Raw genomic sequence first — 72089 nt, forward strand, 5'->3', positions numbered from 1 at the left:
TCATATCATCTCATACATTCATAATTCAAACTCAATCAATTTGTCCCTAATACAAGCCTACGAGGCCCTAAACATACTTTGGGAGTGGTTCGAGACTAAACCAATAACTTAAGAAACTCTTGCGAACTTGGAAAACTTTTCTCAAAACAGGGGACACACTCCCGTGTGGCCAGGTCGTGTGTCTCACACAGCCACCAGACACGCCCGTGTCATAGGCCATGTAGACATTTGAAATAGGAGCACATGGTCGTGTCCCAGCCCGTGTCCTACCCCATTTCCAAACAATCACACGGCTAATACACATGCCCATGTGCCCTAAAAAAGGCTATACACGCCCGTGTGCTAGGCCGTGCCAAACCTGTAGGGTATACTGACTTATGCCACATGGCCAAGTCACACGCCTGTGTGTGAGGCCGTGTGAAGCATATTGACTTGATTTCTAAAACCAAACCAGGGGGCACACGGTTGTGTCCTTAACCGTGTGTCGCACACGGCTAAGACACAAGCTCGTGTCTCTGCATGTGTGGACAAAAATAGGCTATTTACTAAGCCATTTTGCCACCCTATTTGGGACACGCCATCACTTACACTTATGGCACAAAAACAAAGCAAAATAGGCAATCCAAAGTAACCAAATCAAGCCTAAATATTACCACTTCAATACTAACCAAATCAAGGCACATAAGTAACACAATATGTCATCTAAATTCATACCAATCCTTGTAATCTCTAATCATCAAAATGATCACTACAAAATAAATGCATTATTTAGCCTAACTTCACAAACATTCCAATAACCAAAATTCATCAATCTAACACTTATAATAACATATTATCATCAATCATTACATAGCCATCAACCGACTCAATTCACAAAACATATTCATACACATATATACATGGTTCAATTATACCATATAAACCAAAGTAAGCCATCACTCATGGCTATATATATATACATACCAAAATATAAACATTTACAACCCAATTCAATTGGCCAAAATCATTAGCAAAACATAATTAACATGACTCAAAGTCGCTATACATGCCATATAACCCAAAACATAGTTTCAAAAATACCGAAGTCGGTGGATGTGATGAAGTCTCCGACGATCCCTGAGTCCGAGCTAGCTTTGAAATCACTATAAAACATGGAAAAAAAACAAAGTAAGCTATATAGCTTAGTAAGCTCATATATTAACAATAAGAAACTATCACCATTCATTAATCATTGAAATAATAGAAAACAATATACAACAATTCTATTAAATCTCAAAGCTATCAAATGATCATTCATATAACTTACCAAAGACTTATCAATATCATAGTTTCAAAACACAATTCATTACCGTACGTACTTGTACCATATTGTACCAACCTCATACTCAACCACATCTTTCATTTACCCGTTGAACCATTCAGACTAGAAGTTGGATACCCAAGGGTCTCACACGATAAGTACCTATACCATAGCCCGAAGCCAAATCAAGGTAACTTATTTGAAATTTTGATATCATGGCCCAAAGCCAAATCAGTCGATATGCGTGGCCCAAAGCCACACCAGTATATCTCGCACCCGAAGTGCTAATAATATGGCCCGAAGCCAACTCAAAGTATCCCTAATGACATGTCACTAGCATCCTAAACTATTCGTAAGGTTCAACCGGGATTCCAACTGTCGAATCATCTTCAAATCATTTCTGAACTTGCCAGTAATCATATGATCACAATTCATGCTATATCAAAGCATATCAAATACATTTAAAATGAAATTATAACATAAGAACTTACCTCGGATGTTAAAACAGCAAATCGAGTCAATTAGTTGATAACTTTATCTTTTCCCCGATCCAAATTCGTATTTCTCCTTTCTTGATCTAAATATATTTAAAATTAACTTATTTAATCATCTATTCATTCAATTTAGTTCAAAACACACTTCAAAATACATTTACACTTTTGCCTCACATATTTCACATTTTTCACAATTTAGTCCTTATTTCATAAAATCACAAATTAATGAAATTCACAATAAACCCATGCTAGAAAAATTACCATTATGCCCCGAGCAGTCCATAATTTTTATTTATTTCACATTTTAACCACCAACTTTACACATTTATCAATTTAATCCTTATTTTGCATTTTCACTAAAAATCACTTTACAAAATATGTAAATCTAACAACAAGATTTCATATTTCATCATCAAACATCAAAGAACCATATTATCAAAAATGACAACTTTCAAAATCTTTAATAGTTTTGCGAAGTAGTCCCTGGGCTAGCTAGTACTAGTTGGACTGATCACAGAAACACAGAAATCATTAAAAACCGAGCAAAAACAGACTTACAATTAGATCATGAAATGGTCAAATGTTAAAACCCAAAAATTTTGCTTCTTTTCTTCTTTAAAATCGGTAGCAAGCATAAAGATGAAGCAAATTTTTTTGACTTTGTTTTATTACAATAACCTTTATTTAAGAATTTACATTTTTAGCCTTAATATATAAACATATAAATCACTTAATGGTTGTCCATAATTTTCCACTCACCTTTTAAATGGTTTAATTACCATTTAATGCCACCATATTTAAAAACCAAAGCTATTTGACATCTTAAACTAATAGAACATGCATTTTACACTTTACGCGATTTAGTCCTTTTTATCAAATTAAGCATTCAAACAATAAAATTTCTTCACGAAACTTCCACACATACATGCTATCATGTTGTAACAACTTTAAATAATATTAAAATAATTTTTTTACCTCAAATTTGTGGTCCTGAAATCACTATTTCGATTTGACTAAAAACTGGCTGTTAAAACCCAAGCAGAATAGATCCTAAATCTGTTAATGGATTTATTCACTTGTGATGTTTATAGTGTGGCATACCTAAATCCCGAGTGGATGGTGGGCTATGTATGTGTGACTCATACATTTTGATGTAAGTAAAAGCCTGAGTTCAAATAGATAAGGAACCGAAAGCTAGTGTATTGGTGTACGACTTCTGCAGTATGTAGCATCATTCACAACAGTGGAATTCATAACCCGAGACATGAGTAAATGATATATTCTCATAGGAATTACATGATTGATGAAAAGTAAACGTGGCCACGAGTCATTCATCTTTGTAATGGATGATTTGATCACTATTTGATAGTGATAGACTTTTTATGAAGGGAGATGTAATGGTTACCTTAAGATAAAATACGATAATATTTGGAGAACGGATATTATCCCAAAGAGATTAAGGATATACTATGAGGGTAGCATACTTATGACAAGGCCATTGGATGAGCATTGAGTAGATGCTTTCGTAATGGTATGTCGTTAGGGAGAACTCAGTCACAATACTATAGTGGAATGACTTTGTAACTAAATAAGTTTATAATTAATAGAAAAAAAGCTAGAACTTAATTATAAATCATTTGAGCCCTAATTATATATGTCCAATTGATCCCTCCACTAGCTCGTTGAAAAAAAATGAATTACGTGTTTGAATATAAATGAATGGAATGAATAGGAAATAGAAATGGGAAACACTATAGAATAATTATGGTTTTTTAAAAATGCAATCATTTGGAAATGAATGTAGGTTTCCAAAATGGAAATGGAAATGAAATTGATTCATTTGCAATTCTCTATGGATTATGCAAAATGATCGGAAGAATGAGTTTATGTTTTTGAGCTGTTTCAAGCTTGAAAATGAAAATAAATTATTCAGTCACAGTGAAAATATTGAGTTGTGAAATATTGAACATATTTTCTTGAAATTTTACCGATGGTAAAATCATTAAAATTTTACTAGGGGTAAAATAGTCAAAATTTTATTGGGGGTAAAATAGGGATAAAAAATTGTTTAATATAGAATATTAATGTTTATTTTAGAAAATAGAAAATTATATATTGGGCTGGATTAATTATAAAATGTTGGATTAAAAGTCCAAAAAGATCATATAATTGGGCCATATACAATGAGAGACTCGAATCCCCATCATAATACATATGAGGGGAAGCACACCCTATTAGCCCCTGTCTCTCTCCTAGTTGGACTAGGTAGTTGTTTTTATATTTGAAATAAACCTCTACAATTCAACAAGGGTTTTACCTTATCTCCCTATAAATAGATGACACCGGTAGAGCTATTTACACAACTTTGAAAGATTGTTACTTTGCCAAAAAATAGAGAGAATTTATTCTCAACTATTAAATATATTTTTCTAGAATAACAATTCTATCAGTTTCTATTAAAGAAGAGAGAATTTTCATTTTCACCCCAAAAGGAAAAGAAAACTTTTTCTAGTTTTGTGTTTTGATTTAATTGGTTCGAGCCCACACTCGAAGAAGTTTATGGTACGAGAATATCAGAGAAGATCATTTGGTTGAAAGCTGGAAAACATCAAGGATCTACTTATCCAAAAACACATGCACAATTTTGGTCAAAGGTTTATTGCTATAAATATCATAAAATGGGTCGATTTTCAAAATTATAATTTTTTTCATTGTGCAAGAAAATCGTTTTCAAACCAGATTTTTTTCCAACAATTGGTATCAAGAGCGCTAGGTTGTGCTATGTTTATATTGTAAACCAAGACTGAATCTCTCTATTCATCTTATTTGATTGATATTTGATAAGATGTGACATTCTTATAATTATTCACATGTTTAAGGGAATGAATGTGATATTATATATATTTGTTATATAAATATTATTTTTTTACAAAGTTGTGGTTTTTAGAAAATAGATCGTAGCCTATCATCTCCACGTAAGACTATTTTTTTATATAGAATTCTTGTGAGTCGAAAACGAGCATAGGATATAAATGTAATTTAAAAAAAGGAGTCCATGACGAGGAGAAGATAGAGCGATAGCTGTTGAAAAAGCAAGGAATGTCTTCTGGTGAAAAGCTATGTAATCTTATTTTTCATTTATTTTCTAAAAATAGAACCATGGAAACCTCGACTGGAAATTTTATTTTATTACCCATCTCCTTATATATCTTTTTAGTAATTTTTAATAATATAATTATGATATATATATATACATGAAATAATCCACAATTTATCAATTAAATTTAAGAGTGTGGTAATGAGAATATGCATGTATAAGATTGGATATGGTAAGGAAAGGCCTGATTTTTAAGTGGTCAAATAAGACTCACCTCCCTTTCTTGGGACCTTACCTGGTGCATGATTCACATTCACTTTTTCATTTTTTTCCCTTAAAAGAAAAGTTGTAGAGAACAAAATTCTTGATTTTTATGAATATGAATGTGAATTTTATAAAATTGTCATAGCATGTCATGCATATATGAGATAAGCATGTCATATAGTTTATGGAAGAATGCCAAATGTACTTGTCATGCATATATTGATCATTAATGATTGAAGCCAAAAATTAAAAAACTTGCATGTTTTTAAAATATTGAGCGGTAAAAAGCCCCTAAACAAGACATACAGCCTTCATCAATAGTCTTTTGTGATGGCATGACATGCCCCAAGGTAGACGTTTTCATGTGGATTTCACTGAAGAGATTCCCTAAAAGTAAGCAGAATTTTCTTATGAACATATGATAGTTGGACCAGCCCTGTGGTAGGTATTATCATGCAATACATTAAAAAAAATTGTTTTCAAAGAGGAAAACTAGTCATAGCATGCTGCTCAGTGAGATTGCCCCAAGATGACTCATTTGTGGTACATGATGCGATAGGTGTTGAGTTGATAGTTATACACTCAAGATCATTTAGTTAAATAACTCCCCAAGGAGCTATGCTTAAGTTAGAATGATGGTCAAACTTTACATGATGATTAGTACGTGTGAATGCCTAAGGAATTAGGTTCATATACTAATTGGATGGAAATCCATATTCTTACTAGTTGATCATAATCACCCAAGGTGACTTGATTCAGTGAGTGTAGGAATTATCATTGCAATGTCTTACAAATGTTTTTAAGGCTTAAGATGCATGCATCATCTTAATGTATATCGTAATGTTGTAAAATGTTTTCAAGCATTTACTTAATATAAAGATATTAATATATGAGTGCTTTATTTTCAGCTTGAAAATGACACCAACTCTCTTATTGAACATACTCACTGAAAACAAATTGAACGAAATAACTATGAAGAATGGAAATGGAACTTGATAATTGTCCTGAGCTGTGAGAAACTTAAAATAATTCTTGATGGTAAGTGTCTACTGGCCACTCCAACAGAGGTTAGAAAATGATGGGAGGAACCTAATGAGATAGCTCGTTGCTATATGCTGGTAAGCATGACCAAGACTTTATATAAGCAACTGGGGAGCTGCAAGACTACCAAAGCGATTCTAGATAAGCTAGAAGACATGTTCGAAGGCCAAGCTGTATTGACTCGACAGACTGCTATAACTAACATGATGAATGCCGAACAAAAGCTCGACACTCCGGTCAAAGATCATATGATTATTCTTATGGGATACTTTGTTAAGGCTGTGGATAATGTGACTAATTTGGAGTAGAACACTCAGAAATCATATAATGAAGGTCCACGATACGAGCACATGACAACAAGCCTAACAGAATGCAAAAATTATGTATTGAAGGGGATGTGTCATTTGTTGATAACCTTAGTGGTCAAATAAACAAAGTTTTCTTGTCAACATTGTTTCCAAAGCAAATGAAAAATATGTTGGACACATAAAGGGCGGTCACATTTGGTGCGAATAAGTGATGAAAAATATTATAGAAAATACAAAAAAGCAAACTTTATGTCTATAGTGTGTAACTAGCATCCAAATCAAATATTTCGAGTTACGAAGTTCCATAAACCCAACGAAGGTATTACCAAGGGCTCATACCGTGTATACTTGAGATAGAGGACATGTAACAACCCACCCGATGGAGACTCAGTATTCTGTTACTGTTTGGCTTATAGATGGTAAAGTTAATGGTAGAATTGAGTAAGTTAAGTATTTTTTTTGGCTAAGTAAAGTATTCTGTAGGATTCTCCATTTGGTGAACTTCTAGTTTTGGAAAACACTAGAGTTTGGTGGACACTTTTGTTAAGTATCTGCCCACCCCAGATGTTTGGGTGAACTCGTTATGTTTGTAGTTGTTATAATTTTGTTTTATTTAGTTCTTGATGACTTAGTTAATTATGTTGGGATTTAACTGAGACTTGGTTAGAATCGAACTAGAATATTGTAGATGATTTGACCTAAAACTTGTTAAGTGCATTTAATCATGGGAATCAAGGGTGTTAGTGGAATTATCTGATTTTTCCACTAAACCCTCTCTTCGTGCATGTGTATAGAGAGCTTTTCATTAAGGACCTTTGCATCTTTTTCTTCCCTGAATTTTTTCTGTAAGCTTCTGAAAAAACCTTAGTATAGAGAGCATCTTCGAAGAGAGTTTGCAGAGTTTATATAGCACCCATATTAGTACCAATTTACTTGTAAGTTTTGGTAAACCTTTAGGTTATTATCGATGTAATTCACGTGTTTATTTAATGGCATCCATAGACATTAGATTTGTTCGTGAGGAAGGAAACTTCTTGATTTTGGGTCATGTGTTACTGATTCTTGCATGCATGTTAGGTGTTGATAATTTAATGATCTGATAGGAATAATTATCTTTATTTTAGCTCAAAAAACTAATGAGGGTCCCAACGATAAGGGAAAAGGATCTGTTGTATAGATCATTGTACTAGAGTTTTATGGTGAGTTCGATTTTACTTCCTTGTGTTGTAAAGTTCACTAATATATAATGTAACAGCCCGATTTTGGGGCTAGTCAGAAATGTGGTTCTGAGATCACAAATTCAAAGTCAAAAAATTTATTTTATTATTATTTTGGAGTCATAGCATGTTATTAGTAGTGTATGAAAAATTTGGTAAGTTAATTTTGACGTTTGTGAGCCCAATTGTGAAAAAGGACTAAATCGCCTAAAGTGAAAAAGTCTAAAATTGATAGCTAAGGGTGTTAAATTGTTAAGAATCTAAATTTGTGGGTCTTTAAAGGGCAGAATGAAACTTAGATCTTAGCTTGGCCGGCCATGGGAGATAAAAATGTTGAAAAGTCAACATTTGGTAATTGGATGAAACAATATGTAATAAAATAATGCCTAAGCCTAGCTATCATCTTTTCTTTCATTCTTTCTTCATTACCACCGATTTTTCATCCATTCTTGGGGGTTTTGAGCTTCAAAAATTTCAGCAACTTATTCTTCTTGTAAGTAAGTGATTCACATACTTTTTGTTGATAATTTTTGAATTTTTGGACCTCTTGAAGCATGAGCTTTCAAATCAGGGGTCTATTTTGCAAATTAGTTGAAAGTCTAGGGTTTTTCCATGAGAGTAAATAGGTTGTTTTCTAAAATTTTATGGAAGAATATTAGTCTTGGTTGTGAAATAAACAACTTTTTTTTAGGGATTTCTCATGAAAACCCTAATTAAACCATTTTGTAAAAGTTGATAAAATAGATAGTAATGTTGTGAAATATTGGAAATTTAGGGTTGTACCAATACATCACCTGCATCTTAAGTGTTCTTCCATTTCACTAGAAATTTTACCCGTTGAACATATCGGAATATAACTCGGATACATGGATAATTTGCACATAAGTGCCACATTTGTAGCCAAGCTACCATGTAACCCACCCATAAGTGAACTCGGGCTCAACTCAACGAGCTCCGGGGTTCGCATCCATAAGTGAACTCGGACTCAACTCAACGAGTTCTGATGCCTAGTTACATCTCACGAACTCGGACTCAACTCAACGAGTTTGGACATTTCACATCCATAAGTGAACTCAGACTCAACTCAATGAGTTCGGATGCTCAACCATCCTAGTGACATGTCACTTGTATCTTAATCTATTCCTAAGGTTCAAATAGGATTTTCCTCGAACACATCTCCTGCCATCTTCTGTAAAATACTGAAACCAATACTCGGTAGCACTTTATATTTAACAAATAATACACTTAATTTGCATTTTATTCGAAAATAACCACAAAGCATATATTTCATGATAAAAATCAGAATGTCATATATTTAACATCAATAACTTAAAAATAACAATTACGCTACCTTATTTACACATGAACTTACCTCGGTACAAAATTTGTAACAATCGAGCCTTTTCCTCGTAAACTTTGTTTTTCCCTCGATCACGACTTGAATCTCGTTTCTCTTGATCTATAATACCAAATTAATATTATTTAATACATACATTCATTACAACAGTCCTTAATACGAACTTTGGTAAAATTACCATTTTGCCCCTAAACTTTTGCATAATTACACTTTTTCCCCTAGGCTCGGGAATTAAACTTCATCCCTTATTATTATGTTTTATGACATTATGATCATTTTTCCCTTCTATGGCAATATCAAATTCTCACTCTAACATGTATTTATGACTACTAAATATTTTTACCGATTAAGCCTTTTTACTCGTTTTTACTCAAAACCGAGTAGCAAAAGTTGTCTAACAAAATTTAAAACCTCATATTTTGTCATAAAACACCAAAATACACAAATTTCACCATGGGTATTTTTCCAAATACGAACCATAGGTTGAATTATTGTTAACATAAGCCAAATCGAGCTACCGGGATTTCAAAAACATAAAAATCATTAAAAACGGGGCTTGAAATCACTTACTATGAAGTTTGAAATTTGAATAAACCCCAGCTAAGGAGGAGAGCAAAAATCGGCAGCAACTTATTCTTCTTGTAAGTAAGTGATTCACATACTTTTTGTTGATAATTTTTGCATTTTTGGACCTCTTGAAGCATGAGCTTTCAAATCAAGGGTCTATTTTGCAAATTAGTTGGAAGTCTAGGGTTTTTCCATGAGAGTAAATAAGTTGTTTTCTAAAATTTTATGGAAGAATATGAGTCTTGGTTGTGAAATAAACAACTTTTGTTTAGGGATTTCTCATGAAAACCCTAATTAAACCATTTTGTAAAAGTTGATAAAATAGATAGTAATGTTGTGAAATATTGGAAATTTAGGCTTGGATGATAAGGAAATTCAATAAAAATCGATTTTCAAACCTAGGGGTAAAATGGTCATTTTGTAAAAGCCTAGGGGCAAAATGGTCATTTTGCCCAAATATAGATTTATTGAATGCCTAGATCGATAAAATGATTAAATGTGTGAATTTTGTTATTATAGATCAAGAAATTCAAAATCCGAACTTAGATCGGAGGAAGGCTCAGCAAATTGATTAGACCAACTAGTCACCATATTTTGTAACCTGAGGTAAGTTGTATGCAAATAACACAACTATGTTGTCATTATATGTGTTGAATTGATTTAGCATGAGTTGCTTGATTGTGGAAATGAGAATGTATGAAGACAATTGAAATAGTAACATTCCCAGTTAAACCATAAGAAATAAATCAGATATTCATGCCATGACATATAGGTTATTATGAGCTAGTGTAAGACCATGTCTTGGACATGGCATCGTCATTGAGACGAGAGCTAGTGTAAGACATGTTTGGGACATGCATCAGCCTCAAGATGTAAGCCAGTGTAAGACATGTTTGGGACATGCATCGGCTACGAGATGAGCCAGTGTAAGACCATGTCTAGGACATGGCATCGGCATCCTACCCAATGTTTTAGGCTTAATGAATATCTGGTAGTGTTCCGAATGGTTTAACGGTGGGAGTTATAGTTTAAGATCATGAGAAAAGTATAACCGTGTTGTGATTAATATAGGTACCTATTCGATATATATATAAGATGAGAGTTTGATATGTGCTATATGATGGGTATTGGATAGTGACGAGTAAGTTATGCTTATGCCTACTTTTGTATTAAGAGCATGTTGTTAAATGGCAAAGTTGTTGTTATATATTTGTATACTTCTTATTAAGTTTTATGCTTACCCCCTCTATTCTCCATTTCCTTATAGTGTCGCCTAAATAGCTCAGGAATTCAACGGACATCGGAGGCTACGATCACACTATCATCCAGAGCACTCGGTATAGTTATAATCCTTGTTTTGTGTATGTTATGTGTCATTTAGAAATAGCCAAATGTGTTGGCTTAGGATGAATACCTTTAATTTTGTATAAGGTCATGGATAATTGTCAATATTCATTTTGATATTTATAAATTGAAGATGATATTTTCAAGGATGAGTAAATTGCACAAATGAAATGTTGTCCATTGTGGCTATTTTGGCTATGTGATGTATCCTTGTATTGGTATAGAGTGATTTTATGCAGGTTATGTATGCAAAGGTGGCAAAGAGGCTTGGTAAGTAGCCTCATTTTTCCCATACGGGTAGGCACACGGGTGTGTGTCTAGGCCGTGTGTCACACACAGTGCGCCAGATGGGCGTGTGATTCGGCTGTGTGTCCCCTCCATGTAAAAATTTGCAAGTCAGTATGCATGGTAGTAAACGCACTAGCAGACACACGGCCGTGTGTCTCAGCCGTATGAAGGACACGACCTAACACACGGGCGTGTGCCTTGGCCGTGTGACCCTTAATAATTGCTGACGTCAGAAATAGAATGTCCAGGTTTTAACACACGGGCTAGGACACGAGTGTGTCATTGCCGTGGGAAGGACATGGTCTAGTGACACAGGCGTGTGCCAGGCCGTGTGAAAACCCCTGTAGGTGTGAATTTAGAATTTATTACACATGGGTGGAGGACACGGGCATGTCCCTGTATTGCTTAGGCCGTGTGAGCCACACGGGCCAACAGCATGACCATGTCGAATCTGTCACACGGGGGTGTTGCCCCTCCCACACGAGCGTGTGCCCCTGTGTCTAGTAATATTTTTCTAAGTTTTTGGGAAGATCTGAATCATTCCTGAATGGTTTTAAATGAACGTTTGGAGTCCCGTAGGCTTTTGTTATTAAATGCTTGATAAAGATCGAAAAGTTTTAAATTTGACCAAATTTTGGCTACTCGTAAATGTGATAATGTATGTGTTCAAGTTGGGTAACACCTCGTATTCCATCCCAACGTAGGATACAAGTGTAGTGTGTTACATTTAAGTGGTATCAGAGCTATGGTTTTGTCGGTTCTAGGACTAACCTAGCATGAGTACAAGTCTAGCTATACATGCCATAACAGTATATTGATAGTGTGACAACTCTTGGCGATTATAAATTGTATTTTCATATAGTAAATGGATCTGGATAGAGCCACGATGGATGACATGGAGAGTAATGCGCCGACTCCTACTGAAGGGACTGCGCCAGTTGAAAGTGAGCCCGTAACCATGGGACAAGGCGAAGAGGTTAGAGAAGCCTACCTCCGAATGATTGTTTCTTGGTACACGGAGTTCATTCGTGCGAATCCGAACACTTTAACTCCCCCACCTCCTCTGATTCCTCAGTATGCCCCTATAGCTCCGCAAGGAGCAAACGTGTTTAGGAGGGAGAAGCCTCCAATAGATAAAATTTGGAAACAAAAGGGCAAGGAATTTCGAGCCAAAATATATGACGACCCAGAGAGAGCAGAGTTTTGGTTGATGGATGCCGTCAGAGTATTTGATGAACTGTCGTGCACGCCTGAAGAGTGAGTGAAGTGTGTGGTGTCACTCTTATGAGACTTGGCCTACCAATAGTGGGATACTCTCATGTACGTTGTACCGAGAGAGAGAGTAACTTGGGAATTCTTCCAGGAAGAGTTTCGAAAAAAGTATATTATTCAGAGGTTCATAGATCAAAAGAGGAAGGAATTTCTGGGGTTAAAGCAAGGTCGTATGACGGTAGTAGAATATGAAAGTGAGTTTGTGAAACTCAGCAAGTATACGCGGAAGTGCGTATCTACTGAAGCTACTATGTGTAAAAGGTTTGAGGATGGTCTAAATGAGGATATCCGAGTATTTGTGGGCATTTTAAAGTTAAGGGAATTCACTCGTTGAGAGAGCATGCAAAGCAGAAGAGTTGGTTAAAGAAAGGAGAAAGGCAGCTAGTGAGTCGCGATTCAAGGAAAAGATAGATGGAGCAATCGCATTAGTCCTCATCTAATAAATCTAAGGAATTCACTACCCAATCAAATGCTTCGGTGGGGTTCTTGAATAGAAACAAGAACCAGCAGAACACGACTTTTAGAGCCCAGACCACTTCCGTCGCGAGTGTCGGCAGTGTTCTGCCAAATAAACCAGAATGTCCACAATGTGGTAGGTGCCATTTTGACGAGTGCCGAGGCAAAGAAAGTGAGTGCTTCAAATGTGGGTCATTGGACCATTTCATCTGAGACTGTCTCGAGCTTAATGACAAAGAGAAAAAGTAAGATATGAGAGCAAGTAGTGCTTTTTTGAGGAGTAGACCATAAAAGAACCCTAGAAGCGAAGCCACCAATAGAGGTACGGCAAGAGATGTTGCAGTAAGGTCCAAGGACAAAGCGCCTGTGAAGACTTACGCCATTCGTGCCCATGAAGAGGCAGAGTCTCCCGACGCGGTCACTGGTACCTTCTCTATCCATGATATATCTGTTGTTGCTTTAATTGACCCAGGGTCTACCCACTCTTATATTTGTATGGAATTGATATCCCATATAAACATGCTAGTGGAGTCCACTAAATTTATGATAAAAGTATCCAACCCTTTAGGCAGACATGTTTTAGCAGACCGAGTGTGTAAAAATTGTCTTTTAACAATTAGAGGTCATTGTTTTCCGGCTAAATTGATGTTATTGCCATTTAATGAATTTGATGTAATCCTTGGGATGGATTGGTTAACTTCTCATAGTGTTGTAGTGGACCGTGGGAGAAAGTTATTGAATTAAAATGTGAAGACAGGAATATTCTTTGGGTTGGGCCTGATATCAGATAACTTGCCCGTGATTATATCATCGTTGACTGCTAAGAAGTATTTGAGGAAATGATATGAGGCTTATCTCGCTTTTGTGCTGAATACTCAAGTGCCTAAGTCAAAGATTGAATTGGTACCAATGGTTTGTGAATTCATAGATGTGTTTTTGGAAGAGTTGCCTGGATTACCTCTGGCTAGAGAAGTTGAGTTTGTTATCGAGTTGGTCCCTGGTGCGGCACCTATCTCGATCGCTCCATATAGGATGGCTCCGACAGAATGGAAAGAGTTAAAGGTACAGTTGCAAGAGTTAATGGATAAGGGCTTTGCGAGGTGCCCCGGTACTTTTGGGAAAGAGAAAGATGGGTCGATGAGGTTATGTATCGACTATAGACAGCTTAACAAGGTAACTATGAAGAACAAGTATCCTTTGCCAAGGAACGATGATTTGTTTGATTAGTTGAAGAGAGCCATCGTGTTTTCAATGATTGATTTGAGATTTGGCTACTATCAGCTAAGAGTTAAAGAGTAAGATGTATCGAAGACTGCGTTTCGGATGAGGTACGGGCATTATGAGTTCCTCGTCATGCCTTTTGGTTTGACTAATGCCCCGGTGGTGATTATGGATTTGATGAACCGCATTGTTCGGCCGTATTTGGATAAGTTCGTAGTGGTCTTTATAGATGATATACTGATTTACTTGCGTGATGAGGGTGAACACACGGAGTATCTAAGAATGGTTTTACAAACTTTGAGAGATAAACAGTTATATGCCAAGTTCAGCAAAAGTGAATTTTGGCTTAAGGAGGTTGGATTCTTAGGACACATTGTGTCAGGAGATGGGATTAGAGTTGACCCAAGCAAGATCTTGGCTATTGTTGAGTGGAAACTGTCGAGGAATGTGGCAGAGGTTCTGTAACGCCCCATACCCGAGACCGTTGCCGGAGTCGAACACGAGGTGTTAACGGACTTAATTCATTACTTAAACAGCTCATACAATTCATTTTAAAATTTCCAGACAAGCTGGCTAACTGCATCACAGTCGCTTTAAAAATTATACCTCGAGTTTCGAAACTCGAAATCCAATTCCGTAAATTTTTCCTGAAACTAAACTCATATATCTATCTACTAATTTTTTCTAGAATTTTTGGTTGGGCAAATTAGTACAGTTTATTAGTTAAAGTCTCCCCTATTTCAGGGTTCGACTACTCTGACCTCTGTGTATTATGAATCAGATATCTCCAAGTACAGAGCTTCAATGACTATGCCGTTTGTCTCTAATAAAACTAGACTTAATAAGGAATCTGTAAATATAAAGAATGACTTCTAATTATCTTTGTAAAATTTATGGTGAATTTCCAAAGTCAAAACAGGGGATCCAGAAATCGCTCTGGCCCTATTTCACAAAAATTTAAACATCTCATAAAATATAACTCATATACCTATTTTGTTCCATCCATATGAAAATAGACTCATAATTCTTCAATTCCATATATTATTCATCATCTAATTGTATCTCTAATATTTTTAGTGATTTTTCAAACTCACGTCACTGCTGCTGACTGAATCTATTTTATGGTAAATTTTATCTATTTCATGGTTTCCATGGATTAGCTAGCAATTTAGCATACATAACACCAAATATGATCATGATTAGCCATTCCAATGGCTAATCATTACCAAGCATTTCCATACCACTCAATAACCATATCATAAGACCATATATACAAAATGATTATAATGCTATACATGCCATACTCAAAATATACAAGCCATTATGCCAAGATGGTATACGGATAGTGTGAGCGAGCCTCCGACCGTTCCCGATTTCCGAGCTGGCTTGTCAAAACTACAAGGAATGAAAAGGAGGGAGTAAGCATAAATGCTTAATAAGTTCACATGCAAATAGCAAGTAACATAACCATATAAGCAAACATAAAACATCATTTGCATAATCATCATTAAGACATTCATATCACATTTTCATTTATCATCTTACCATATTGTTGTTATATCGATTTTTCAACCCGAGGGTTAAGTACATACCTGTTCAAAGTACCCATTTCACAACACTTACCAATACGTCCCTTTCATCTTGAGTATTTCTCCATTTCAGTAGAACTTTACCCGTTGAACACATCGGAATATAATTCGGATACATGGAAAGTTTGCACATAAGTGCCACATATATAGCCAAGTTACCATGTAACCCGCCCATAAGTGAACTCGGACTCAACTCAACGAGCTCGGGTGTTCGCATCCATAAGTGAACTCGGACTCAACTCAACGAGCTCTGATGCCTAGTTACATCTCTCGAACTCGGACTCAACTCGACGAGTTCGGACATTTGCATCCATAAGTGAACTCAGACTCAACTCAACGAGTTTGGATGCTCAACCATCCTAGTGACATGTCACTTGTATCCTAATCTATTCCTAAGGTTCAAACGGGCTTTTTCCCTCGATCTCACATTTGTCGTCTTCCATGGAATATCGGAACCGATACTCGGTAGCAATTCATATTTATCAAGTAGTAAACATAATTTGCATATTACTCAACATTAACCACAAAGCATAATATTTCACGATAAAAAAAATCAGCATATCATATAATTAACATCAATAACTTAAAAATAACAATTATGCTACATTATTTACACATGAACTTACCTCGTATGCGAAAATGGCTACTTTTACCATTTCGTCCACAACTTGGTATTTTCCCCATTTTAGCCCGAATTTTAGTTTTCCTTGCTCTATCATTTAAAATATAGTCTAATTAGGACTCACATTATTCAAATTGACCCAAAATCATATTTTGGAAAATTACAATTTTGCCCCTAAACTTTTGCATATTTACACTTTTGCCCCAAAGCTCGTAAATTAAAATTCAGCCTATTTTCTTATGTTTTATGACATGCTGATCATTCTTCCCTTCTATGGCAACAACAAATTCTCACTCTAACATGTACTTATGACTATTAGGTATTTTTACCGATTAAGCCCTTTTGCTCGTTTTCACTTAAAACGAGTAGCACAAGTTGTCTAACATAATTTAAAACCTCATATGCTATCATAAAACACCAAAATACACAAATTTCACCTATGGGTATTTTTCCAAATATAAACCCTAGGTTAAATTATTGCTAGCATAAGCTAAATCAAGCTACCGGGGCTCCAAAAACGTAAAAACCATTAAAAACGAGGCTAGAACGGACTTACAATCGAGCTTGGAAGCTTGAAAAACCCTAGCCATGGTTTCTCCTTGCTATATTCGTCCATGGGGTTGAAGATGAGCAAAATTGGCTTTTAATTTTGTATTTTAATTCATTTTACCCCTAAATGACCAAAATGCCCTTACTACTAAACTTTTCAAAAATTCCATCCATGTCCAATTTTTGTCCATAGACTTAGAAATTGGTAAAATTTCTATTTAAGACCTCCTAATTAATATTTCAAAACAATTTCATACTAGAAACTTCTAGAATACAAGTTTTACAAATTATTCGATTTAGTCCCTAATTTCAATTTAAGCACTTTATGCATAAAATTTCTTCACAAAATTTTCACACAATCATGCAATCATATCATAGACCTTAAAATAATCATAAAATAATTATTTCTATTCGGATTTTGTGGTCACGAAACCACTATTCCGACTAGGCCCAAAATCAGGATATTACAGGTTCAAAGCTTTTTGGGTTTGGTTGGATACTATAGACGATTTGTAAATAGATTCTCTATGATAGCTACTCTGATAACAAGGCTACTGCAAAAAGATGTCAAGTTCGAATGGATCGAAAAGTGCCAATAGAGTTTTGAGAAATTAAAGGCCTTGTTAATCGAAGCCCCAGTGTTAGTGCAACCGGAGTCAGACAAGGAGTTTGTGATATATAGTGACGCCTCCTTGAATGGTTTAGGGTGCGTGCTTATGAAATAAGGTAAGGTTATCGCTTACACTTTGAGACAGCTGAAGCCTCATGAGAAAAACTACCCACCGCACAATCTAGAGTTGGTTGCTATCGTGTTCGCATTGAAAATTTGGAGACACCATTTGTGTGGCGAGAAATGCCGAGTATTTACCGATCAAAAAAGTCTCAAGTATTTGATGACTCAAAAGGAATTGATTCTACGGCAAGGAAGGTGGCTAGAGCTAATAAAGGATTATGACCTGATAATTGACTATCACCTGGGAAAGGTGAATGTAGTTGTCGATGCTTTGAGTAGAAAGTCATTGTTTACCTTGAGCGCCATGAATACTCAGTTGACTGTGTCTAACAATGGTTCGGTACTAGCAGAGTTGAGAGGTAGGCCGACATTCCTACAAGAGATCCGCGAAGCTCAGAAAAGTGATAAGGAGTTACAAGTTAAGATGGCTCAGTGTGAGACAGAAAATGAATCCGGATTACGTATTGATATCGATAGATATATAATGTTCAAAGATAGAGTTTGTGTACCCAAGGACAATGAACTTATTTAGAAGATTCTACAAGAGGCACATAATAGTTGTTGGTCCATCCACCCAGATAGTGTAAAAATGTACAACAACTTGAAGAAAATGTACTGGTGGTCGGGGATGAAAAGAGACATTTTCGAGTTCATTTCTAAGTATCTTGTATGTCAGCAAGTGAAGGCTGAACACCAAGTACCTTCGGGACTATTTCAACCTATCACGGTTCCCGAGTGGAAGTGGGATCAGATTTCTATGGATTTCATGATGGGATTGACGGTAACCCCAAAGAAAAAGGATGCCGTTTGGGTTATTGTGGAAAGGCTAACAAAGTTGGCACATTTTATACCAGTGCGTACCGACTACTCCCTTGAGAGATTGGTTGACTTGTATGTTTCTAAAATTGTGAGATTGCACGGGGTACCCTTGTCGTTTATTTCGGATAGGTACCCGAGATTTACCTCGAGGTTTTGGAAAAAGTTACAAGAGGCATTGGGAATAAAGTTGAGTTTTAGCACGGCATTTCACCTGCAAATGACGGTCAGTCAGAAAGAGTGATTCAGATTTTAGAAGATATGTTGCGGTGTTATGTTCTCGAATTTCAAGGTAGTTGAGAAAGGTACTTACCATTGGTTGAATTCGCCTACAATAATAGTTATCAGTCAAGTTTGAAGATGGCACCTTATGCGGCTTTATATGGGCGAAAGTGTCGAACGCCTTTACATTGGACCGAACTCAGAGAGAGTCAGATTCACGGGGTCGATTTAGTAAAGGACACTGAAGAGAAAGTTAAAGTGATTCGCAACTGTTTGAAGGTCGCCTCGGATAGGCAGAAATCCTATACGGAGCTAAAATGGAAAGAGATCAAATTTCAAGTCGGTGATCGAGTGTTTTTGAAGGTATCCCCATAAAGGAAAGTTCTCAGATTTGGTAGAAGAGGCAAGTTGAGTCCTCGTTTCATAGGACCTTATGAGGTTACTGAGAGAGTATGGCCAGTTGCCTATCGACTGGCTTTGCCACCAGAATTGGAAAAGATTCATGATGTGTTTCATGTGTCCATGCTATGCCGATGTAGACCAGACCCTTCGCATGTGATTACGCCAACAGAGGTTGACATTCATCCGGACATGACTTATGGCGAAGAGCCGGTCAAGATTTTGGCTCGAGAAGTCAAACAGTTGTGGAATAAGAGTATAGCACTCGTGAAAGTTTTATGGCATAGACATGGAGTCAAGGAAGCCACCTGGGAACCCGAGGAGACTGTGAGAGATCAATACTCGAACTTATTCATTGGTAAGATTTTCGAGGACGAAAATCCCTAAGGGGGAGAATTGTAATAGCCCAATTTTAGGGCTAGTCAGAATTGTGGTTCTAAGACCATTAATCTGAAGTCAAAAAAATTATTTTATTTTTATTTTGGAGTCATAACATGTTATTAGTAGTGTATGAAAAATTTGGTGGGTTAATTTTGACGTTTGTGAGCCCAATTGTGAAAAATGACTAAATCGCATAAAGTGCAAAAGTCTTAAATTGATAGCTAAGGGTGTTAAATTGTTAAGAATATAAATTTGGGGGTCTTTAAATGGCAAAAAGACCCTTAGAACTTAGCTTGGACGGCCATAGGAGATAAAAATGTTGAAAAGTCAACATTAGGTAATTGGATGACATAATGTGTAATAAAATAATGCCTAAGCCTAGCTATCATCTTTTCTTTCATTCCTTCTTCATTAGCACCGATTTTTCAGCCATTCTTCGGGGGTTTTGAGCTTCAAAAATTTCAGCAACTTATTCTTCTTGCAAGTAAGTGATTCACATACTTTTTGTTGATGATTTTTGCATTTTTGGACCCATTGAAGCATGAGCTTTCAATTGAGGGGACTATTTTGCAAAATGGCTGAAAGTCTAGGGTTTTTCCATGAGAGTAAATAGGTTTTTTTCTGAAATTTTATGGAATAATATGAGTCTTGGTTGTGAAATAAACAACTTTTGTTAAGGGATTTCTCATGAAAACCATAATTAAACCATTTTGTAAAAGTTGGTGAAATAGATAGTAATGTTGTGAAATATTGGAAATTTAGGGTTGTCATAAGAGAGATAAATGGTAGGTTAGGCTTGGATGATAAGGAAATTCGATAAAAATCGATTTTCGAACTTAGGGGTAAAATGGTCATTTTGTAAAAGCCTAGGGGCAAAATGGTCATTTTGCCCAAATATAGATTTATTGAATGCCTAGATCAATAAAATGATTAAAGGTGTGAATTTTTTTTATTATAGATCAAGAAATTCAAAATTCAAACTTAGATTGGAAGAAGGCTCAGCAAATTGATTAGACTAACTAGTCGCCATATTTTGTAACCCGAGGTAAGTTGTATGCAAATAACACAACTGTATTGTCATTATATGTCTTGAATTGATTTAGCATGAATTGCTTGATTGTGGAATTGAGAATGTATGAAGACAATTGGGATGGTAACATTCTCGGTTAAACTATAGGAAATAAATTGGATATTCATGCCATGACATATGGGTTATTGCGAGCTAGTGTAAGACCATGTCTGGGATATGGCATCGGTATTGAGATGAGAGCTAGTGTAAGACATGTCTGGGACATGCATCGGCCTCGAGATGTAAGCCAGTGTAAGACATGTCTGGTTCATCCATCGGCTACGAGATGAGCCAGTGTAAGACCATGTCTGGGACATGGCATCAGCATTCTACCCCATGTTTGAGGCTTAATAAATATCTGGTAGTGTTCCGAATGGTTCAATGGTGAGAGTTATAGTTTAAGATCATGAGAAAAGTATAATTGTGTTGTGAGTAATACAGGTACCTATTCGATATATATATATATAAGATGAGAGTTCGATATATGCTATATGATGGGTATTGGATAGTGACGAGTAAGTTATGCTTATGCCTACTTTTGTATTAAGAGCGCGTTGTTAAATGGTAAAGTTTTTATATATTTGTATGCTTCTTACTAAGCTTTATGCTTACCCCCTCTCTTCTCCATTTCCTTATAGTGTAGCCTAAATAGCTCAAGAATTCAACGGACGTTAGAGGCAACGATCACACTATCATCCGGAGCACTCGGTATAGTTATAATCCTTGTTTTGTATGTGGCATGTATAGGACTAGACTTTAATGTTATGTTTCATTGATAAATAGCCAAATGTGTTGGCTTAGGATGTATACCTTTAATTTTTTATAAGGCAATGGATAATGGTCAATATTCATTTTGATATTTATGAATTGAAGATGATATTTTCATGGATGAGTAAATTGCACAAATGAAATGTTGTCCATTGTGGCTATTTTGGTTATGTAATGTATCCTTGTATTGTCATAGAGTGATTTTATGCAGGTTATGTATGGAAGGGTGTGTGTCTAGGCTGTTTATGACACACGGTGCACCACATGGGCGTGTGACCCGACTGTGTGTCCCCTCCACGTAAAAATTTACAAGTCAGTATGCATAGTAGTAAACACAATGGCAGAGACACGGCCGTGTGTCTCAGCCGTGTGAAGGACACGGCCTAACACACGAGCGTGTGCCTTGGCCGTGTGACCTTTAAGAATTGCTGACGTTAGAAACAGAATGTCCAGGTTTTTGCACATGGGCTAGGACACGGGCGTGTCATGGCCGTGTGAAGGACACGGGCCAGGGACATGGGCATGTGCCAGGCCGTGTGAAAACCCTGTAGGTGTGAATTTAGAATTTATTCCACACGGGTAGAGGACACGGGTGTGTCCCTATATTGCTTAGGCCGTGTGAGCCACACAGGCCAACAGCACGAACATGTTGAATCGGTCACACGGGTGTGTTGCCCCTCCCACACGGGCGTGTGCCCCCGTGTCTAGTAATATTTTTCCAAGTTTGTGGGAAGATCCGAACCATTCCCGAATGGTTTTAAATGAACGTTTGGAGCCTCGTAGGTCGTTGTTGTTAAGTGCTTGATAAAGATCGAAAAGTTTTAAATTTGACCAAATTTTGGTGACTCATAAATGTGAGAATGTATGTGTTCAAATTGGGGAACGCCTCGTATTCCGTCCCGGTGTGGGCTACGGGTGTGGTGTGTTACATATAAATTATGAAAGGTAAGTAATCTCTCTTAGTAGCGTATGAAAAGTATATGTGTGGGTAATGATAAACAATGTCATCAGTTTGAGTTCAGTCTATCTGTGTTATGAAGTAAAAACCATCATTTATGCTCAAGTCAGTACCATTGGTTTATTATATGTGAGATGTGATAAGTGGTGATGGAAGGGGAGATATGTTTGTGATGCCTCCAGTAGGGCAACTATATTACAAACTAGACTGATACATCACGAAAAAACGTGCTATTCTGAATGAAAATGATATAATGAGTTAAGAGGGAGTATATAGTGAAGAAAGACTATAAGATATGTTTATGATTCTGAATTCTGAGTACTAGACTGGCATGAGGATGAGTTGTCTATCTCATGTTAAGTTGGCATACAATAACTACCCATGTGTTATGTATACTAGTGTATTAAGTTTGTCTATGATTTGTGTATGCCATTGGGCATACCATTTTCATCCTGTGTAACTCCTTTTGAAAGGTTTGATATTGAATTGTGCATTAAAAGTAAGACTTATATGTACTTATTTATGTTTTGGAAATCATTAAGCTCGTATGAACTTACTTTGTTATCTCTTTTTTCTCAAGCCTGTTGACTGAAGGAAGGATTTCTGTGAAGGGACTACGCCAAAGCACTGTTGATATTGTGAGCCATCTGATTAGTTCTGTATCATGCATGATCTTCTGGGGGTGGTATATAAATTTATATATTGAAATCATCTTAAATAATGATCTATTATTTTATCAAAATAATGTTTTATAAGAATCTTTATACTTTAATGCTTGAATTTATATTATTATATTTGGTTCTATGATTACCGCTTTGAATTTATACGTTAAATGGTTTTATTATTGTTTTAACTACCAATGATGTGCATTGCAATGTTACAATTCACTATGTTTTTTTTCGAATATCACAAATTATAAAAAAAAATGACTCTAAGTATTGTTGACCTAATAATCTGGTGGTTTTAGCAAAACCAAGGTAATAACGATAAGTTTTTTAAAAAAAAAACTTGGCAAAAATAGAGGTTTTCAATTGAACGGTTTTACTTGGTCATTTCAGTGGCCAATGTAGCCTTCAAAGTCCGGTCATAACACCTAGGCCAGGTTAGCGAGAACGTAGATTTGAACTTATCCTGCACATGAGAAATAAATCGTATGATGAGTATATCACTCAATAGTATTCCTATAAATCTAAAACAGTATAAGAAGATGGTATAATTCGTAGTTAATAGAATCATCATCTAAAAATTTGGTTCCTTATAACTCAAGCATGAAACATCATTCGATATACATTTCTAACTGATAAAAATCAAACCGTGTTACCCTACAATCGATATTCTGAGCTCACATGCTCATATTCAACTTACTTCAATCTGTCATCCCGGATTTCCTGACAACAGTGACCTACCACCCGCATTGCCTGACAACAATGATTTATGTTATAGAACTATCATCCTAAATTGTCCAGTAATGATGACCTGACACCTCGGGTTTTCCAACGATGATGGCTTACCACTCCAGATTGCCTAGCAGCGATGATTTATCAATATAGTATTCTCATCTCAAATTGCCCGGCAACGATAACCTGCCACCTCGAATTGCCCGGCGACGATTGCTTATCAATTGAAATTTATCATTTGTCCTTTCCTTCGTTTCATACGAACCAATTTATGATTCATAAAAACAAAATTCATCAGTTAACAAATGCTTCAATAAGCTTCAACTAATTTCTCATATAGATTATTGATTTTGAATTATATCTGTAGTTTATACTTTATTCACTTTAGTCATTGTATCAACATTTAACCTCAATATATATCAATATAATTCAATTCATCCTAAATAATTCATTAAGACAATCTATTATGTAAAGTAACACAAATATATGAGATTTAATTAAGCATTAGACTATAAAAATATTTATCGAAAACTTCGAGCTATCCGTCAACAGCTTTAGCTTTTGCTTTCCTTTGCACGATTCCAGGTCAACATTAACTACAGATTAACATAAACATATAATTTTTCATCAATAGTCAACCAAATTCAGAATCAATCGACATTTTATATGAAGTTTGCATTTTATTCAATTTAGTCCCTAAAATCGGGGCTAGATTTCACCCTAGTCCATTTGGACTTCTTATTTCCTAATTCTATAGCCAATTTTACATTTTTTCATTCTAATCCTTAATGTACAAAACTATCAATTAACTTCACAAATTAGTTTTTTTTTTCACCTCTAAGCTTAAAATCTATCAATTTAATACCTAAAACTTTAAGAAAACAATAATTGTAGCTTTCTAAAACTTTAACAATTTTAAAAATTGATACATGAGCTAACTAAATTAAATTTTCATGATCTCAAAAACATAAAACTTACAACAAAAAATGATTAACTTAAACTAACCAATTGAAACTTTGAACTTTTAGAACCGTAGGCGGTTTGTCCCTTCTTCTTCTCCTTAAGGTTCAGCTATTGAAGATGGAAAGAGAGAAATGTTTTTCTCTTTCCTTCCAACATCAAATTTTTATCATATAATTTATTATAATATTAATTATTTAAAATTAAACTTAATAATAAAACTTATAATGCTTCCTCTTACCGTCCACTATTAATATTAGAATGGTCTAATTGCCATTTTATTCCCTAGTCCTTGATTCTAGTTAGAAATTCTGTAGCAATTGAAATTTTACCACTTTTACAATTTAGTCTTTGTACCTCAATTAAACACTAATTCAATAAAAAATTTCCTATCCAAAATTCAATTAACTAGAATATTAACTCCGTAAATATTATTATCAAATATTTATGGGCTCAGTTTACGAAAACGAGATCTCAAAATCGTATTTTTCAACACCACCGATTTTCGGGTCGTTACAATATATATAGGATGAATCATTGGTACCTATGTTAGATACTTTTTCCAATGTGGTATCTACATTATTTTTTAGTCGAATGTAGTACTTGTATTTGATAAAAGTTATACATTTTGATACATGAAGTTAATGGTGTTAACTTTTTAATGTTTAATTCAAGTTTTATAATTAATTTGATGAAATTCATAATTAACTAATATTAACAACTAACTTTCATCAAGGTAACCCTAAAAACTAACAAAATTGTATGTAACAAATTAAATACAAAATTAAATAAATCACAATTATCACTAAATTTATTCTATTAACAAAATAATTAGAATTCAAACCTAATAATATTAGCAATTAATTTTCACCAAATCAACTCTAAGCTCGAAAAAAACACTAAAAAGTCAACATGTTCTTTTTGGGGTACCAATATATATATAACTTTGCCAAATTAATTTATTGCATTGGACAAAAAAAATAATAAACGTATCATGTTAGAAAAAAAGCTTAAAAAGCATCATTTGACCCCTAAACTATACCATTTTTCTCACTTTGGTACCACTTCTTTTTTGGCTTAGGTTGGTTCCTAAAATTACATTCTGTTAATTGGTTTAGTCCATTATTGTTAAAAAAACCTGGTTAAAATGTGGCCTAATTAGAATGTGTCTCATAACATTTTAATCCAATTAAAAAGTGCCACTTGACATCCATATGTAATAATAATAAAAATAGATTAAACATTCTAAAAAATAAATAAATATCATAAAAGATAAAAAAAATAATTTAATTAATAAAAATATAATAAAATTATAGAAGGCTACCCTTTGACTTTGGCCGGAGTTAACTGATCGTTAATCGATGTTGATCAGCTATTGAACTAATAGTATTTTAAAGTTTTATTTTAGATAATTTTTTTTATTTTTTAAAATTATATATATTATTTTGTGCAAAAAATATTTTTAAAATTTTAATTTTTTTTCTAATATATGAATTTTATAATCTTCTTATTTTTCTTAATTTAATTATGTTTTAAATATTTTATTATACTTTTTTTTAAACAAATATTTTTACATTATTCTAGTTTTCTAGTTCTTATATATGTATATTGAAAAAAAAATCTAAATTTTATTATATTTTTATTTTATAAATTATTTTTGAATCTTTATTCTTTTTAGAATTTTAATCTATTTTTATAGTTAATACATATAGATACCACGTGGCACTTTTTAATTGGATTGAAGTGTCACATGATACATTCTAATTGTGCCACATTTCAACTAGTGTTTTTTTTTAAACGATAATGGATTGAAATAGTTAACAAAATGTAACTTTAAGTACCAATTGGGCTAAAAGAAAATTTAGATAACAAAGTGATAAAAATGATATATTATAAGAGACAAATGATGTTTTAAGCCTTAAAAAAAAGTGTTACACTTGAGTAACTAATAATATGATAAGGTCTCCTAAGTATTTGAAAAAAGTCCCAAGATTGCTTTGCCTAGAGTCCTAGAGAAAGCAGTAATTGCTATGGCTTGGGATGGAGGAAAGCGGTGGTGACGATTAAGGGAGGAGGGATGAGATTTCTCTTCTTATAGAAGAACCTATTCAGTTGTCAGTCAAAGGTTCGTTGGTGGTACGAAGCGCAAAACCTAATATGTTATGTACTATTTGGACAGAGAAGCTTTACAACCCAGAAAGTTTTAGAGCACAGATGAAAAGTATATGGAAGACAAGGAAGAAATTTGAAATATAGATGGTGGGCCAGAACTTATTTTTGATAGTGTTTGATTTGGAAGAAGATCTGGAGATAATATTAGAGGGGAGACCATGGCTGTTTTGCAAAAGTGTTATTTTATTTGAAAGATTAACCCAATCGGTGGAGAGAAGTCAAATTCAGCTTACATCATCACCGTTTTCGATAAAAATAGATTTGTACTTATTAGAGTTTGATAAGAAAGATATCTTGCATGCAATTGGTGTCACCTTTTGGGGGGTTATTAGATCTGAAATTAATAGAGATTCATGTCAGCTTAGGATTAATTTGAATGTGTAGAAACTGCTTCGACGAGGTATTTTTGTCTCTATTGATAATGTTAATAAATCGTGAGTTCCTTTTAAGTATGAGAAGTTACCGATGTTTTGTTTTGGATGTGGAAGAATAAGGCATGGGCTTCAAGGTTGTCGTCAACTAATTCCTGCAGAAAAAAGTAAAATCAGTGAGGATCCACTATATACGTTGGCGTTAAAAGCTGAATCAAAATTAATTGGGAAAGAAAGTATGAAATTTAATGTTTTTTCAAAAAAGGTTGGGGGCTCAAAGCTCTTATCTAGGAAGTTAAAATTTGTTGAAAAATATTACTAAAAAACTAGTAGGGGGAATAACGAGATTAGGAGGCTATAGAAGAATATGGAGGTGATGGGAGGAGAGGGGGTGATTGAGGAGCAGGCAGGGGGACCTATAATAAAGGAAGATGAGAATATGAATGATAGTATGAAACAACAGATCAATAATATAAACCTTGGTAAAAAAAAGAGATGGAAGAGAATTGATCTGGTGGTCACGATGAGTCAAGACAAATCTGACAGTAGAACGAGGAAGAGGAAGTCCCCGGAAGCAGAAACTGATTTTTGTGGCACGAAGGTTGCATATAAAGACGGGAAAAAGCGTTTGAAACAGGATGGATTAAAGGATCGTGATGATGGTTTTATAGATATGATGAATGAGAATTTAGAGTTAATTGATGTTCCAACAATTTTGAGATCGGCGACTGCCAAGAGGCATGCCGATTGGACACAATGAAAGTTATAAGTTGGAACGTTTGTGGATTGGGGAGTCCACGGGCAATAAGAAGGCTGTGATATTTCCTGAAACAGTATAATCTCCATATGGTCTTCTTAATGGAGACAAAACTTGATAAGCAGCGTATGGAGAAAGTCAGGAGGAGTTGTGGGTTTTTGAATGGAATTGATGTCGAAGCGGAGGGCTCACGTGATGGGGTGTGTCTAGTATGGAAAGGAGATACTGAAGTAAGCCTAAGAAGTTACTCTAGGAATCACATTGATGTAACGGTCAAAGAAGAGTAAGATAGTGAAGAATGGAGATTCACGGGGTTCTATGGTTCACCCTATGGTACTAAAAAAATGTTTCGTGGAATCTGTTAAAGAAACTGGGAAAAGATCAAAATCTTCTATGGGTAGTAAGTGGTGATTTTAATGAGATCATGTATTCTTATGAAAAAAGTGGGGGTTCACTAAGAGAGGAGAGAAGAATGGAGGCCTTCCGAAAGGTTTTAGAAGAATGCCAACTAGAAGATTTGGGTTATTCTGGGGTGTGGTTTACTTGGGAAAGGGGAAATTTGCCAGAAATAAATATTAGGGAGAGACTTGATAAGGGAGTTGTAAACGTTAAATGGAGGCATCTTTTTCCAATAGGTAACATTCAACACCTACCCCATTCTATGTCTGATCACTGCCCCCTTCTTCTAAACACAAAAAGTGGCAACGCTTATGTGGGAAATTCAACATTTAAGTTTGAGGCGTGGTGGATCATGGAGGAGACGCTTGAGAAAGAAGTTAAAGTATCATGGGAATCAACAATAGGATCAATAGATGAGAAAATTTAAAGATTACAAGCAATCTAAAGGTATGGGCGAGATTAATTAAGAAAGGGCGAGTGGGAGTAAAGCACAAGCTCATGAAGGAGCTTGATATGCTAATGGCGAAGGAGGTGACTGATGAAACAATGGCAAAAATTGTTGATACTAAGTTTCATTTGAATATGGAAATTGATAAAGATGAAGCATACTGGGAACAAAGGGCAATGGCAAATTGGCTGAAAGTAGGGGACAAGAATTCAACCTTTTTTCGTAGATTTGCCTCTTTTCAAAAATGCATCAATACCATATCCAAGCTGGAATTAAATGGTGGAGGAGAGGCTACTGAAGCAAGAGAGATCAATGAAGTTGCTACTTTATATTTCTAGAAGTTGTTTACATCTAGTAGAGTTGAGGATCTTTCTTATCTCCTATTCAGTATTGAAAATAATATTTCACCGGATATAAATTTTGTTTTATTGTCAACTTTTACATCAAAAGAAGTGTATATGGCCTTGAAAGAAATGGGACCTACTAAAGCACTTGGACCTGATGGATTTCCAACACTTTTCTTTCAGAAATATTGGCACATTGTAGGTGAGGAAGTGACAAATTTCTATTTAGGAATTTTAAATAATGATCATAGTTTTGGCTCTTTTAACGAAACAGATATTGTGTTGATCCCAAAAACCCCAAATCCCACAAGGCTAGCAAATTTTAGACCGATTAGTTTATGTTCAGTCCTCTATAAAGTTGTGGCGAAGACAATTGTTAATCGGCTCCAAATAGTTATTGGAAGATGCATTGATGTAGACCAAAGTGCTTTTATCCCGGGAAGGTTAATTTCTGATAATGTACTTTTAGCATATGAAATTCTGCATACTTTTCGACAAAAGCAAACAGGGAAAAAAGGATACATGGCTGTAAAGTTGGATTTAAGCAAAGCCTATGATTGGGTTGAATAGGGTTTTCTTAAAGAAGTTATGCTATGAATAGGTTTTGCAAAGGAATGGTTGGAGCTGATTATGAAATGCATTACCACAACTTCTTATGCAGTTAATACAAATGGAGGGAGGGGAAGACTTTTTCAACTGACTAGGGGTTTGCGGCAGGGTGATCCTTTAAGTCCTTTTCTTTTCCTACTTTGTAGTGAGGGACTTTCATCTTTGATGAGACTGGAAATGAAGGAGGGGTTACTAAGAAGAGCAACGGCTAGTAGAAGAGGCCCAGAAATCTCACATTTACTCTTTGCACATGATTGTATTTTATTCGGTGAAGCATCAGATAGGGGAGCAATGGTGTTAAAAGGAATTCTGAAGTAGTATGAAAAGTGTTCATGCCAATGTGTTAATTTTGATAAATCCACAATTTTCTACAGTTCGAACACTACAGAAGAACAGAAGACAGTAGTCTCGACAATATTGAGGATTCGAAGCTTAACAATTTGGAAAAATATTTAGGTATTCCCAATGTGGTCGGCAGACGGAAGAAGGAGTCTTTTTAGCATCTCAAAGAGAAGGTTTATACTCGAATTGAAGGGTAGAGTACTAGATTATTATCACAAGGAGGTAAGGAAGTCTTTATAAAGTCAGTGCTTTAGGCTATTCCAACCTATGCTATGTCTTGTTTCCTTTTACCAAATTCTTTTTGTGGGGAACTAAAAAGGTCATTTGCGAAATTTTGGTGGAAAAAAGGATATGAAAAACGAGGGATTCATTGGTGTAAAGAAGAGGGTGGTTTGGGTTTTAGGAGCATGGCTCAATTTAATGTCGCACTTCTAGCTAAGAAAGGGTGGCGAATTTTAAACAATCAAAATTCTTTGGTTGCGAAAGTCTTAAAAGCCAAATATTTTCCGAGTGTGAATTTTTTAAATTCGCGTTGGGGAATAACAGTTCGTATACATGTAAGAGTATTTGGGCTACAAGAGGTATTTTAGAAGCGGGATTATGTTGGAAGGTGGGCAGGGGTACGGATATTTCCGCTCTTAATGATTGTTGGATTCTAGATGAAAAAAAACTAGATTATCGTCTTTAATTAATAATTTGAACGATTTTAAACTTGTTGAGTTAATTGAACCAAGCAACAGAATATGGAAGAAAGATTTAATAGTGTCTACCTTTCCGGAGGAAGTAGCCGAGAAGATTCTCCGTATTCCGTTGGCAGAAGAACCCCACGATGATTTTTGGGTCTGGAGTGGTGAGGCGTCGGGCGAGTACATAGTACGTAGTGCCTATAAACTATTACAAAGCATCGAAGGCGATCCTACAGCTTACGCTTTACAAGCCGACTATAAGGAATTCTACAAAAAACTATGGCTACTTAATCTATCTTCTAAAATAAAAATTACAGTCTGGAAAATATCATGGAATTATCTACCTACACGAGTTAACAACGAACACAATAATATGCCCTCAGTGTGGAAATGGATCAGAGAATATTGACCATCTTTTTTATGCATACCCTGTTTCAGATTCAGTTTGGAGAGAACTATCAGGCCAGTTTTCTATACAAGAAACCCATTTGGGGTTTTTACAGTGGCTAACTTGGGTTTTTTCACAGAGTTCACAATCTCAGTGTAGACTTTTTTGCTGTGTATTATAGGCCATTTGGGGAGACAGGAACGCTAGTGTAACACCCCGTACCCGAGTCCGTCGCCGGAGTCGGACACGAGGGGTTTGCAGACTTAAATCACTTCCTTGCACAATCCATTTTAAAATTTTCCAGGCAAGCTGGCTAAGTGCGTCACTGTCACCTTAAAAATCATATCTTGAGTTTCACAACTCGAAAATCAGCTTCGTGATTTTTCCCTGAAACTAGACTCATATATTCATCTACAAATTTTTTTCTAGAATTTTTGGTTAGGCCAATTAGTACAGTTTATTAGTCAAAGTCTCCCATGTTACAGGGATCGACTACACTGACCTTTGCACATTATGACTTGGATATCTCCCTGTACAGGGCTTCAATACTGATGTCGTTTGTTTCTATAGAAACTAGACTCAAAAAGGAATCTATTAATATATGGCATGACTTCTAATTATCTCTGGTTAATTTATAATGAATTTCCAAATTCGGAATAGGGAATCCAGAAACCGTTCTGGCCCTGTCTCACGAAAACTTTAGCATCTCATAATATACTGTTCATATGAACGTTTCGTTACTTTCCTATGAAAATAGATTCATCAAGGTTCGTTTTCATAATTTATTCACTATTTAATTCCATTCCTACTATTTTAGTGATTTTCCAAATCTACATCATTGCTGCTGTCAGCATCTGCCTTTAAGGTAGACTTTACCTATTTCATAGTTTCCATGATTCAACTAGCCCTTTTAGCATAAATAGCACAAATTATGATAGTGATTAACCATTCCCATGGTCAATCCTTGTTAAGCATATCCATACCAAATGAGTATAACATTATGCTCAAACATATATAAGCCATTTTCGCATGGCTATCCAAAATTATACAAATCCAAAGGGTCCATGACCCACAACAAAAAGGGTAGTCCTATACATGCCATTTCGAAGTTCAACCAAAATTGTACCAAAAGGGGCTTTGATAGTGTGGGCGACTTCGACTTCAAAATCCCGAGTCCGATAGCTGAAGAACCAAAATCTATAAAACAGAGAATCAAAGAAACGGAGTAAGCATTAAATGCTTAGTAAGTTTTGAGCAAAGAATTTAGACAACCAAAGTATAGCATTCATGTAGCTAAACGGATAATTTCATATGCACAAATTTTCAATATCATACTTACTTCACATTACCAACCCTTTTATTCATACACAAAGATCAACTTAGCCAAAGGCCGGTAGCTCATTTATCAACTGAGCGAATACTTATTTGTAAGGGCTCAACTAATTCAAAGCACATACGAAACATACCTCAATGTTGGGATGTTACAAGCGTATTAACTGAAATTTTTACAGCAAGATCATTCATTCCCAAATCACGTACCTTCAGAATTTAACCGGATATAGCTACCCGTTCAAATGCCTTCGGGACATAGCCCGGTTATAGTAACTCGCACAAATGCCTTCGGGACTTAACCCGGATTTAGTAACTCGCACAAATGCCTTCGGGACTTAACCCGGATTTAGTAACTCGCACCAATGCCTTTGGGCTTAGCCCGGAATTAGTATCTCGTACAAATGCCTTCGGATCTTAGTCCGGATATGGTCACTTAGCACAAAGCCTTCGGGACTTAGCCCGGACATCATTCGAATAACCATGCACATTTAACAATAAATCATGACACATTCATATTTCATTTTCATTAGCAAAACTCAAACACAAGACACTTATCACTCTTGCCATTTCGGCTCAATAGCCACACACAAAGAGCACGATTTTGATTTGCTTAAAACATGATCTAATCAAATAATAATTTAAGCTCTATTACTCAAGAACTTACCTCGGATGTTGTCGAACGGTTTCGACGGCTATTCGACCACTTTTTCCTTCCCTTTATCGGATTTAGTTCCCCTTTGCTCTTGAGCTTAATTCAAACAAATTTAACTCATTAAAGTCTCATTTTGCTAGCTTATGGCCGAATATGACAAGGAGTTTGATAGGTCATATGGCCACCTTTTAGTTCAAATACACAATGGTCATACGCATTTTTAATCACATCAAGCAATTTAATACAATTCATTCGAACATCAAAAGAGAAGCTCAAGGTACTTAGCCCATATATACATTAGACACTAGAGTCACATATGTACGAAATCACGAATCGAATTCAACATACTAGCTAATATTTCCCCTTAGCCGAATTTTCTAAGTCAAGCTAAAGCCATCAATAGGCTACCTATGGCCGAACATACACATAACTTATGTACTTATTCATGTGGCCGAACATACATGTCTATGTTGGGGCCGATTGCATCACAACACCATACCATTTCAATTTTTGGTCATGGTTAAACAAAGAACTTAATGTCTCACTCAAAAATGCTAAAAAGAAGATTCAAGAATCATCAATCCACCATCACATGCACCATTACAAAGCTTCACTTTTAGCATGCAAATGATATCAACACCAATCCACCTTGGCCGAATATCATCTCCATGACATAGTAAAGATTTGAACCATGGGCTATTTAGAACTCAAGCTAACTACTAAAACATGCATGCATCTCATGGAACATCATCAAACATACCTTAGTCTATCAAACCACCATAGCCGATTTCCTCAAAGCTCTTTTTCCTTCTTTGTCTTTCTCCTATTCGGCCAAGAACAACATGAGAGCTTTTCTCTTCTTTTTTTTTTTGGTCATGCATGAGAATGATGAACACATTTTTTTCTCTTTGTTTTCTTCTTTCAATTTCTTATTAGTTTATTGCCCATGCTTCTTATTTTATTCTTCCATTAACACAACATGTTTCATGACATGTTTTGCCCATGCTTCTTATTTTATTCTTCCATTAACACAACATGTTTCATGACATGTTTTGCCCATGCTTCTTATTTTATTTTTCCATTAACACAACATGTTTCATGACATGTTTTGCCCATCATCCCTTGTCATGGCCGGCCACTAGTACTTAAATGGGGGGAAATTGACATGCAAGTCCACCTCTTTGATTACATGCACTATTAGGCCACTTGCATTTGCCTAGCACATTTCTAAATTTTCTCACATAAGTCCTATAAACTAAATTCACATGCAATTAACTAAATCGAAGCTTAAAACTTTCACACATTTATATTCACATATTTTAGGCAATAATTATCACATTCAAATAATTTGGTGACTCGGTCTAGCGGTCCCGAGACCGCTTTCCGACTAGGGTCACTTTAGGGCTGTCACAGCTAGAGTGCATAAGAAAGCGAGCAAATCTAGAAAGGAAATAGTAAGTTTTGTTAACAGCTATATATTAGAGTTAGACGAGAGTGATAAAAAAACCCAAAAAACTCTTTCGTTACTAGTAAATGGAGACGTCCACCTGACCAGGTTGTGAAGATTAATTTTGATGCAGCATATGATGCGAGAACTTGTCAATCGGCAGTAGGAGTTGTGGCAAGAAATAATGAAGGAGGTGTTCTTTTATCGTGCTCAGCGATTCATCAACGAGTTGCATCTGCCTTCGCTGCTGAGGCACTCGCGTGCCGGACACGACCTAGATCGGTATTGACATGCAATGGCAAAAAATTATTATTGAAGGAGATTCCTTGTCAATAATAAAAAAGTGCAAGGAAAAAAGCCCAGATAAGTCCTTGGTAGGTGCTTATATTCATGATATTCATTAGCTTTTGTTAAAGTATAAGGAGTGTAGGTTTGAATACATCCCACGAATAGCAAACTGTTTAGCGCATTCTTTAGCAAAAGAAACATTGAAGAATCAGGAGGAAGTTTACCTAGTAGGAAGCGTTCTAGAATCGGCAGAGAAGCAAGCGAAATGGGATAGGGCGAGAGAATCAGATTGAAAATGAAAGGAAGAAAGTGAAAGAGGGGAGTTTGAAGCGGGATACCCATGGATTTGATGGAAAAATGCTCCCCTTGGGAATATGGAAGAGTCTTGATGAAGAAATGTCCGATGAAGGGACAAGACGGCAATCGTTTAATTCTGATTGGGTAAGAAAAAGACGTAATTAATGTGCTTCTAGAGATATTTGACCTTTTTTCTATTTTTTGATTTTTTTTACAGGCTAATCTCTTACTTTTGGGCCTTTTTTTTTGGGTTTTTGCATTTAGGTTAAGTTCTATTTTCACGTTACTATTGTTTTTTGGGCCAAGTTTTACAGCTGGGCTCCTTTATGTTTTACTTTCTCTTTTAGTTTATACTTTGTATTTATTAAGTTATTTCCATAAAGCCCAATTTGATTCAACAAAAAAAATAATAATATGATAAGGTTGGAGGATTTGAAATTAAGAAATAATATATATGCCGATTTGAAGGGCAGGGAGTATTGCTAAAAGAATATAAATTATACATGCTTCAAACACCACATCTTGTGGCTGTAGTTTAGTGGTAAGAATTCTACGTTGTGGCCGTAGAGACCTGGGCTCGAATCCCAGCAGTCGCATCAATTTTTTAATTTTTGTTGCTTTTAATCAAGCCAGCATTCTTGCTGACCATTGGTCTGCTAATTCTATCACAGTATATGGTTAAGTTTTGGAACCTCTCATAAATCTCACATTCATGCAAATGCAACTTCCTCACTCTCTTGGAGCTCCCACAACTGTCTCAGAATAACATGCCCTTCTGCTTATGCTCCCCTTGTTTTCCTCCTTGCCATGGAAGTATTTTATCTTCTTTAGAAACTATGGGTTCAAACGTAAGTGTCAAATACGAAAAAGTATCTAATTCGAGTATAATCAATTTTTTGGTGGAGCATAAGGATGTTCAAATATATTCTTTCCTGCTATCTTCTACTTCTAATGATTATCATATCTGCAGTTCTTATGAGTTAAGCCTTTTTTTTTTTTTAAATTTCTATGGAGTATTGTGGTTCATCCTTTCAAGTGTTTATTTTTTTTTATGCTTATAAGACTGTCATGGTTCTTACAATATTCGGATTACCACACTAAAAATACAGGTGCGCCAATGTTTTTACCTTTGCCGACCATTATTGTCTGAAGAGTGAACCTTTCGTTAATGGTTTTTTCCAAGGGATGTTGGTACTGCTGGAGGAATCAAGACATTCCTGTCTTGTCTAAAGTATAACTTGGGGATCTTTCAATCTTCAAAATAGCACTACCCTCTAAGTTAGGAAAAGACTGTCCCAACCTGACCCGTATGTGATGATTCGGAATTATCTTCTTTGACCATTCACAGCTGCGGGTCTTTCAAATTTTGGTTATTTTTATAGGCCGGGTGTCTCAAATGATTCAACCCCAGTATTCATTTAGAAATTAAGAATTATTAAAAATAAATAAAATATCGGTTTCAAAAATCAATCAATTCTTTTCCTTGCTCTGAACTGGTATACCAGCTAATCTCTCCTTCAGATTATGAAGTTTGGAGCATCTCTCAATTTTTTTTCCTTGGTTCAAAGTAACCTCATTCTTTACATTTGTAAAGGTAGGCCTTAATCATATCAAATAAAAAGAATTTTAAGTAAGCAAACATATTAAACGTATAAAGAAGCTTCTAACTGTTTCTGATTGTTGACAGTTGTGTTCCACATTTGATAAATCACTAATCTGATGCTGAAAGTAACTGTTTGCTTCAATCAATCACAGTTTTAGGCGCCAGTTACTCAATTTTCTACCTCACACGTCAACTTTCTCTCTTCTTCTCAATAATTCTAAACCCATTTTTCATCACTTTTAAATAAAATGAATTTAAGTTTGACTTTTTTTTTAAGTGAAAATTTGAATTCGAGGAAAATAGAATAAAGAGTTTTATCTTCCTTTTTTAAAATTTAATTTAATTTTAAATTTATTCGACATTCAATGTAAATATCAAATATAAAAGACATTTGTGAATGAGATAGTGAGATAACCTCCCACCAGCAGCAGTAGTTGCATGATTCTCATTATAATTGGATGATGACATAAAAATGGATTCCAGGGTGCCATTATCCTTGTGATAAGGCAGTGATTTGAGAACTAAAGATCTTTGTTTTCTATCAGTTTGTTTGCTTTACCTTTTATATTATTATTATTATATATATTTGCTTTATGAGTGAATTATTTTTGTCTGCTTTTGATGCTCCCATTTGATTCTTTTCTAATGCATCTAAAACAGGTTAAATCAAATCATTACAAACAGTGATTCTTTCAACATGACAGCTTCACACCCTGTAATGAATAAAAAAAATGGTACTTTAATCTTACACCTAATTAACTAATGATGGGGTAACAATAAATTGAAACATAGAATTTTTGACTCAAACAGTTTGATATCTCAGTCTCTCATCAATTTTGTTCATCAAAATGGTTATAAATAGGAACTGTCTTTTAACACATGCTAGTAAATGCATGTTCCTTAAACCTGCAATGGCTAATTTACTTTCCCGTTTTCTTAGCAACTTTCCAAGCAACCAAACAAAAGGGAAATCTAACAAATCTTTTTCTTTTTCCTTTTTTAAGGGATGTATGTGTAGCAGATGGCCATTGCTTTCATCTTTTTCTTTATATTAGGTGGTATTAATATTAAAAAGGTAATATATGCACTATCAAAGAAAGAAAAAAAAAAGTATAGCTTCCGTGCTAGGTATCCTAAGCTTTTAAGTGGGGGACTTTTGTTAAGGGAATTTATTCTATTGGCCCAACTTTTTCAATAGAATTAGCAAAATTTTGATGCAAAAGATTAACGGAGCTTATCCCTGTTTAAGGGGTTGATCCGGTTTATGAATTTAGTCGGGATTCGATATGACTTTCGGACAACTAAAGATTTGTAGCTTTTTAAGATTTGGGTATATAATGGTTGATGTAATGGTAATAGTAAACATGATGTTGTTGGTTGAAAGTTTCAGAAATTGCAAAGTGCATGAGCTTTGTTTAGAGATGCTGAAATAAGCTGTTAGTTTCTGTTTGTCTAAGTGACTTTCCAACTACTTGCTGTCAAATAAAAGAGAGCAATATTGAACTATACATGACAATGAAGCCGATGTGCTAGCCTAGGTACAATGAAGTTGATGGATTGGGGAGGGCAAAGGAGAGAAACTAAGGGCATGTGTCAAGTAGGATTCTCATATTAAAGGTCAGGAAAGAAATATAATTTTGTAAAAATAATATGTATTAGATTGATTTTGAGAATTGTATTAACAAGGTCAGATATGAATCATAGTTGAAAATGAATAAAATTTTGAAACTATTTTAATGTTGTTATTTCCGAAAGAGTGACAAACAAATAAGTAAAGTAAAATATTGAAAATAATAATAGGATAATAAATTTTAAAAAATTGAATATGAGAAGAAATACATATTTATATTCAATGATAACATAAGAAAACACAAAGCGGGGACATTGAGGGACATCTATTTTGGAGGGTTGGTAGTGTCTTCTTTTTGCCTTTAAGGGACAAAGGCAGAGCTAAATTCATGTGACTTTGATAATTTAGTGTTCAAAGAGAGAGTTAATAGAGTAGTAGATGGTGCCATCCAAACACACCCAAGTGGTATAAAAAAAGAACAATCATTTCCTACTCATTTGAGGGTATCATGTTTCCTTTGGATCATATGGTCAAACTCTCTTTTTCTAGTCCCACTTGTTTGACTCCTTTTCGGCTCCAAGACCTTGCCTGCCACTTCCTTTTGCTGTTTATTGGATCCAAAGGTTGGTTCTTTCATTCCGCCAACCCAAAGCCATTAGATCAGATGGCAATCCTATTAACTGTAATGCAAATGTTCAATCAGATTTGGTAATTTAGCCCCGTGAGGTGGGGGCAAATTGTGGAACCCTATAATCTTATTTCTCTAAATCTTTGGTTGGAATACAATTTTCATGAGTTTTCACGGGATTTCATGATCTTTCAATTGATTATCTTGATTTTTACATTATATCGTGAATACAATTCAATATTTTTTATACTTGATGATTACTCTAAATTTTGTAACTCAAAAATGTATCTACTCAAGTTCTAAACCAATATTTCCGGATTCTACTTTGTAACTTTAGTAATGGGTAATTATATGGGGATGTCTTGATTTCAAGCCTTAGCATGATGTTAAAAAAAGTTTAACAATAATAAATTTAAGGGTAAACTATAAAAATAATCACTTTTGTTTGCCTCATGTTATATTTTAGTCACTTATATTTGAAATATTGCGTTTTAGTCACTTATGTTATTATTTTGTTACGAAATGATCACTTTTCCGTTAAGTTCCGTTATCTCCCTAACGGTAATCTTACGTGACAGTCCAACTAGATTTTAAATTCATCCGGCTAATACATACTTCATCCGGCTAAATTATGCATTTGATTTACAATTATAATTACGTTCTTCAATCGGGGGAAGGATGACTGTCCTTTGTAATATACATCAATGAAACTTTTAATATCGTACAGTTGTTATTAATACTCGGATTTATAACAAGCCATATGGAATGTTTAGTTCTGTTTTATTTTAATAACACATGAACAATGTCGACATTAATATTTAAGGCAAACTCGTGGATTATAAAGTCAATGAAAGTTGGTAATATTGTAAAGTTGTTTTTAATACTCGATTTTATAACAAGCAAACACCGAGAACAAGAAAGTCTAAAATTTGCCCTCAAAGTTTGCACATTTTTGCATACAAGTCCTTATACAATTTACATTCGTAACCCGGAAGACTATAAGTATATCTGGTAATGCATACTTCATCCGGATAAATTATGCATTTGATTTACTAGTATAATTACGTTCTTCAACCGGGGGAAGGATGACTATCCTTTTTAATATACGTTAATGAAACTTTTTAATATTGTACAATTGTTATTAATACTCAGATTTATAACAAGTCATATGGAATGTTCATCCTCACACTAATATATATAGATAAACTAAAATATATATCTTGTGGAGCAAACTTATAAAGTAAAATTTTCATAAATTATGCGCAAGGTATTCATGGTAAAGACAACCACATGTGAAATTAAAATTGATTACTTTCATTTTGCAGACCAAATCAGCAACCAGCTGAAGTAAAAAAAAAGTATAAATACACGATCAAAGTAATGCAGTGCCTGTTTATTTCTTTCTCTCCTTTTTACAATGCCAATTGAGTGAAAATAATTGTTAACTATGAGACAAAATATTCTGATTTTTCTAGTATGAAATTGCTCATATTATTTGGTAATTAATTTCAAATTTACATGTTTGTTTTATATTTTATTTACACCCATGATTTCTTCCTCGTCCTCTTCGACCCTGTTAGCTTTTTCTAACCAACTCTTAATAGGAGTGGATTGACAACGCATAAGCAAAAAAGTATTTGGAGATGGGACTACAGTAGCTTGATCATCTACATGATTGAGGGAGCATTTACGAGCAATCACAATTCTTAATATGAATCTGCAAGCCTGAAAAGATCGCATATTTCAAAACCTTAATATCAATCAACATGATTTTGTCGCATGTTTAAAAGAACATTGAAATAAATAACTTATGGAATAGAGGTAAATTTGAGTAGAATATTACCAATTCTCAAAGAAAATTAAGGTGCACATAGCATAGAAGGGGAGTGTAATAGCCTTAATTTGACCCTAGCGGAAAGTGGTTTCGGGACCACAAAACCGAGTCGTAAAAATAATTAACCGTCATATTCGATGCTTATTATATGTGAACGTGCATGTGTGAAAGTTTCATACTGTAATTTTGTTAATTGTATGTGAAATTATTAAATAGGACTTATGTGAGAAAATTTTGAAATGTGATAGATAAATTTATAAGTGGTTTATTAATACATATGTTAAAGAGTTTGGACTTGCATGTCAAATGTCCCTTTTTGTTTATAGTGGCCGGCCATGTTGATGTTTATGACAATATATATGTATTATTTATTAGTTTTAAGGCAACTAAATGGCTTTATAATTTTTATAATATTAATGAATAAAGAAATAAGTAAAAATTTGGGTGAAGAAAACAAAGCTTTTATCTTTGTCTTCTTGGCCGAATTGAAAGAAAGAAATGGGGCAAAAACATTCGGTCACTTGAAGCTTGAAGAAGGTTAGTAAATTATGTTAGTTTTTGAAATTTTAAGCTTAGTTTAAGTTAATTAACTAGTTTCATATTTAGCCCATTTGAAAACTTTGAAATTTGGATGTTGGTTTGAGCTTTCGGTTGTGGTTGTCAAGGGAGGAGATGAGATTTTGTTTGTCTTGAACAATCGTTTGGTATATAAATGTTAAATGGGAGCAAATGCCGTTTGGGTGATTGAAATAAATAATTAGAGGTTTAATTATCAAAAGGTTCGGCTATGTATATGATTTTTAAGGTATAATTTTGAATAATATAAGTAATGTTATGCATAGGTTTTGGCTTGATATTATCTTTATAAGTATAATTAATTCATTTTGATAATAAAGTATGAGGTGATAGGTAAAATTATTATGGTGGCTTAGGTTTAATGACATTCGGCTATGGATTATAAGTATTAGCTAATTCGGCATAAGAGTATAAGTGTTCATTTCTTTGTATTTGAAGTCTTGAAAAATAGGTAGTGGTTAATTAAAGTGATGAAGGCTAAATCTTTAAGTTTGGTTAAATTAGGCATTCGTCATTTCTTATGACATTAGATATAAGTGTATGAAAGATTAAGTTTAAGTAGTTGGTGCGTTAAAATGTTGATGATTTGGGTGCTACCTATGGTTGATTTAGGTACGGGCTTTGCATGAGTAAAAATATACTTATGGAGATGGTTATTATATTTTACTAAAGTATCACTATATGCATTTATATTAAGGAATATTCAGCTATGTTATATATATATATTGAAATGATTATAATGGATAATATGTAAGAGTAGTTTCAGTTTGTCAAATATGCGGTATGTGTATGGAAAATTGTATAACTATGATGCATTGAAGTTACCCTATATGATCGAGTAGATAATTAGATTACTGGTAGTATATATATATGTAATTTTTTTATTCATGGTAACTTGGCATGTGGATTGGGTATATGTTAGTCAATATATGCATTGGAGGTGATGTGTTAAAATAATTAGGTATACGGTTTGGTTTCATTATTGAGTATAAGGGTTAAGTGCTTTAAATTGCCTTTGATGTTCGAAATGATTAAACAAATTTATTGGTTTAAATTAAGCTCAAGAGCAAAGAGGAGCTAGATCCGATAAGGGAAAGGAGAAAGCAGTCGAATAGCCTATTCACAACTATTTAAAATTTTCTGAGGTAAGTCTTTGAGTAATGGAACTTAGCTTATGATTTGATAAAATCATGATATATAAGCATAATATATAAATTGTGACCTAATGTATCTACTTGAATTAAGTAGTGAGATAAGTAATTTGTACATATGACTTGTATCCGAATGGTTATAGAAATCATGTTGGATAGTGAAACGAAATCGGGTTCTTTGCATGTGACTATTGAGCCGAAAGTGAAATTATTGATAAGCATGTTGTGCTTGAGTTCTAGTAAGGTAAATGAAATGCTAATGTATTATGATATATATATATGTGAACGATAATTGAGGATTTTAACGGGCTAAGACCCACAGGCCTTGTATGAGATATATATCCGGGCTAATTCCCGAAGGCATTCGTGCTGGTGTTATATCCGGGCTAAGTCCCGAAGGCATTCGTGCTGGTGTTATATCCGGGCTAAGTCCTGAAGGCTTTGTGCTGGTATTACATCCGGGCTTAAAGTCCCGCATGCTTTGTAGTGGTGATTGGATTTTGGTTTTAAACCTAGCAGACTTAATGCCGAAGATTGGAGTAAGATTTTGATTTCGAATGATCGTAGTAAACTACCATTGAATATGTTCAATACATTAAGTTGGTCAGGTATGTATTATATACTTTTATTTGTTAGATTGATCAGAATTGAATCATGAATGCGAAATGAGAAGTATATGTGAAAATCTCATATGTGTATGTGTGTATTCGGTTATGGTGAAAGGTTATATGAGATTGATTTGGTGATATACATGTTAAATAATATGAATGCAAAGAATGGGTAATAAATCTGCTTGAGACAGCAGCAGTAACGTGATTTCAGAAAATCACCATAAATTGTGAGAGTTGAGTTAGAGGCTGAATAAATTATGTTATGAAATCTTAATGAGTCTAGTTTCTTATAAAAGAAACCGTGTAAGCAAAAGAATTGCCAATAATGAGATAATTGAAGTGGCGTGGAATAGAGTCAAAATAACTTTGAGGTCCCCTGTTCTATTTTCAGAAAATCATTATAAATGGTACAAAAATTGTTATAAGATAAAATTTATATTCTTAGACTCCTTAATGAGTCTAGTTTCAAATGAAATAAACGATAACATATTTCGAATTCTGTATAATGAGAAAATTGATTCGTAGTGAAGAGTGGTCAGAATAGTCAAACAGTGAAACAGGGGAAACTTCAATAAAAATATGGTATTTATTGGTAAAACTAAAAATTCTGAAAATTTTATAGATGGAAGATATATGAGTCTATTTTCAGGAAAAATTTACAGCACTTGATTTGGAGTTTCTTATCTCTAGTTATAAATAATTTAGTGACTGTTGGTCAGGAAGACAGCTTGTAGTGAATTTGTGATTTTGTTGCAAACATGGTTAAAACTTGTTAATGAGATGCTTTTTGAGTTCTTATGATCTTATTTGTGATTTAAATATTTGGTTTTAATTGAGTTCAGATTTAAGTGAGGTGAATTTGCTAAATATGCATTACGTTCATGGATACTTGGCCAAAGTGGCAATTATCTAGGAATGATTTCTTGAAAATTTGAAATAATCGATCTATAAGTAAATTAATTATTTGCATTGCTTAAAACTTACTAAGCATTGAAGCTTACTCCGTGTTCTCTTTTCCATTTCTTATAGGTTTATACTTTAGCTTGAGTTGGAAGGGCCAGAGATATCATCACACTATTGAGTCATTATGTGAGTTGAGAAGATTGTATATCATCATGGTTTAAGGCATGTATAGGATAGACTATAGGTAGAATGATATTTCGACTTTGTATACATTATAGCCATGCGAAGATGGCTTGCTCATTTTGTTTAGAGAAGCCTTATAATTGAACTAATGTGGTGAAATGTTTTAGTTATAACTTGACAGTAGTTAATTTGTTATTAGATATTCGGTTATGTTTTGATAGTGAGTCATTTTGCAAATTTATAAGAGCTCTTATGGAAAATCAATGAGATATGTTTGCATTGTTGATTATTTATGTCTGGTAAGTATCTTTGACCTTATAGAAGTTTTGTTCAGTCAAGTAATACTTCTTAACCTTATTCCGGCAACGGATACTGGTTTGGAGTGTTATAGGGAGACGCAGGGATCATAATGTAGCTAATAAGGGTGAATCAGACTAAAGCATTAAAATGATTTGTGGAACAAATTAGACACAAGAGATGTACAGTTCAGACATAAAACTTAACTAAATCTATAGCACAAATCTCATGTCTCAACAGAAGTAGTGAAACTGAGCCAAGACACCACTAAAACAATCGAGTTTTGATACCCTTTAGACCATTTCATGTAGAAAAGAAATGCCTCGCTGTAATCACTTGCTTATCTGGACATTCTTTGTGCATCCTTCTCCAAACAAAACTCTTAACATTTGCAAGCATGTTTACCCTCTAGTTTGATGCAAAAACAATAACAAGTCGATTTCAAGGACTGCAATCTCCTAATCATATATTTCATGTTGAGCTCCATGTCGGGAATATCTTGAAAGTTAGATTACTAGGAAGAACAAAGATACAAACGTTGGACAAAGGAATTGAGTGGAACCAACTTGACATAATCAAACAGATTGTTAGAAATTTTAGACTATTCTAAATAACACAATATTAGAAAGCAACAAAGAAATAAGGCAAAGAGCAACAGTATGTAACTGTAAAAATTCAAAAACATACTTGATGATGTCTCCAGAACAGCTCTCTATGATTGATACACTTGAAGCAAGGAACTTGATGTTTGACCTGATGCTTGAAGTCTCTGCTGCATATTTTGTTGACTTGATTGGGCTGCTTTTGCAAACCTAACTGTTGCTACAACTGAGTAGGCTATGATTGCATCTAAGACATCAGTTGCTGCTGCTATTATGGCTATTGGGATGTCTGTCCTCGTATTCATTAATAAGAAAGATTTTTATTTTTTTGAATAAAGTATACAACTTGAATCCATTTTATATCAACAACAACGATAGTACAAACAATAGAGTGATAGGTTACGAGTTTCCATACAAGATTTCGCACATACAAGAAAAGCAAAATAAGAGAAATAATTCTATCTAAAATGAAATTAATCAAAGAAAGCCAAAACAGATGCAAAACAGAAGATTGAGAATGTAATTTTTTTTTATATTAGTTCCATATAAGAAAGAAAAATATGGAATACCCACAAAGGAATTGTGAACAAACAAGCCGATTCAGATCAGAAAAAATCGGATTGAGAAACCAATTATTCAAGAAGAACAAACAAACAAACAAAAATCGGATTGAACAAACAAACCACTTGATTTTAAGTCTTAGAACATAAATTTGTTGGTAAAGAACACATACCTGGACCCTCTATTGAATTCTCTTTTGTTTTTGTACATGAGTAAATTTTTTTGATGATAATAGCTTTGTTTAGTCAAATGAAAAAGAAAGCTAAAAACAATAGAGGAGATGAACGGTTTTTTCAACTAATATTTAGGGTTTAAAATTTTTATTTAATTAAAAATCTATTCTCATCCCATTTGGAAATCCAAGTTGCCACTTAAAATCTAGTTGGACTTCCACGTAGGATTACTGTTAGGGAGATAACGAAACTTAACGGAAGAGTGATCACTTTGTAATAAAATAATAACATAAGTGATTAAAACGTAACATTTCAAACATAAGTGACTAAAATGTAACCTGAAACAAACAAAAGTGACTATTTTTTTAATTTACCCTAAATTTAAAGATAATGTTTGATGTCAACAAATTGATTTTGTTAATGTAAAACATAACTTTAAAAAATTTTCTAACCCTAAATGATATGTTGAGACAAAAACAACCGTTTGGTTGATTTTAAGTAAAATGTTGCTATCCAAGTGATAATCTTAACTTTGCAAACCTTTTATGTCTGATCAACTTTACATTTGTTTATATATATGATGACCAATTTGCATTGAGCTGGAAATTATCTTTTTAATGTCTAAATGGAAAAGAAAAGGGTTAAATGAAAAATGAAGTCAACTACAATGATGGGGTCTCCATTGCACGTGTATCGAAAATAAGCATCATCACCCCTTTGCTTCTAATACCATGATTTTTATTTTGTTTTAAGCTTTAAGTTGAATGTATTTCTGATATGAATTTTAATATATATATAAAGGTTATGGCGTAATGAATAGAGATATTACAAGTTTTAATTTTCTTTTTAAAAAAAATGAGATTTTAAATAAAAAATGATATTTATTTCAGTTTAGGTGGAAATTTAATTGGAATATAATGGGATAATGGAATACCCAAAAGTGAATAGATATAGAGAAAAGGGAAGAGCAAGAGCAGCTTTTGCTTTATAAAGTTGGGTGCTTTTGGTAATGTTGGAATGTTGAAATGGGACAGTGTGTTTGACTGTGGAGAGAATGCATTTTTTATATGAAAAAGAAAAGAGAAAATTGAAAAAACAGAAACAAAGATTTCATGAGGAGCTATTACATCAACAATCTCGAGGATTATACCCTCGAGATTCTAACCTTTTAATTATTACCATCGTGAAAAAGCAAATTAATTAGAATGAAGCAATTTTGTGACTTTAATTTCTTTTTCCATGAAGACAAAGACCGTGGGCGTCCTCAGGGAATGTTGGATCCACTCTTACTGTGGAACAAATCTAATTCCAACCCAACACTTTCTCTTTCACACTATGACATTCATTTAATGGAGTTTAAAATTTTCTTTAGTGTGAAATTTACCTAACCCACGATATAGGGTAATTATAATAAAATGATAAAACCATAGGGTTCTTAACAGTTAACATCTAGATTTGGTTAATGTAGCTTACCCTCAGCTTTTTATCTACTATTATTATCCTCGTTCAATAACTAATGATATATAAAATTTAAAATCATTTGAATTAATTAAAAGCTAATTAAACAGACAAAAATTCCCGAAAATAGGTTCTAACTTATATTTTTTTTAAAATTTAGATGATAATTTTATATTTTAAACTTATATTTAATAATAAAATTAATTTTTAATGCAATCAATGGGTTCAATTAAACCGGTTGAACCGCTGTGGTCTGATTTTTAAAAGCACTGTCAGCCATGTTAGATGGTTACTTCTTTCCTAGTATTTCATTTAAAATGATCAAAGTCTCTTGTTTTCTTAACCCTTGCTTCTGAGTTTCTGACAGAAAAAGAAGAGTAAGTTCAAATTCCAATTCTTAAGCAAGTGGGGGAAGTTTCAGAGCTTGGATCCTGATGTAAACCATTGCATGAAAAACAACAACATCCTACTTAACCATTTACTTTCAGTTTGAAGCTGTTTTTTGCTTACGAACTTCGTGTACCAGCTCCTTACCGGCTTCATACCCAAAAAAAAGAGCTGCTTTTGGTTTTTTTCTTAGAGCTTCAACTACTGAAAACAATGGGACTCAAGCAAGAAGAGTTTGTGTGGTGTTGGGTTGTTTTGTTCCTCTTCTGTTCTTCTGCAACTGCTTTGCTTTCACCAAAAGGTGTGAACTTCGAAGGTAACTAAACTGTTTTTCTTTACTTTTTTTTTAAATTTCTATAATGAAGAAATGCATTGTACATGAACAAGGAAATGATCCTTTTGGATATTTTCTTTTTGTTTTCAGTGCAAGCTTTAATGGGAATAAAAGAGCTTCTGGTTGATCCTCATGGTGTTCTTGACAATTGGGATGAAGCTGCTGTTGATCCATGTAGTTGGAACATGGTCACTTGCTCTATTGATGGTCTAGTCATTGGCCTGTAAGTACCACTTAAAAACACTCCTTCAAGCTTTAAAAATCACTAACAAATACTCTAAAAGATGATATGATTTTGTCACAGAGGAGCTCCAAGCCAGAATTTGTCTGGTACACTTGCACCCACCATTGGAAACTTGACCAATCTGCAGCTAGTGTAAGTTTCAAAACTGTTATACAAAAATTCCTGGTTTATATAGTTCCTAGTTTAGCTACAATGCTTATTAAATGAAAGCTTTTTGCAGGCTCCTACAGAATAACAATATATCAGGTTATATACCCTCAGAACTAGGGAAGCTTCCCAACCTTCACACACTTGATCTTTCTAACAACAACTTCTCTGGTCAAATTCCCACCACTTTGTCCCATTTAGAAGCCCTCCAATACCTGTAAGCATTCATACATATATATATTGAACTTTTGCTATGGTTTTAGCAACTTCAGAATCAGTTTGAATATGATGATAATGGGGTTTCCTTTGAATTGCATCAGGAGGTTGAATAACAACAGTCTCTCAGGAACTATACCTTCCTCTTTGGCTAACATGACTCAGCTCAGTTTCCTGTAATTTTCTGAAACTCTATGAATTCCATTTAGTCTTTTTCTTTCTTTCCAAATTGATGCATATCGGATTTATGGATTAATATTTCCTTCCAGGGACTTGTCTTTCAATAATTTGAGTGGTCCACTGCCAGGCTTGCTTGCAAAAACATTCAAGTAAGTTGACTCATACAGCAAGCTTTTGCTTACAGTGATTACCCTGTTTGAAACATGATATTTAAATTGTTTTTTTCGTCTGTTTATTATTTGCTTACTATATTTTTTAGTTGACACAGCATTGTTGGAAACGCATTGATATGTGATGCTGGAGCTGAACAAGACTGTTCAAGAACAAGGCCAATGCCAATGCCTTTTTCCTTAAATAATTCACAAAGTAAGAACAGTTCTCCCATCTTGAATATCTCTTTATTTTTCCTAAACTATCCATGTCCACTACTTGTATTTAACATATATTCGTACACGGATATGGTATGATCCTCCAAATATATATAATCTGATATCATTTTCTGTGCTTGTTAGACTCGCAGCCCTCGGGTAGACTCAAGGGCCATAAAATTGCTTTAGCCTTCGGGTCCAGTCTAGGCTGCATCTGCCTGTTTGTTCTTGGTTTTGGTTTCGTTCTCTGGTGGAGGCAAAGACACAATCAGCAAATATTCTTCGATGTTAATGGTTAGTGAAAACCGAAAATGGTATATACATTTGCATCAGAATCATATAGTTTATAGAAAAAGGGCTAATGAACAGGGCTAATTTGTGTTCATAAAACATACTCTTTTAAACATTTCAGAACAACATAGAGAAGAAATCTGCCTTGGAAACTTGAAGAGGTTCCATTTCAAGGAACTTCAGGTAGCTACTAACAACTTCAGCAGCAAGAATGTAGTCGGCAAAGGAGGTTTTGGGAACGTATATAAGGGGTATCTCCAAGATGGGACAGTAGTAGCTGTGAAAAGGCTTAAAGATGGAAATGCTATTGGAGGTGAAATCCAGTTTCAAACTGAAGTTGAGATGATTAGTCTAGCAGTTCACCGCAACCTACTTCGGCTCTACGGATTTTGCTTGACAGCAACCGAAAGGCTTTTGGTTTACCCCTACATGTCCAATGGTAGTGTTGCTAATCGACTTAAAGGTAACGCAAGAGCAATCATCTCTGCTATTAAATTCCATTTATGAAATACCAACAATCATATACAATGAAACGCATATCGTATGCATAGTCCAATACCAATTCTAAATGTTCAAATAAGGTAAAATTTACCTTAGAATAATATTGGTGGTTTCTGATGTTTGCAGCCAAACCAGCCTTGGATTGGGGAACGAGGAAAAGAATAGCTTTAGGAACAGCTAGGGGCTTATTGTACTTGCACGAGCAATGTGACCCGAAGATAATTCATAGGGATGTTAAAGCTGCAAATATACTGCTTGATGATTACTGTGAGGCCATAGTTGGAGATTTCGGATTGGCAAAGTTGTTGGATCACCGGGATTCACATGTGACAACAGCTGTGAGGGGCACAGTGGGACATATAGCCCCGGAATATCTATCAACCGGTCAGTCCTCTGAGAAAACAGACGTTTTCGGGTTTGGTATCCTTTTACTTGAGCTGATATCAGGATTGAGGGCTCTTGAATTTGGGAAGACAGCTAACCAGAAAGGAGCCATACTTGACTGGGTGAGATAATCAAAGAAAATTTACTTATCTGACTATTCTTACAATGAATCAAGTTACATAAATCTGATGTACCAAGTTATTGTTGTTATTATGTAGGTAAGAAAAGTTCACCAAGAGAAGAAACTTGATATGCTAGTTGACAAGGACCTGAAGAACAACTATGATAGGATTGAGCTTGAAGAAATGGTTCAAGTGGCTCTTTTATGCACTCAATACCTTCCAAGTCAAAGACCAAAGATGTCGGAAGTGGTTCGGATGCTAGAAGGTGACGGACTTGCTGAGAAATGGGAAGCTTCTCAGAAAGCTGAAGCAACCAGGTCAAGAGCCAATGAATTCTCCTCTTCAGAGAGATACTCTGATCTTACTGATGACTCTTCCTTGCTGGTTCAAGCAATGGAGCTCTCTGGACCAAGATGACAAATGGGGTATAAGAATCATATTTTATTTATTAAGAAGATACCTAAACAAATATCATGGGACAGAACATAAATGTGTTGAAATGTACTGTGTTGTATAGTGTTAGAATACTAGAAACTCTAAATATGTTTCACTTCCAGTTGTACAAATTTGGATTCAACAGAAAAAATCTGACATTTAGGCTGAGTTTTACATTGCCTGCTGCTGGTTTGAGTGAAGAATTTTTTCTGGAGATGTTTTTACTGTGAGTTGTAATAAAACTGTTATTCAAATGGATTCTGGTTTGCTCCCTAAAATTTACTACCAAAGCAAGTTTACTGTTTTTATCATGAAATGGTTTGTGCATGTATCCATCCATCCATGCATGCATGCATGCGTGCAGAGTGATGATTTTCACATATTCTCCACAAATCTGGTAGACATAACATACTACTTCCCTCTCTTTAGGTTATTTTCAAGCTTTTCAACATCAGTATCAATGAAATCCTGATAAAAACTAATCTTCAACTTCATAAATCATATCTCAATTTGCTCAGAATTGTTATTATTCACATTTCAAAAGAATATGTTACAGAAGAAATATGCAATTGGTGCCCAATTGTTCTTTGATATTTCAAAAGAAAGGCAACAAATTAGCAAATGAGAGGGCAAAGTACTTAATTGTGCTCTATTAACAGACAAACAATGACTAATCTTGAATGAATAAAATTTCTGCTTGAGCAGAGGCACGTCTAAACCTCAACAGCTCGATTAACATATTCAGTCTTCCGTCCATGACATATACACAAGGTGAGATACTCATTGTCTCGAGTGCAGGCGAATTCGCAAGAAGAAATTTGATGAACTCCATCTCATGAGGCACACCGGACATATCTGTCATCCTCACAACTCTGAGCTGTTTGAACGTGCAATTGGACGGGCATTCATCCTCCCAGAAATCCAAATCAGGTGCATCTATGGCAGCTAATGTGTTTGAGGAACCCTAAAAGAAACAGGGCAGAGAGTACATATTCATTTTATATATTGAACAATTCACCCCGTAAGACAGTACACCGAATGAAAACATACAACAATGTCAACCGCCAACAGAAATATAAGACTGTAACACTCACCGAAATTTGAAGTTCCCTTAAATTAGGAGAGTTAGTAATCAAGCGAAGAACAACGAGTATCTCCTTCATATCTTCAAAACTTACTTGATTCAATTCAACTACCTTTAGATGGGCGTATGTAATAGGAAGTCTTCCAACGTCATCACCTATGCTCAAAAACTTAAAAGACAGAATTTAACTGACAGTACCTTGGAACAAATATAAACTTAATCACCCAAAATAGAAATGTTACATAATTTTACCTTCGTGAAGTATATATGCCCAATAAGCCTCTCGAGACGAGGCACACCACCAAGAAATCTGGTAAAGTTGCAGGTTGAGCTTTGCTCAAAGTGTTCAGCTATGTCATCAGTCATGTACATAGCAACCGACATTGCAACTAAAAGCGGAGTATTTTCCAGACAAATGTCTTTGAATTCACCTTCCAGACACAAAAACTTGAGATTTGGAGCGCGGATAGTAAGCGCTAGACTATCAAAGTAGGACAATGCTAAGCTCTCAAGAAGAGGGCAACCAGATATAAGACTTTCAATTGCCTCAGGAGAAACCAAAACCTGGTGGAGATTAAGACTCTTCAAGCACAAGAATCCTTTAAAACTAGGGGGCGGATCGAATTCACAGCGGAAAAGATCCAAACGGGTCAACTTTTTGCAGTTGAAAAGACAAGAAGGAACCCTAAACCACTCTCCTTCACCCAATTCAAGGACCAACTCTTTGATGTCATTCCTTGAAAGGAAAAGTAACCATTGATCAATGTCGGGGCAGCACTGCAAGTGCGTAGTCGTTAGCTGGAACTTATGAATCGGGCCTTGGTGCAGAAAAAGAGTCCGAGTGATGAAATTTACAAGACCATCCTCAACTTTACATCGATCATTCGATAAAATCACACACTTTTCATCAAATACAAGTTGAGTAAGTGTTGCCCATTTATACCTCCATTTACTTGATAAAATGCTAGTCCTCACAGCATCCCGTATTGGTAAACGCGTGAGGATACTTTCTATAATGCTTTGAGGCAAGTCACTTATTAAATCCCGACTCATAACATCATCCATCTGCATAATTTAAGTATATGTATCAATCAATTGCTGGAAATGTAGCTAACTGATAATTTTAGAAAAATCTTCACCGTGTTGTTCATTTTAACCCACAGAAAAAAAAAAAGAACATCAAAACATCGATAGCAGCATAATCTGTAAGTTTTCATGAAAGATTTTAGGGTAATTTGGGATTAGAAAAAATGGGGTTTTCTCATTAATTCCATCAGTGAAGAAGAAACAGATCATAAGAGATGGGATCAAACCAAATTGAAACAAATGGGTGGCAAAATGGAGAAAGCATAAGAATAAAGAAAAAGAAGTTAGAAGAAGACTAACCTAGGATGAAATCGAAAACCCAGAGACAACTTCTTATGGCTTCTTCTTCTTTTTCTTCTTTATCTGTGTCATCAGATCACACTGCAGCCAAAAAGAAAAAAGGGAAGTGTAGATTGATGAAGGTTGAAACTTTATTCATTTGCGAGTTGGGTTATTGGGTTGGGAGTCTGGTGGCCCATCAAGACTTTTGTTTGATGTCTAGCTCTGGAACGTCACATCTGGCTAAACCTAAAACTAGAGATCGCGAGTGGATGACATTCGGCAAGGTGATTTCGGTCTGGAATTGGATTATTTGAGAATTGGGTTTTTTATTTGATTTAAATGGTTTTAAGTTTATATTTTTTATTTAAATTGTTTTGAGTTTGGATTTTGAATTTAGGATTGAGTTTATATGGATTAATTTTTGTTATTTAAATTTTTGAAATAAAATTAGAATAAATTTAAGTAAATTTTATTATTGATGTCGTTATACTTTCTCTTTTATTTTTATAACTTTTTTTAATTTTATAATAATTTACACATCTTTTAATTTTATAAATCTTGTTTAATACACTTTCATTAAAATTTCTTAATTTTACCATATTTATATATTTGATTTAGCTTTGTAAAACAATATAAAATATTATGTAAAGATTTGGGGCAAGTAAAAGTTGAAGTGGGGGGCTAAAGTATTAAATTATATCTTGTAATTTAAATATTTATTTCTCAATATAAATTATTAGTTTGAATGGTAGTGCTAGGGTTGACAAAGATTAGAAATTGGTAGACGCTCTAGTTTTTTTAAAATGGAAAATCATGTTAACCTCTTAAAAATTATAATTTATAAATTATAAGTTAAATGGTGAAATTGTACTTTGATTTCTCAAAAGTAATAGAATATTAATTTACTCTTTTAAAAAATTATAAAGATATAAGTTAACAAATGGTGATATTGCATTTTAACTATTATAAAAATATATAACTTAATTTCACCATTCTAAAAAAAAATTTCTAACTTCATCCATAATTAATTTATTATTTTTGTGGAAAAATGTGCATTTCCATTAACCCATACAAGAATTATAAGCTTACCATTACAATTAAAACATGAACGAGATCAAACCAAGATTAGTAAAATACATTAAAACATTGTTGCAACCACAAAGAATATTAAGAAGTTGAGGGAGCCAAATGAATAAATGAATTCCCTCCAAAAATCATTCTAGAGTTTTCTCCCCAGAACCAAAGTGAGAAAAGAAAGATTATTAGAACATCCTCTTAAGCCTTAATGTCTTGTTCTTGTTGAAGATAGGGAAAATTTGGAGCATCTTTAACCCAACAAGTATCATTAGAGCATTACTATCCAAACTGAGCAATGGTGTGTGCCACCATATTTCCTAATTGAGGTATATGGACAAACTCATAATGACAAAAGCCAGATGCCAAAGCTTGACCTTTAGAAACATAGTGATTGATGCAAGACTTGTCCAAGCAAGAGCTAGAAAATTTCTTTATGATGGATAGGGTACCTGTTATACCACGATATTTTGAAGGCTAAGATCTCATGCAAAGTGGAGTGTCGAGACACAAGCAAATGTTTCAACTTCAAAGGAATCCTTTAAGTAAGACCTCGCTAATATGTATGCATTGATAAACTTACTTTGAAGATCTTTGAAAATTACTTTTTGTAACACCCAAAAATTCTAATGTCTTTAATGTGACGCTATTCTAGAATGTGCGTGGAAAATTCCATAAAAATTTTTCGACCAGTTAGTAATTTGAAGTAAGATAGAACATTGAAGAATTTCTTATTAATAAGTGATAATGAGATAAGGGGATAAAGTGTAAATTTTCTAAAAATGAGATATTTTGAACATTTCATAGAGTTTATAAATAGAATTTTAGAATTTATAAATATTTATAGTGATGAGAAGTGATGTGAGCCATTAAATGATATTTAAAACAATAGAATGATGAGAGCCACATTTTATGTTGATCTCTAATCGCATTCTTTTAAAATTAAATAAAGAAAAGAGAATGAGTATATTTAGCTTATTCTTCTTCTCCACTTAGTCATCCCCCACATGAAGCAATAGGAGAAATTCCTCTATCATCATTTTCGCTATTTTCTCTTCATTTTGACCTAGATTTCAACCTCATGCTTGATTCTTTCTTAAAAGTCTCCTTCAAATCACTTTCTTGAGCTTGTTCCACCACCATTTTCTCCACCCAAAGACTCAAGTTTTGTTTAGGTAGTGTGAGAAAGTTAGAGTCAGTTAGAGAATTTATGAGAGGGTAAAAGTTAGTCATTTAATTCCATCATGTTTATTTAAGACATTTGTAGTTGTTAGATAGTTAAGCATTTATTGTTAGTATTTATTGTGTGATTTTGATGTGATATTTAAGAGAAAAAGCTTGAAGGTGGAGCTTCAAGCAAGGGTAAAAAGAAGATTGTTTAGTGTAGAAGTATTAGAAAAATCGGCTTAAAAATAGTAATAGATAAACAGTGAAAGTTTAAATTTTATTTCTTAAAATTGAGCCTTATGGTATTTATAGTAATAAACATTAGATCGAATTAGTACTTTTGCTTTGAGTTAGAAGGTCTAGGTCATTTCCTAGCTTTTTACCAAATGATCTTCTTTGCTATTCTCGAACCTTGACTTATTTAAAGTGTGGACTCTAACTTTACAAATCGAACACAGAATGAAAACTGTAATTAATTTTCAATAGGAAAAATTAATTCTCTCTACGTGAAACAAAAAACTTGAGCTCTTAAGAAAATAAAATTTACCCTCTAAATAAATTGTCATTATTTTCTGGAAGAGTAAGAACACTTAAAATATGAATAAGTGTAATTTTGGCTCAATAGTTCCTATTTATAGGGAAAAGGTGCTATAGTTTACTTGAATAAATGATAATTTAATAATAATATTTTAATAGAAAATGTAATATTCCCTATTTGGGAATACTAAGGGGCAACGACAACCCTTACTAAGACTAGGGTTTGTCGCCCCTTACATGTTGGATGGGCTTACCTTTGGTATTAGATACAATTATATGTGTTATCTAGACCTTTAACCAACTTAATAACCACTTTTTCTAATTTTCAAAATGTTAATTAATTAATTAAGTTAATTTCCCCAATTAGATTATTTTAACAACCCAATTCTAATTTCATTAAAGTCATGACAACTTTATTGCATTAGAATCTATGAGGAAATATATTTAATTGCCTTGTTCACTAAAATTGCAATGACTAATTAATTTAATTACTACTTTTAATTTTGGTTATTTAATTTCAATCAATTAAATAATAATTTGAAAAAATTAATTTAATTTCTAAGTCATATTTTTGTACTTAGAGAGAAAACACATTAATTGTGGATGCGATCTATTTCTCTTAATTGTTGTTGTCATTTATTCCAAAGTATCGGTTCTACATGTAATCCATCTTGGTTTTGTCCAGCTAGTGGAGGGACTAATTGGACATATCCAATTAGGGATCAAATAATTTATAATTAACTTCTGACTTTTCGTCTGCTAATTACAACACTATTTAATCATGGAGTCATCCCACTAAAGTACCATGATTGAACTCCCTTATTATATACCATTATGATACTTCATAGATACTTGTCCAATGACTTTGTCATAAGTGTGTTACCTTCATAGGATATCATTTATCTTTTAGGATTAAATTCGTTCAACCAATATGGTCATATTTTATCTCATGGTAACCATTACAACTTTCTTGATGAAAAAGTCAATTACTAAGAAATAGTAATTATATAATTTATCCTAGACAAATTGTAACACCACACGTCCGACCTAATCATCGGGTCCGAGTTGTGAATGTTGAAGTTGTTGCCGGAGCAACTACTGGAAAATTCACAATAAAATCATCACTTCACATCATCATTCATGCAATCAACAACAAACAACATTGAATATAATGAGCATTCTGTCCCGGGTTTTATATGAGCATACAAATACTTTAAAGTCAACTCGAAATCGAATAGGGACCTTTTTGCAACATTTTTAAAATTTTAGATCAAGTATATCATAAATAAATCATTCAAATATTCAATCATGTCATAAACACCTAGGTATTATGAATACACAATTAAATTCGAGCCTTAATCGAGCTTAGGAAAGCTCTTTTATTAACTCAATCATGAAATAGAACCGAATTGCTAAGTTTTGAAAATTCAGGGCCGACATCGTAACGTCACCTTCTCCATGTCGTGACATCACCAAACATTTTTTCGTGTCACAATGTCAAGCCACTCGACGTCACAATGCCACATACTGTTGGTTGGCTTGCGACGAGGAAATGTAGTCGTCGGGACGATAACTCTATTTTTTTTGTACAAATTAGGTCATTTGGTACCTATTTCATGTCAACCTAACCATTTGCACCTTTGGTGCATTTGTACACATGCAAACATGCATAAAATCATCCCAAAGAATACCAAATCATCACATTCAACCAATTCCAAGCATTTAATCAATATAATTTCCAATTGATTGCCAAACATACCAAATTAACTTGCAAAAGCTCAATCTTATCTTTTTTTAATCTAAATAATCCTTTACCATACCATTTCATATTCAAAATTCCAATCAAGTGACACTTATAAAACTTATCACATTGCCTAAACAAATACTTGTAACAGCCCGACTTTAGCTAAATCGGAATAGTAGTTTTGGAATCACAAATTTGAGGTTAGAAAATTATTTTAATATTATTTTTGGTGTTTACAGTATGTGATTATATTTGCGTGAAAGTTTTGCGTGAAAATTTTATCGTTTAAGTGGTTAATTTGAAAAAAAGGACTAAATCACGTAAAATGCAAAAGTTGCATTCTATTTGTTAAAAGTGTCTAATTGTCATGGCTTATTAAATGAAAGGTCCTTATGTTGTAATTAGACCATTGATAGTGGAGACGGACATAAATGACCTTATATTAAGTGATTTATATGTTTATTATTAAAGGTTAAAATTAGAAATTTATAATTATGTTAATATTAATTAAACAAAGCTAAAAATAAGACATATTATCATCATCTAGCCAAATTAAGAGAGAAAAAACACCATTGCTAGGGCTTGAAGGTTTGGCCATTACTCTTGCTAATTGTAAGTTCATTTTTACTCGATTTTTGATGATTTCTACGTTTTTGTGATCGTTGCTTTGAGTACTAGCTAGCCCGTACCCTAATTTCTGAAATTGTTGATGAATTTGTGAGTTGCCATTGATGAATGCTTGAGCTTTTGAATGATTGTTGATGAATTTTGAAAGCTTGATGATAGATATTGAAGTTTTGTAAAGAGATTTTTAGTGAAAATGCACATTAAGGATTAAATTGTGAAAAGTGTAAATTGAAGGGTTGAATTGTGAAATAAATGAAAAATATGGGTTGCTAGGGACCTATAGAGAATTCTACTTTAGGGGTTAAAGTGTAAAAATCTCCAAATATGTGTTTGTGGACTAAATTGAAAGTATTGATGAATACAAGAGTTAATTTTGAATGTATTTAGATCAAGAAAAGAGGAACTCAGACTTAGATCGAGGCAAGAACAAAGTACTCAACTAATCGACTAGTTTCATCGTTTTTACGTCTGAGTTAAGTTCGTACATGATAAACATTGTTACAATTATGTTTTTAATTCTTTAATAATGTATAAATTGTATATATGCGACTACGATTGTGTACAATGACAAATCTACTATATTTGGCACTTAGTGTGCGTTTCAAGATAGCTTTGGCTATATACAGCATTTAGTGTGCGAGTTGGAATAGCTTCGCCTTTATGTGGCACTAAGTGTGCGATACTGAGATAGCTTCGGTTTAATGTGATGGCACTAAGTGTGCGATATTGTTATAGCTTTGGCTAATCATTTATACACTAAGTGTATGAGTTCTTTGATCATTGAAAGAGTTACGAACCATTTAACGTATTGAACAAAGAGGTGAGAATGAAATAAATAAATATGAGAAAGTACAAATACGTTTGATACCTATGTGGTAGTTGATATTTTGTGTATGAAGCTTGATGAATTTGTATATACATGATAAATGGTCATGGATTAGAATTGAATGATGATATGAGAACTACTAAGTGTTTATTAATTGACGATTTGTATATTATGAACTATTGAGTATATTTGGTACGAACTCACTAAGCTATGAAGCTTACTGTATGTTATTTGTCTTAGTTTTATAGAGTATCAAAGCTAGCTCAGACATCGGGTATCATCGAGAACCATCATCACACTATCAACTAATTGTTGGTATTTTTAGATGCTTGTAAATATGGTATATAGCATGTATAGTCTAGTGAGTTGATGATATGTTTTGAATTATGATTTAAGCCATGAGATTTGGCTTACTTTTGTCAGAGAATGTTGATATGTATTTGGTCATTTAAGTTGGCCTAAGTGTTGTGTATAATGCCTTATATATATTGGCTTGTTTTGGGTATGTTGGCCTTAGTTGTTGATATAGTTTAATAATGTGTTTTGTGATATGAAATTGATGATAATCTGATGAATAAATGTATATGGAACTGTAACACCCCTAACCCGTAACCGTCATCGGAATAGGTTAAGAGGCATTACCAAACTTGTAACTTAATTCAGAACAATTATTTGTCCAGGAACATCATAATTCAATCAATGTCATTCATTCACATTCAACATGTACTTAAATCAAGCATAAAAAACTTAAAACATACATTCGAGACTAAATCGTAACATATTAAAAATTTCAGAAACTTAGAAAAATTTCAACTTTTCAAGTATCACATGCCCGTTTACACGGCTAGTAGACACACCCGTGCCTTAGACCGTGTGAAAATAGGGCATACATATTGACTTGTGTCACACGGCTAAGGATACGTCCGTGTGCCAGGCCGTGTGAAAACTGAAGAGTATACTGACTTGGGTCACATGGCTAACCACATGCCTGTGTGTTTAGCCCGTGTGCCCTTCGAAATGGCCACACATGCCCGTGTATCAAACTGTGGCAAAATTGTAGGGTATACTGACTTATGCAACACGGCCAAGTCACACTCCTGTGTGTGAGGCGTGTGAAGCATATTGACTTCAATTTCATTTCCACACCAGGGGTGTAACACCCCGAACCCGAGGCCGTCGCCGGAGTCGAACACGAGGTGTTAACAGACTTCAACCCACTTAAAAAAAAAATTTTCCAGACAAGCTGCCAGTCTGCGTACTAGTCGCTAAAAAAATCATATCTCGAGTTCTGAAACTCGAAATCCAGTTCCGTAAAATTTCCCTGAAAATAGACTCATATGCCCGTCTACAAATATTTTTCTAGAATTTTTGGTCAGACCAATTAGTACAGTTTATTAGTCAAAGTCTCCCATGTTACAGGGATCGACTACATTGACCTTTGTGCATTACGACTTGGATATCTCCCTGCACAGAGTTTCAACACTGATGCCGTTTGTTTCTATAGAAACTAGACTCAGAGAGGAATCTATACATATATGGTATGACTCCTAATTATCTCTGGTTGATTTATAATGAATTTCCAAAGTCGGAACAGGGAATCCAGAAACCGTTCTGGCCCTGTCTCACGAGAACCTGAATATCTCTTAACATACTGTCCATATGATCTTTTCGTTGCTTCTATATGAAAATAGACTCATCGAGCTTCGAATACATAATTTATTCATCAATTAATTCCACTCCTACTATTTTTGTGATTTTTCAATCTCATGTCACTGCTGTTGCCAGCATCTGTTACGAAAGTAACTAGGTCCATTTCATGCCTACTCCTTGATCCAACTCAATCGAACATTCATGCCATTTTCACATGGCTTAAAGTTTACATACTAAAGTTCAAACACAACATAATAGCCTATACATGCCGAAATATTCTCCTAAGCCGACTAAGAAGAAAGTACCAAAACTTGCTATCCGGTGTGATGACTTCGATGACGGCCCGACCACGCAAAAAGAGATGTGTCCAAGAAACCTAGAATAGGTGACAAGGAAACACCGAGTGAGTTTATAACTCAGTAAGTCATAAGCTATGCACTACCATCCATCAATAACATTATCACAAGAGAAAACAAAATGGAACGAGGCTAATTACTCCATCCATTCCGAACCATACCATAGTTCCTCCGACCTATCGGTTTAATTTCATACCAATTTATGCATTCACAATCCACATACTCATCAATAGGATATTCGAGGCATTTTCATAAATCATTTTATTTTCGTTACAAACATACAACTAAACGGCCTTTCACCCATTCTACGATAAATTTCATGTACGTGACTTCAAGTATATTTGTCACATAGGTTCAAACTTACCAAGCTCAACACCAAGTATAGACATAGCACCTATTAGCCATGAACTCAAGACACTTACCCGATCCGCTGTCCGTGATCGACTCAATAGCGTCGCACACTTAGTGTCCATAATGATTCAAGAATATATATTAAGTCCGCACACTCAGTGCTATATAATCAACTCGCACACTTAGTGCTACATAATCAAACTCGCACACTTAGTGCTACATAGTCAACTCGCACACTTAGTGCTACATAGTCAAACTCGCACACTTAGTGCTACATAGTCAATTCGCACACTTAGTGCTGCACAATTTAAACCCGCACACGTAGCGCCAATCTCGTGGTCATAAATGTTTATACTCGCACATTTAGTGCCGAGATCAACAACTCAATACATCTCACCTCTTTTCTTTTCATTCAACACTTTCATCATCACATACGTACATGCATATATATATTTATTCATTCCATTCAGCATCATTACATAAACGTTATGACCATTTGAATTAATACCAACTATATGCTTAATGACTTACCTCGTGTTGGGTAAGACGGTTCCAACTCGGCTACTCGATGACCTTTTCTTTGCCTTTGCTCGATTCACCTCCTTTAACTCCTTGAGCTTAATCAATAATTTAACTAGTTTAACCACCTTGCTAAATATTTACAATCCAATTTCACATGTATATGTATGTTAGTATATTCGGCTAATAACCTCATGCAACTACCATATCATCAAAAATCTAATCACACATGCACATGCATTAGGTAAGTTACCTTTGCTAATTTTAAACCCAACATCACACAAGCTCTCAAGTGATGGCCGAATGCTTCTTTTGTTACCCAACTAATCATTCGACAATTTCATCCCCTTTTCCACCCTTTTATGCCTAATTATCTAAATCAAGATAAGATCATCAACATGCCTAACCATAGCCGAATGTGCAACATTAATCTATCACCTCTATCTCTTAAATACTATCAAGTTCATTTACTTCTAATTTCTTAAGTTCAACATCTTAATGCCCATTATAGCCACTCCCATAATCTAAATTTAAAAATCGGCAACACCCACATTTCAACTATCTTAGCCGAATACTCCTCAACACTTAGACTAAAGTATGCACATTAAACTTAATACAACTTTCATTATTCCTTTCACCCTCAAACATAATTTATAAATCTTGCCCTTCCTTCCATGTTTCGGTCAATTATTCAAATTACCTCATAACATGAACATTCTTTTCAACTAATCTAGCATGACTCATTCGGCCTTAACAAAGAACCACTTTTCATACAAGGACAAAAATAAATCAAATGAACCTCCCATTTAAACCCCATTCTATCTTCTACTTACTCAATAATACATGTTTCTTAGTTCATATTCATCTATAACCATTTCAAATCACATACTACAAAACATCATCAATTTGGCATATAAGAACATAACCAAAGGTTTCTTGCAACACAACTCAAAAATCAACACATGGGTCATGTTATGAGCATCAAAACAACTCAACTTCACAAAAAAAATGCCAAAAGAACCACATGATATCATACCTTAATCTATAAACTCACTTGGCCGAATGTCCTATCTTCCATTTTTCTTTTCTTTTCCTTATGGTTTCGGCAAGATGATAGAAAAGATGATGGAACTTTGTTTTTATCACCACTTACTAATATAAATTTATTATACATAATTCCCACCAAATATAAAAAAATGAAGACAAGGGAACACCATAATGCATGCGTATGTTGGCCGGCCATTCACATTCAAAAATGGTCTATTTGACATGCAAGTCCACTCCTTTTGGTACATGCACTAATAGACCATTTTAAATTGGACTATCATATTTTCACCATGTCTCAAATCGATCCCTATTAACAATTTCTCATGCAATTGGTAAAATTAGGGAATGAAACTTCCACATACTCATGTTCACACATAATAAGCATAGAATATAGCAATTAATTATTTTACGACTCGATCTTGTGGTCCCGAAACCACTTTCCGACTAGGGTCACATTAGGGCTGTCACAAGGGGACACTCGACCATGCAACATGACCGTGTGTCATACACGAATAAGACACACGCCAGTGTGGACAAAAATCGGCTATTTGCAAAGCCATTTTGCGAATCTATGAACACAAACATTATTGACCACATTTATGCAACTCAATTGGCAACCCAAAATAACCATTTCAATACACATTATAAGCCATATCAAAAGTTACTATTTACATATCCAAATACCTATTTCACCATATGCATAATCCATACATCTAACATCAATATATCAAGACTTCATTTGCATAATTTCATTCCATCATTCCTTGCTAAAACATACCATAATTAAACACTTCAATTCAACCCAAAACATAACATCAAAATAAGCCAAATCACATGGCTTAACTTATACACAAAAATATGCCAAAGTCATAATATCAAGAAACATAATTAATATCTTCCAAACTAGACTATACATGCCATATTTACTTATATCCACAAGATCAAAAGTACCAATCCAAAATTGGATAGTATGATGTGCAACTCTGACTTGTCTGAAACGAGCGAGCTAACGAACCTCTATAAAATATAGAAAAAGAAATAGAGTAAGCTTTATAACTTAGTAAGCCCGTATAATTCAAAATTAAACTTACCATTTATACATAATCAAAGCAATACAAATATGCAACCAATTCAATTAACCAATACCTAATCACAAGTATTCAATCAATGTTAGTCATTGTAAACATACATGAAATCATCCATTAATACAATGTTTGTCACCATTCCAAATTCATATATCATGCATAGCATTAATAACCTTTATAAACTGTAACTCTTCTGTATAACATTATTTAGGCCCATTGAACCTATTAGACTTCAAAGAATAGTCCAGTGAACAATGTCAGTAATCGATCAATTCATTATCATACATGCTTTTTCACGTCATGGTCGGTAAGCTCATCCTGAGTTGATGAACAATAAGCTCTATTGTACTGAAACGGTAAGCTCTATCGAGCAGAACAATAAGCTCATACGAGATGAAATGGTAAGCTCCAATGGTAAGCTCCAATGAGCTAACAATAAGCTATATCGATATGCTCATACGAGCTGTGGTGAGTCTGCAACAAATGCAAGAGCTCGACCAAAACGGTAATCTCAGTATCATGTCATACGTATCTAATGAATTCATATAGTTCAAACAGGGTCGGTAACAAATACATTATATCAATAAAACAATCATAATTCAAGTATTTCAATTAAACATATTCATTTCACTAATTATAAGTATAGAAAAGTTATATTCTAATTATACGAACTTACCTCAATTTGCTCGGTTAAAAACTATTGGCTATTCGTCAATCTTTCCTTTTCCTCGATTTAAACTCGATTTTGGCTTATCTTGATCTATATATTATCAAATTCAATACATTCAGCATTGAATCTATTCAATTTAGTTCATAAGTCAATTTTTTGCAAATTTACACATTTGCCCCTATACTTTTCAAATTTTTTCAATTTAGTCCTTATCACATAAAATTGCAAATTCATGCAATTTAGTTCCTATCCATTCCTAGCCAAATTTCATAGGGACTCCTAACAGCCCATATCTTTCATTATTTCACACTTTTAACCCTAATAATTTACAATTTCACAATTTAATCCCTATTTGAAATTTTTATCAAAAATCACTTTATAGAACTTGTAAAACTATTATTAAACCTTCATAATCTTCCGTTAAACATTAAAAAACTCAAGTATTCAACAATGGCATCACTCATAATCATGAACAAATTCAAAAACTAAGGTACGGGTTATGTAACATCCCGAATTAGGGTCTAGTCAGAATAGTGGTTTTGAGACCACAAATTTTAGATAAAAATAATTTTTATATGATTCTTATAAGGTCTATGATATTAATGAATGTTTATGTGAAAGTTTCTTGAAGAAATTCTATGCATAAAATGTCTAATTGCACTTTAGGGACCAAATTGAATAAAATGCAAAACTGCATTCTAGAAGCTTTTGGCATAAAATTACTTTATATTATAAATTAGGAGGTCCTAATTAGCAATTTGACCAATTTCTATAATTTTGGACAAAAAATGGGCATGCAAAGGAAAAATTTGAAAGAAAGACCCTAAGGACATTTTGGTCATTTGGTAATTAAAAGAATAAAAAGGAAAAATCAAAGCAAAATGTGCTCATCTTCTCCAAGTGCTAGCTGAAATTTCCAATAGCCATAACTAGGGTTTTTTTCAACATTTCAAGCTTGATTGTAAGTGCTCCCTAGCCCTGTTTTTAATGTTCTTTGCATTTTTGAAGTCCTTGAAGCATGATCTATCCATTTCTAGCTATATTTTGAGCTAGGGTTCATGTGTGAAATTTGAACCATGTAAAACATGCATGTATTTTTATGATTAATGGAGGAATATGAATGTTTGGTGTGTGATAAACATCTTTTACTAGGTGATTTTTAGTGAAAACACCTAAAAAGGGCTTGTTTGTAAAAGTATAAAAGTGGGTAGTAAAAATGTGAAATAAAGGAAATTGTGGGCCGATATGAACATGGTATAGGTTTGGCTAGGCTTGGGTAACCACGAAAACCCATACATTTCATTTTACGAGCCTAGGAACTAAATTGTAAATAAATAAAAAGTTAAGGGTAAAAAGGTAATTTTACCAAAACATGAATTATGGATTGATTTGAAAAATGTGTTTAATAAACAAGTTAAATTTGGAATTATAGATAAATAAAAATGTGATACGGGTCTTGATCGAGGGAAGAATAAAGTATAAGACGATTAGGCTCGATTATCATCATTTTGTATCGAGGTAAGTGCATGTATAAATAATGTGACAATGTATTATATTTTGATGTGTTGACATTATGTGATAAATGTTTTATCAATATTATGTATGCTATGCCGAATGATAACTTTGTAAGTATGAATGATGTTGGTCGTTATCCACGACGTTACGAGCAAGTACGATGGAGATGCTATGTGCATCTGAGAAATAATCCCGTTTGAACCCTAGGAATAGTTTAGGATACAAGTGACAGGTCACTAGGAATTAAAAAATCCGAACTCATTGAGTTGGTCTGGATTTGTGATATGTATGCGGCATCCAAGCTCATTGAGTTGGTTCGAGTTCATAATAGATGCGATATATGTGACATCCGAGCTCGTTGAGTTGGTCTGAGTTCAAAATGGATGCGATACATGTAATTGGGTTCCAAGCATGGTCTTGTGTGTCCTACCAGTGGCTAGGTAATCCTTGAATGTGTCGGATACCTAATAGCTTGTGTGAGCAGCCCATGTAGTTACACCTTGACCGATAGCTTATATGAGCAACCTCGTGAGTAGCTTTATTACGAGCGTTACATGTTATGAGGTAGCTCTGGCTACATATGTATATGTGGCACTTATGTGCAAGTTTTACGCATATCCAATAGTATTCTGAGTGTTCAACGGGTAATGCAATAGATGTGATGAAAGTCCTAAGGAGGGTATGTTAAAGAGGTATGGTTATATGATATACTACGATGAGTACAAGTATGTATGCTAACCCCATGAATAATGTAACACCCTAATCCTTGAATGTGTCGGATACCTAACAGCTTGTGTGAGCAGCCCATGTAGTTACACCTTGACCGATAGCTTATATGAGCAACCTCGTGAGTAGCTTCATTGCGAGCGTTACATGTTATGAGGTAGCTCTGGCTACATATGTATATGTGGCACTTATGTGCAAGTTTTACGCATATCCAATAGTATTCCGAGTGTTCAATGGGTAATGCAATGGATGTGATGAAAGTCCTGAGGAGGGTATGTTAAAGAGGTATGGTTATATGATATACTACGATGAGTACAGGTATGTATGCTAACCCCATGAATAATGTAACACCCCTCATCCGTATCCATTATCAGGATAGGGTTCGAGGTATTACCGGAACTTTACATTTAAAACATATTGAATTGACTCACCAGGTTTAGCTCAGATCTGAAACTTTCAGGCATCCACATCTTGTCCCTTAAATGGGCCTTGAAGGCCCTAAATATACATAGAGATGGTTCGGGATAGGACCGAGAACATTTAATAACTTTAAAAAATTTCCTTATTTAGAAGTGTCACATCCCCATGTATGAAGGCCCGTATGGTCACCCACGCCCGTGTGGCCTAGGGCACGTCCATGCCTTTAACCCGTGGGCAACACTGACTTTTAGGCACGGCCAAGACACACGCCCGTGGGCTTACCCCGTGTCCAAAATTTGAGCATTCTGTTAAATTAACACGGCCCAAACACACGCCCGTGTGTCCTACCCGTGTGCTAATTTGACTTAAAGATTTATGTGTAGGGGATACACGGCCATACCACATGCCCATGGGGATGGACCATGTGTCACACATGGCCTAGACACACGCCCGTGTATCTAGCCATGTGGACCTTAATAGGCTATTTTCCAAGCCTTTAGTCACCCCTTTCTACTTCTTTTTCTTAATAGATACCAAATCCAAAGTAAAACATGATTATACACTTGTAAATGATCTTGATGAAGTTAGTTGTATGGAAACCTCATATCATTGGTTTCATACAAAAAGGTTATTTCCCATCTAGTATTTATGGGTTCTTATATTATTGTAGCACATTCAAAATTTGGCTCGTTTTTGAACTCATTGCCACCCATCATATAAGAACATAAACATGTATATGAATGCAGGTCATAGCCTACTTCCAAATATGCCAATTTCCATGGCCTTATACAAAAAGATGAATACATCTTTACTTGCCTTCATTTGGCAATTCAAATGACACATATGACAAAATACTCAAAGCCCTATACATGCCATTAACAAAGTAGAAGTGTCTTTATACCAAAGCTTGACTAGTTGATAGTATGTTGCTTCTCCAACCGTCTTCCGATCCTTATGAGTCCTTGAGCTCTGTAAAATGGGGAAAAGAGAGGGGGTAAGAATTTTCATGCTTAGTAAGCTTGAATAACTGGAAAGTAAACTTACCGAGTAATTAGCATACATCCACACTTAAATCATGAAATCATCAATTATGAAATGATTTCCTATCACATGCACTCAATCAATAAGTTAGTCAGATAACAAAATATCACGTAATTTATGTAGATGAGCTCATCATTCATCATCTTATTGACATAGATCATATTAATCCTGTTGAGTTTCTAGGAAATCTCGATGGAATACCCATTATCCGTCAATTCTTATGAATGATCATTTCACATATATGCACTCCCGTGAACCTCACATCTCATGGGAAAATTACCAGTCCAGGATAAATTCAGACCCTATTAGGATTACCCGTCCGGACTAAATCCTTACTACAACACATATAGGATCTCTTTACACATATCAATGAGGGTTTATCCATCGAAATCCCTTTGTCAACCTCATCCGAGACATTTTTCACATGTTACCATCAAATATGCATTTCCATGATATTTCATGCTAATAATAAATGCAATCATCATGCATTCATAAATCATTCAATTATGCATATTAGGGGTTTATTTTAAGTTATCCGAACTTACTTGGTATTCTTTTCGGGATTGTGTTTCGATTATTTCAAAACCTTGCGTTTACCATGACCGACCTCTGAAATTTGTTCCTCGGGGTCTATAACGGCAAAAATTAACTCATTAATGCCCCACCTTATACATTTCAAGTTTAATATCTACCTCGGTCCAAATGACCGTTTTGCCCCTAACCTTTGATATTTTTATGATATAGTCTCTAGGCTCGTATAATGAAACACATGCACTTTCTATCTTTCCCAAGTCTAGCTGAACACTTTTCCTTTTTATGGTAGTCCACATTACCCATTATTTTCTCATTTCTACCACACATTTACATCATTTGCAAAATAGTCCCTATAAGGGTTTTTCATGAAAATCAACTAGGAAAAGATGTTTAATACACATTCATCTTCCATATTCCTCCATAATCCATCAAAATACAAGCAAATCATGCATGAGTGAATTTTTAAACATGAACCCTAGCATGAAATATGGGTAGAAATGGAGAGAGCAAGCTACCGGGATTTCAAAAATACATAGAGCATGAAAAATGGGGCTTGGGAGCACTTACTATTGAGCTTGGAAAGCTTGAAACCCTAGCTATGGAGAACCCAAAATTTTCGACTAGATGAAGGAGAAAATGGCTGATTTTGGCTTGATTTTTCCCATTTTAATTCATTAAAATGACAAATGACCAAAATGCCCTTATGCCCTTTCTTTAAAATTTCATCCATGCAAGCCCATTTTTGTCCAAAAATTTAGAATTTTGGAAAGTTTCTCTCCAAGACCTTCTAATTCATAATCTAAAGCAATTTCATACAAATTGCTTCTAGAATCCAAGTTTTGCAATTTATTCAATTTAGTCCCTAATTTCCGATTGGACACCTTATACTTAGAATTTCTTCATAAAACTTTAACACATGCATATAATCATATTCTAGGCCTCATAATAATTATAAAATAAATATTTTGATGTCAGATTTGTGGTCCCGAACTACTATTCTGACTAGGCCCTATTTCGGGATGTTACAAATAATGCCTTGATAAAGAAGGATATGTGATGAGAAAGTATATACATAAACACTTGATAAAGGAGCCAAAATGATTGGATGATGAGTAATTCTTGTGATTATGATATTATGTCTTAGTATGTTTAGGGTTTACTATCATTGCGTATTATTTGCATGTGGACTTACTAAGCTTTAATGCTTACCCCCTCTCTTTCCATCCTTTGTAGTTCTTCCATATTAATAAACCATAGCTATTTAATACCTTTAAACAATAGAATTCAACTTTTTCGCATTATGCGATTTGGTCCTTTTTACTGAATTAAGCATTTAAATAGTAAAATTTCTTTACGAAACTTTCACATAATTAATCTATCATGCTGTAAACCTTATTAAAAATAATAAAATAAATATTTTGACTTCAGATTTGTGGTCCCGAAACCACTGTTTCGATTTGACCTAAAACAGGCTGTTACAACTCTCCCCCTTAGGGATTTTCATCCCTGAAAATCTTACCAGTAAAAAGGTTAGGGTACTGTTTTCACATAGCTTCTTCGAGTTCCCACGTAGTTTCCTCAATCCAGTGTTTATGCCAAAGAATCTTCACGAGAGCTATACGTTTATTTCTCAACTCTTTGATTCCATGAGCTAAAATCCGAATCGGTTCTTCGTTATATGACTATCGGGTTGAATTTCAACATCTATCGGAGAGATCACATGTGAAGGATCAGATCTATATTGACGTAGCATAGAAATTTGAAAAACATTATGGATCTTTTCAAGTTCTGACGGTAAAGCCAATCGATATGCTACAGGTCCTATTCTCTCAGTAATCTCATACGGTCCGATAAGACGCGGACTCAACTTTCCTTTATGACCGAATCGAAGAACCTTTTTCCATGGTGATACTTTTAAAAACATTGTCTCCGACTTGAAATTCAATCTCTTTACATTTCAAATCCGCATAAGATTTCTGTTGATCTGAAGCTGCTTTTAAACTATCTCGAATCGTTGCTGCTTTTAAACTATCTCAAATCGTTTTTACTTTTTCTTCAGTCTCTCTAATCAATTTAACCCCGTGAATCTTTCTCACTCAATTCAGTCCAGTATAGCGGAGTTCGACATTTGCGGCCATATAAAGCTTTGTAGGTGCCATTTTTATGCTTTTTTGGAAACTATTGTTATACACAAATTCAATCAACGGTGTGTATTTTTCCCAACTGCCCTCAAACTCTAAAATACAACATCTCAACATATCTTCGAGAATCTGAATAAATCTCTCAGTTTGACCATCAGTTTGAGGATAAAAAGCAGTACTGAAATTCAACTTTGTTCCCAGAGCCTCTTACAAATTCTTCCAGAATCACAACGTAAATCTCAGATCTCTATCAGAGATAATGGATAATGACACATCGTGTAATCGAACAATTTCAGAAATGAACAACTCTGTTAATCTATCAAGTGAGTAATCTATACGTACCGGTATGAAATGGGCAGATTTCGTTAGTTGATAAACGACAACCCAGATAGCATCTTTCTTTTTTGGAGTTAGGGGCAATCCTGACACAAAATCCATTGAAACTCTATCCCATTTCCACTCAGGAATCATTACAGGCTGTAGTAAACCCAATGGTATTTGATTTTTAGCTTTGACTTGTGGACAAATCAAATATTTTGATACAAACTCCGATATATCCCGTTTCATTCCTGACCACCAATACAGTTGTGTCAGATCATTATACATATTGGTACTACCCAGATGAAT

At 34.4% G+C, this 72089-nt stretch overlaps 2 protein-coding genes and 1 non-coding gene across 3 annotated transcripts; 2 read left to right on the forward strand and 1 right to left on the reverse strand.

Moving 5' to 3' along the window:
* The first annotated feature begins 35745 nt into the window (after positions 1-35745).
* On the forward strand, positions 35746-35817 carry TRNAH-GUG (transfer RNA histidin (anticodon GUG)). Its single transcript has one exon. It is a non-coding gene; the product is annotated as a tRNA-His (tRNA).
* An 11357-nt stretch (positions 35818-47174) lies between these two features.
* Positions 47175-51238, forward strand: LOC107893853 (protein NSP-INTERACTING KINASE 2). The gene is made up of 11 exons (XM_016818973.2): positions 47175-48074; positions 48183-48315; positions 48397-48468; positions 48557-48700; positions 48804-48875; positions 48969-49028; positions 49148-49245; positions 49392-49541; positions 49660-50001; positions 50166-50545; positions 50642-51238. Exons 1-11 carry the CDS (start codon positions 47972-47974, stop codon positions 50960-50962), a joined length of 1875 nt encoding a protein of 624 aa, XP_016674462.1. The 5' UTR covers positions 47175-47971; the 3' UTR covers positions 50963-51238.
* A 216-nt stretch (positions 51239-51454) lies between these two features.
* LOC107893854 (F-box/FBD/LRR-repeat protein At1g13570) lies at positions 51455-53731 on the reverse strand. The gene is made up of 4 exons (XM_016818974.2): positions 53451-53731; positions 52317-53129; positions 52075-52233; positions 51455-51944 (listed from the first exon to the last, which is right to left on the reverse strand). The coding sequence occupies exons 2-4, from the start codon at positions 53127-53129 to the stop codon at positions 51651-51653; spliced, it is 1266 nt and encodes a 421-aa protein (XP_016674463.1). The 5' UTR covers positions 53451-53731; the 3' UTR covers positions 51455-51650.
* Positions 53732-72089: the final 18358 nt, after the last annotated feature.

Source organism: Gossypium hirsutum, chromosome A13, assembly GCF_007990345.1.
Source record: "Gossypium hirsutum isolate 1008001.06 chromosome A13, Gossypium_hirsutum_v2.1, whole genome shotgun sequence".
Taxonomy (NCBI): Eukaryota; Viridiplantae; Streptophyta; class Magnoliopsida; order Malvales; family Malvaceae; genus Gossypium; species Gossypium hirsutum.

Coding starts and splice junctions, on each gene's coding strand:
- LOC107893854 (XM_016818974.2), bottom strand. CDS start 53,129: ATGGATGATGTTATGAGTCGGGATTTAATAAGTGACTTGCCTCAAAGC. Junction 52,234..52,316: donor GGCATATATACTTCACGAAG/GTAAAATTATGT, acceptor CTGTCTTTTAAG/TTTTTGAGCATAGGTGATGA. Junction 51,945..52,074: donor TAAGGGAACTTCAAATTTCG/GTGAGTGTTACA, acceptor TGTTTCTTTTAG/GGTTCCTCAAACACATTAGC.
- LOC107893853 (XM_016818973.2), top strand. CDS start 47,972: ATGGGACTCAAGCAAGAAGAGTTTGTGTGGTGTTGGGTTGTTTTGTTC. Junction 48,469..48,556: donor TTGACCAATCTGCAGCTAGT/GTAAGTTTCAAA, acceptor AGCTTTTTGCAG/GCTCCTACAGAATAACAATA. Junction 48,876..48,968: donor ATGACTCAGCTCAGTTTCCT/GTAATTTTCTGA, acceptor ATTTCCTTCCAG/GGACTTGTCTTTCAATAATT.